Source organism: Lolium perenne, chromosome 7 (assembly GCF_019359855.2).
Source record: "Lolium perenne isolate Kyuss_39 chromosome 7, Kyuss_2.0, whole genome shotgun sequence".
Lineage (NCBI taxonomy): Eukaryota > Viridiplantae > Streptophyta > Magnoliopsida > Poales > Poaceae > Lolium > Lolium perenne.
In genome coordinates this window covers 263,996,313-264,068,401 of record NC_067250.2, presented here as the reverse complement: position 1 = coordinate 264,068,401, position 72,089 = coordinate 263,996,313, and the positions used below count along the sequence as shown (strand labels likewise).

The 72,089-nt window shown below is 41.8% G+C and overlaps 2 protein-coding genes and 1 long non-coding RNA gene across 5 annotated transcripts; 2 read left to right on the top strand and 1 right to left on the bottom strand.

Annotated features, from left to right (window-relative positions):
• Positions 1-39,426: 39,426 nt before the first annotated feature.
• On the top strand, positions 39,427-43,039 carry LOC127312944 (uncharacterized). 3 transcript variants are annotated; one of them, XR_007858707.2, is made up of 5 exons: positions 39,427-39,787; positions 40,594-40,864; positions 42,086-42,182; positions 42,282-42,386; positions 42,572-43,039. It is a non-coding gene; the product is annotated as an uncharacterized lncRNA (long non-coding RNA). The 3 variants fall into 3 exon arrangements; XR_007858706.2 differs by having other exon boundaries at positions 40,585-40,864; XR_007858705.2 differs by having other exon boundaries at positions 39,429-40,864.
• Positions 43,040-46,118: 3,079 nt separating this feature from the next.
• On the top strand, positions 46,119-48,353 carry LOC127315301 (serine carboxypeptidase-like 34). Its single transcript, XM_051345802.2, has 6 exons — positions 46,119-46,434; positions 46,604-46,711; positions 46,814-46,909; positions 46,991-47,083; positions 47,200-47,288; positions 47,393-48,353. Exons 1-6 carry the CDS (start codon positions 46,146-46,148, stop codon positions 48,209-48,211), a joined length of 1,494 nt encoding a protein of 497 aa, XP_051201762.2. The 5' UTR covers positions 46,119-46,145; the 3' UTR covers positions 48,212-48,353.
• Positions 48,354-59,831: 11,478 nt separating this feature from the next.
• On the bottom strand, positions 59,832-67,367 carry LOC127311781 (uncharacterized). Its single transcript, XM_051342238.1, has 7 exons — positions 67,319-67,367; positions 67,044-67,207; positions 66,899-66,936; positions 66,705-66,792; positions 66,384-66,617; positions 66,082-66,147; positions 59,832-60,053 (listed from the first exon to the last, which is right to left on the bottom strand). Exons 1-7 carry the CDS (start codon positions 67,365-67,367, stop codon positions 59,865-59,867), a joined length of 828 nt encoding a protein of 275 aa, XP_051198198.1. The 3' UTR covers positions 59,832-59,864.
• Positions 67,368-72,089: the final 4,722 nt, after the last annotated feature.

Here is a 72,089-nt window from a genome sequence, read left to right as displayed (position 1 = left end):
CATGCATCTTTGAAAAGTAGCAGGAGCATTACATAAACCAAAAGGCATACGCCTATAAGCATAAGTTCCATAGGGACAAGTGAAAGTTGTTTTCTCTTGATCTTTAGCTCTAACAGCAATTTGTGAAAACCCAGAATAACCATCAAGAAAGCAGAAATGAGTATTTTTGGATAACCTTTCTAACATTTGATCAATAAAAGGTAAAGGGTAATGATCTTTATTAGTGACTTTATTAACTTTTCGAAAATAATGCACATTCTATACCCTACAACTACTCTTTGAGGGATGAGCTCATCATTATCATTAGGCTCAACAGTTATTCCTCCTTTCTTAGGAACACAATGCACAGGACTAACCCATCTACTATCAGTAATAGGATATATAATACCTACTTCAAGAAGTTTTAATACCTCATTTCTTACCACATCCTTCATCTTAGGAATTAAACGACGCTGATGTTCAACAACAGGCTTTGCATCATCTTCCATATTGACGGCATGTTGGCAAATAGCGGGAGAAATCCCCTTCAAATCATCAAGAGTGTAGCCAATAGCTCCTCGGTGTTTCTTCAATATTTCCAATAACCTTTCTTCCTCAAAATCTGAAAGCTTAGAACTAATAATAACATGATATATTTTCTTATCATCCATATGAGCATACTTAAGATTATCAGGCAACGGTTTAAATCAAAAACAGGATCTTCCTTTGGTGGTGGTGTTGTACCTAGATCTTCAACCGACAAGTCATGTTTAAGAATAGGTTGACGAAGGAAAATTTCATCAAGCTCATTCCTTTCTTCCCTAAAAACTTCACTCTCACTATTCTCCAAATGTTGCTGCAAAGGATTATTAGGACCAAGAGCAATAGATGCACACTGTTCAACTCTAAAATCATCGTTAGGCAAATCAGCTTTATAAGGAGTTTTGGCAAATTTAGAGAAATTAAACTCATAAGATTCACCAGAAAATTTAGTCACAATTTTCTCTTTCTTGCAATCTATAATAGCTCCACAAGTATTTAGAAAAGGTCTACCAAAAATAATAGGACAAGACTTACTAGCCGCAGAACCAAGTACCAAAAAGTCAGCAGGATATTTAATCTTACCACATAGAACTTCCACATCTCGAACAATACCAATAGGAGAGATAGTTTCTCTATTAGCTAGCCGAATAACCACATCAATATCTTCAAGTTCACAAGAACCAATTTCATGCATGATTTCCGTGTAAAGCTCATAAGGAATGGCACTAATACTTGCACCAATGTCGCATAAACCATAATAACAATGATCACCAATTCTAACAGAGAGCATAGGAACACTGGCTTTCCTAGACTTATTAGGATGCGAAACAATATTAGAAGCATCTTCACAGAAAATGATATGACCATCTTCTACATTTTCAGTCACAAGATCTTTAACTATTGCAATAGCAGGTTCAACTTTTATTTGCTCTTCAGGTTCTATAGGTTTCTTTGCACTTTTATTAACCGCACTAGTTATAACAGAATACTCTTTCATTTTAGCAGGAAAAGGAGTTTTTTCAATATAAGCTTCAGGAAGAATATGATCAACAGTTTTAATTTCAATACATTTATCTATAGATGAATCAGTTTTATCTTTATACGGTTCATGATACTTATCAAAATTCTTCCTAGGCAATTCAAAATGAGAGGCAAAAGCTTTATAAAAATTTGCAACAACTTGAGAGTCAAGACCATAAGCAGCACTCATATTACGAAATTTATCAGTATCCATAAAAGTTTCAATGCATTCATAATCATAATTTATACCTGACTCTCTATCTTTGTCGTTCTCCCATCCTTCAGTATTCTCTTGGATCCGATCAAGAAAGTCCCTTTTAAACTCTTCTTTGTTGCGTGTAAATGATCCAGAACAAGTAGTATCCAGCAAGGTTTTATCTTGGAAAGAAAGTCTTGCATAGAAGTTATCAATAATGATATTACCAGGAAGCTCATGAATGGGGCATTTGAGCATTAAAGACTTCAATCTCCCCCATGCTTGGGTAATACTCTCTCCATCATGAGGCCATAAATTATATATGCGGTTCCGGTCTTTGTGAATTTCACTTGGAGGATAGAATTTTGAATAAAATAGAGGCACGATATCCTTCCAATCAAGAGAATCCCCATTCTTCAGCAATTTATACCAATGTGCCGCTTTACCAGACAGCGATATAGAGAATAGTTTCTTCCTAACTTCATCCATAGCAATACCTGCACACTTGAATAACCCGCATAATTCATGTAAAACAGTAAATGATCTCCAGGATGGACTGTTCCATCCCCTTCATAGCGGTTATCCACAACACGTTCAATAATTTTCATAGGTATTTTGTATGGAACCTCTTTCTCACCTGGCGCCTCATCCACTACCTTTGCAGTAGTAGTAGATTTTCCAAATAGGAATACAAGAGAAGACCTCTCCATAATGAATTATAGCAGCAGGCAAAAATAAAATCAGCACGTACAGTAAAGGTTTCCCTTACCAATTCCACTTACCAATAGCGTTTCACTCCCCGGCAACGGCGCCAGAAAATAGTCTTGATGACCCACAAGTATAGGGGGTGTATCGTAGTACTTTCGATAAATAAGAGTGTCAAACCCAACGAGGAGCAGAAGGTGTTGACAAGCAGTTTCGATGAAGGATGCACTGTAAATGCTCACAGACAAGTATTCAGGGGGTTTTGATATTGCAGATAAATAAAGTACAAGTAAATAAAATGCGAGAGTACTAGTTGCAGCGAGTGGCCCAATCCTTTTTAGCACAAAGGACAAGCCAGTTTGTTTACTTATAATGACCAAACGTTCTTGAGGACACACGGGAATTTAGTCTAGTGCTTTCGCTTCATATAGTTGATTAATCTTCATTGTTTTGATAAGTGTTGTGTGGGTGAACCTATGCTAATGCATCGCCCTTCCTAGGACTAATACATACTTGTGATTATACCCCTTGCAAGAATCCGCAAATACAAGAAAGTAATTAAGATAAATCTAACCACAACCTTAAACTCTGAGATCCTGCTATCCCTCCTGCATCAATATACCAACGGGGGTTCATGTTGCTGTCACTCCGGCAACCCCGCAATTAGCAAACGAATACAAGATGCATTCCCCTAGGCCCATAAAGGTGCAGTATCATGTAGTCGACGTTCACATGACACCACTAGAAGAATAACACCACAACTTAAATATCATAACATTGAATATTACTCAACATAGTTCACTACTAACATTTAGACTTCACCCATGTCCTCAAGAACTAAATGAACTACTCACGAGACATCATATGGAACATGATCAGAGGTGATATGATGATGAATAACAATCTGAACATAAACCTTGGTTCAATGGTTTCACTCAATAGCATCAATAACAAGGAGTAATCAATACCGGGAGATTTTCCCCTACCAAACAATCAAGATTCAACCCTAGATGTTACAGCGGTGACGAGGTGCAGCGATAGAGATGACGGTGAAGGTGGTGGAGATGATGGTGATGATGATCCCAATGAAGTCCAGCTCGATGACGGTGACGATGGCGTCGATTTCCCCCTCCGGGAGGGAATTTCCCCGGCGGATTTCAGCCTGCCGGAGAGCTCTTTTCTCTCTGGTGTTTTCCGCCCCGCAGAGGCGGCTGTGTCTCCTCGCGATTATTCCCAGCACCTTAGGTTTTCGGGGAGAAGAAGTACGCGAAGGAGAGGCGGCCGAAGGGGGCTATGGGCCCCCTCCCCATGATGCGTGTAGTTGACACGTCCGTTGGGAACCCCAAGAGGAAGGTGTGATGCGCACAGCGGCAAGTTTCCCTTAGTAAGAAACCAAGGTTTAATCGAACCAGTAGGAGTCAAGAAGCACGTTGAAGGTTGATGGTGGCGGGATGTAGTGCGGCGCAACACCAGAGATTCCGGCGCCAACGTCGAACCTGCACAACACAACCAAAGTACTTTGCCCCAACGAAACAGTGAGGTTGTCAATCTCACCGGCTTGCTGTAACAAAGGATTAGATGTATAGTGTGGATGATGATTGTTTGCAGAAACAGAGAAGGTATTGCAGAGATGGGTGTATTTCAGTATAGAGAATTGGACCGGGGTCCACAGTTCACTAGAGGTGTCTCTCCCATAAGATAAACAGCATGTTGGGTGAACAAATTACAGTTGGGCAATTGACAAATAAAGAGGGCATGACCATGCACATACATATTATGATCAGTATAGTGAGATTTAATTGGGCATTACGACAAAGTACATAGACCGCCATCCAGCATGCATCTATGCCTAAAAAGTCCACCTTCAGGTTATCATCCGAACCCCCTCCAGTATTAAGTTGCTAACAACAGACAATTGCATTAAGTATTGCGCGTAATGTAATCAGTAACTACATCCTTGAACATAGCACCAATGTTTTATCCCTAGTGGCAATAGCACATCCACAACCTTAGAACTTTCTGTCACTGTCCCAGATATCAATGGAGGCATGAACCCACTATCGAGCATAAATACTCCCTCTTGGAGTTACAAGCATCTACTTGGCCAGAGCATCTACTAGTAACGGAGAGCATGCAAGATCATAAACAACACATAGACATAACTTTGATAATCAACATAACAAGTATTCTCTATTCATCGGATCCCAACAAACGCAACATATAGAATTACAGATAGATGATCTTGATCATGTTAGGCAGCTCACAAGATCCGACAATGAAGCACAATGGGGAGAAGACAACCATCTAGCTACAGCTATGGACCCATAGTCCAGGGGTAGACTACTCACACATCACTCCGGAGGCGACCATGGCGGTGTAGAGTCCTCCGGGAGATGAATCCCCTCTCCGGCAGGGTGCCGGAGGCGATCTCTGAATCCCGAGATGGGATTGGCGGCGGCGGCGTCTCGGTAGGTTTTCCGTATCGTGGCTCTCGACCGGGGGTTTCGCGACGGAGGCTTTAAGTAGGCGGAAGGGCAAGTCAGGAGGCGGCACGAGGGGCCCACACCATAGGGCCGCGCGGCCAAGGGGGGGGGCCGCGCCGCCCTAGGGTTTGGCCACCTCGTGGCCCCACTTCGTCTCCTCTTCGGTCTTCTGGAAGCTTCGTGGCAAAATAGGACCCTGGGCGTTGATTTCGTCCAATTCCGAGAATATTTCGTTACTAGGATTTCTGAAACCAAAAACAGCAGAAAACGACAATCGGCACTTCGGCATCTTGTTAATAGGTTAGTTCCAGAAAATGCACGAATATGACATAAAGTGTGCATAAAACATGTAGATAACATCAATAATGTGGCATGGAACATAAGAAATTATCGATACGTCGGAGACGTATCAGCATCCCCAAGCTTAGTTCTGCTCGTCCCGAGCAGGTAAAACGATAACACAGATAATTTCTGGAGTGACATGCCATCATAACCTTGATCATACTATTTGTAAAGCATATGTAGTGAATGCAGCGATCAAAACAATGTATATGACATGAGTAAACAAGTGAATCATATAGCAAAGACTTTTCATGAATAGCACTTCAAGACAAGCATCAATAAGTCTTGCATAAGAGTTAACTCATAAAGCAATAATTCAAAGTAAAGACATTGAAGCAACACAAAGGAAGATTAAGTTTCAGCGGTTGCTTTCAACTTATAACATGTATATCTCATGGATATTGTCAACATAGAGTAATATAATAAGTGCAATATGCAAGTATGTAGGAATCAATGCACAGTTCACACAAGTGTTTGCTTCTTGAGGTGGAGAGAAATAGGTGAACTGACTCAACATAAAAGTAAAAGAATGGTCCTCCATAGAGGAAAAGCATCGATTGCTATATTTGTGCTAGAGCTTTGATTTTGAAAACATGAAACAATTTTGTCAACGGTAGTAATAAAGCATATGTATCATGTAAATTATATCTTACAAGTTGCAAGCCTCATGCATAGTATACTAATAGTGCCCGCACCTTGTCCTAATTAGCTTGGACTACCGGATCATCACAATGCACATGTTTTAACCAAGTGTCACAAAGGGGTACCTCTATGCCGCCTGTACAAAGGTCTAAGGAGAAAGTTCGCATTGGATTTCTCGCTATTGATTATTCTCAACTTAGACATCCATACCGGGACAACATAGACAACAGATAATGGACTCCTCTTTTATGCATAAGCATGTAACAACAATTAATAATTTTCTCATATGAGATTGAGGATATATGTCCAAAACTGAAACTTCCACCATGGATCATGGCTTTAGTTAGCGGCCCAATGTTCTTCTCTAACAATATGCATTCTTAACCATAAGGTGGTAGATCGCTCTTACTTCAGACAAGACGAACATGCATAGCAACTCATATGATATTCAACAAAGAGTAGTTGATGGCGTCCCCAGAAACATGGTTATCGCACAACAAGCAACTTAATAAGAGATAAAGTGCATAAGTACATATTCAATACCACAATAGTTTTTAAGCTATTTGTCCCATGAGCTATATATTGTAAGGCGAATGATGGAATTTTAAAGGTAGCACTCAAGCAATTTACTTTGGAATGGCGGAGAAATACCATGTAGTAGGTAGGTATGGTGGACACAAATGGCATAGTGGTTGGCTCAAGTATTTTGGATGCATGAGAAGTATTCCCTCTCGATACAAGGTTTAGGCTAGCAAGGTTTATTTGAAACAAACACAAGGATGAACCGGTGCAGCAAAACTCACATAAAAGACATATTGTAAACATTATAAGACTCTACACCGTCTTCCTTGTTGTTCAAACTCAATACTAGAAATTATCTAGACCTTAGAGAGACCAAATATGCAAACCAAATTTTAGCATGCTCTATGTTTTTTCTTCATTAATGGGTGCAAAGCATATGATGCAAGAGCTTAAACATGAGCACAACAATTGCCAAGTATCACATTACCCAAGACATTTATAGCAATTACTACATGTATCATTTTCCAATTCCAACCATATAACAATTTAACGAAGAAGAAACTTCGCCATGAATACTATGAGTAGAAACTAAGGACATACTTGTCCATATGCTACAGCGGAGCGTGTCTCTCTCCCATAAAGTGAATGCTAGGATCCATTTTATTCAAACAAATAAAAAAAAAACAAAAACAAACCGACGCTCCAAGCAAAGCACATAAGATGTGATGGAATAAAAATATAGTTTCAGGGGAGGAACCTGATAATGTTGTCGATGAAGAAGGGGATGCCTTGGGCATCCCCAAGCTTAGACGCTTGAGTCTTCTTGATATATGCAGGGGTGAACCACCGGGGCATCCCCAAGCTTAGAGCTTTCACTCTCCTTTATCATGTTGCATCATACTCCTCTCTTGATCCTTGAAAACTTCCTCCACACCAAACTCGAAACAACTCATTAGAGGGTTAGTGCACTATAAAAATTAACATGTTCAGAGGTGACATAATTATTCTTAACACTTCTGGACATTGCATAAAGCTACTGGACATTAGTGGATCAAAGAAATTCATCCAACATAGCAAAAGAGGCAATGCGAAATAAAAGGCAGAATCTGTCAAAACAGAACAGTTCGTATTGAGGAATTTTAAAATGGCACCAGACTTGCTCAAATGAAAATGCCCAAATTGAATGAAAGTTGCGTACATATCTGAGGATCACTCACGTAAATTGGCATATTTTTCTGAGCTACCTACAGAGAATTTAGCCCAGATTCGTGACAGCAAAGAAATCTGAAACTGCGCAGTAATCCAAATCTAGTATGAACTTTTCTATCAACGACTTTACTTGGCACAACAAAACACTAAACTAAGATAAGGAGAGGTTGCTACAGTAGTAAACAACTTCCAAGACACAAAATAAAAACAAAGTACTGTAGGTAAAAACATGGGTTGTCTCCCATAAGCGCTTTTCTTTAATGCCTTTCAGCTAGGCGCAGAAAGTGTGTATCAAGTATTATCAAGAGACGAAGTGTCAACATCATAATTTGTTCTAATAATAGAATCAAAAGGTAACTTCATTCTCTTTCTAGGGAAGTGTTCCATACCTTTCTTGAGAGGAAATTGATATTTTATATTACCTTCCTTCATATCAATAGTAGCACCAACAGTTCGAAGAAAAGGTCTTCCCAATATGATGGGACAAGATGCATTGCATTCAATATCCAAGACAACAAAATCAACGGGGACAAGGTTATTGTTAATGGTAATGCGAACATTATCAACTTTCCCCAAAGGTTTCTTTGTAGAATGATCAGCAAGATTAACATCCAAATAACAATTTTTCAGCGGTGGCAAGTCAAGCATATTATAAATTTTCTTAGGCATAACGGAAATACTTGCACCAAGATCACATAAAGCATTACAATCAAAATCTTTAACCTTCATCTTAATGATGGGCTCCCAACCATCCTCTAGCTTTCTAGGAATAGAGGCTTCGCGCTCTAGTTTCTCTTCTCTAGCTTTTATGAGAGCATTTGTAATATGTTGCGTGAAAGCCAAATTTATAGCACTAGCATTAGGACTTTTAGCAAGTTTTTGCAAGAACTTTATAACTTCAGAGATGTGGCAATCATCAAAATTCAAACCATTATAATCTAAAGCAATGGGATCATCATCCCCAATGTTGGAAAAAATTTCAGCAGTTTTATCACAGGTAGTTTCAGCAGTTTTAGCAATTTCAGGCAGTTTCTCGCGCTTTGCATTAGAAGTGGAAACATTGCTAACACCAATTCTTTTATTAGTATTAGTAGGAGGTGCAGCAACATGTGTAGCATTAGCATTACTAGTGGTGGTAATAGTCCAAACTTTAGCTACATTCTTCTCTTTAGCTAGTTTTTCATTTTCTTCTCTATCCCACCTAGCACGCAGTTCAGCCATTAATCTTATATTCTCATTAATTCTAACTTGGATGGCATTTGCTGTAGTAACAATTTTATTATGATGTTTCTCATTAGGCATAACTTTCGATTTCAAAAGATCAACATCAGCAGCAAGACTATCGACTTTAGAAGCAAGTATATCAATTTTCTCAAGCTTTTCTTCAACAGATTTGTTAAAAGCAGTTTGTGTACTAATAAATTCTTTAAGCATGGCTTCAAGTCCAGGGGGTGAATTCCTATTATTGTTGTAAGAATTCCCATAAGAATTAGCATAACTGTTACCATTATTATAAGGATATGGCCTATAGTTATTACTAGAATTGTTCCGATAAGCATTGTTGTTGAAATTATTATTTCTAATGAAGTTTACATCAACATGTTCTTCATGAGCAACCAATGAAGCTAACGGAACATTATTAGGATCAATATTAGTCCTACCATTCACAAGCATAGACATAATAGCATCAATCTTATCACTCAAGGAAGGGGTTTCTTCGACAGAATTTACCTTCTTACCTTGTGGAGCTCTTTCCGTGTGCCATTCAGAGTAATTGATCATCATATTATCAAGAAGCTTTGTTGCTTCACCAAGAGTGATGGACATAAAGGTACCTCCAGCAGCTGAATCCAATAAATTCCGTGAAGAAAAATTTAGTCCTGCATAGAAGGTTTGGATGATCATCCAAGTAGTCAGTCCATGGGTTGGGCAATTTTTAACCAAAGATTTCATTCTTTCCCAAGCTTGAGCAACATGTTCAGTATCTAATTGTTTAAAATTCATTATGCTACTCCTCAAAGATATAATTTTAGCAGGGGGATAATATCTACCAATAAAAGCATCCTTGCATTTAGTCCATGAATCAATACTATTCTTAGGCAGAGATAGCAACCAATCTTTAGCTCTTCCTCTTAATGAGAAAGGGAACAATTTTAATTTTATAATGTCACCATCTACATCTTTATATTTTTGCATTTCACACAATTCAACAAAATTATTAAGATGGGCAGCAGCATCATCAGAACTAACACCAGAAAATTGCTCTCTCATAACAAGATTAAGTAAAGCAGGTTTAATTTCAAAGAATTCTGCTGTAGTAGCAGGTGGAGCAATAGGTGTGCATAGGAAATCATTATTATTTGTGGTTGTGAAGTCACACAACTTAGTATTTTTAGGAGTATTCATTTTAGCAACAGTAAATAAAGCAAACTAGATAAAGTAAGTGCAAGTAACTAATTTTTTTGTGTTTTTGATATAGCAAACAAGATAGCAAATAAAGTAAAACTAGCAACTAATTTTTTTGTATTTTGATTTAGTGCAGCAAACAAAGTAGTAAATAAAATTAAGCAAGACAAAAACAAAGTAAAGAGATTGGGAAGTGGAGACTCCCCTTGCAGCGTGTCTTGATCTCCCCGGCAACGGCGCCAGAAATTTGCTTGATGCGTGTAGTTGACACGTCCGTTGGGAACCCCAAGAGGAAGGTGTGATGCGCACAGCGGCAAGTTTCCCTCAGTAAGAAACCAAGGTTTAATCGAACCAGTAGGAGTCAAGAAGCACGTTGAAGGTTGATGGCGGCGGGATGTAGTGCAGCGCAACACCAGAGATTCCGGCGCCAACGTGGAACCTGCACAACACAACCAAAGTACTTTGCCCCAACGAAACAGTGAGGTTGTCAATCTCACCGGCTTGCTGTAACAAAGGATTAGATGTATAGTGTGGATGATGATTGTTTGCAGAAAACAGTAGAACAGTATTGCAGTAGATTGTATTTCAGTATAGAGAATTGGACCGGGGTCCACAGTTCACTAGAGGTGTCTCTCCCATAAGATAAACAGCATGTTGGGTGAACAAATTACAGTTGGGCAATTGACAAATAAAGAGGGCATGACCATGCACATACATATTATGATGAGTATAGTGAGATTTAATTGGGCATTACGACAAAGTACATAGACCGCCATCCAGCATGCATCTATGCCTAAAAAGTCCACCTTCAGGTTATCATCCGAACCCCCTCCAGTATTAAGTTGCTAACAACAGACTATTGCATTAAGTATTGCGCGTAATGTAATCAGTAACTACATCCTTGAACATAGCACCAATGTTTTACCCTAGTGGCAACAGCACATCCACAACCTTAGAACTTTCTGTCACTGTCCCAGATATCAATGGAGGCATGAACCCACTATCGAGCATAAATACTCCCTCTTGGAGTTACAAGCATCTACTTGGCCAGAGCATCTACTAGTAACGGAGAGCATGCAAGATCATAAACAACACATAGACATAACTTTGATAATCAACATAACAAGTATTCTCTATTCATCGGATCCCAACAAACGCAACATATATAATTACAGATAGATGATCTTGATCATGTTAGGCAGCTCACAAGATCCGACAATGAAGCACAATGGGGAGAAGACAACCATCTAGCTACAGGTATGGACCCATAGTCCAGGGGTAGACTACTCACACGTCACTCCGGAGGCGACCATGGCGGTGTAGAGTCCTCCGGGAGATGAATCCCCTCTCCGGCAGGGTGCCGGAGGCGATCTCCTGAATCCCCCGAGATGGGATTGGCGGCGGCGGCATCTCAGTAAGGTTTTCCGTATCGTGGCTCTCGGTACTGGGGGTTTCGCGACGGAGGCTTTAAGTAGGCGGAAGGGCAAGTCAGGAGGCGGCACGAGGGGCCCACACCATAGGGCCGCGCGGCCAAGGGGGGGGGCCGCGCCGCCCTAGGGTTTGGCCACCTCGTGGCCCCACTTCGTCTCCTCTTCGGTCTTCTGGAAGCTTCGTGGCAAAATAGGACCCTGGGCGTTGATTTCGTCCAATTCCGAGAATATTTCGTTACTAGGATTTCTGAAACCAAAAACAGCAGAACAAAGAATCGGCACTTCGGCATCTTGTTAATAGGTTAGTTCCAGAAAATGCACGAATATGACATAAAGTGTGCATAAAACATGTAGATAACATCAATAATGTGGCATGGAACATAAGAAATTATCGATACGTCAGAGACGTATCACCCCACAAGGCGGCGTGGCCAGTGCAGGGCCCGCGCTGGCCTATGGGGGGGCCCATGGCGGCCCTCCTCGGCTCCTCCTTTTGGCTGGCTCATTCTTCTGGAAAAATAAGATCTTTGGTGTAATTTCCGTCAATTGTTGATCTCCAGAAATATTGCATTCTGACGGTGCTTTTTCCAGCAGAATCCTGACTCCGGTGAATGATTCTCCAATAATCATGAAACATGCAAAATAGGTGAAATAACATAAGGATCATCTCTAAATATGAAATATATCAATGAATAACAGTAAATTATGATATAAAATAGTGATGCAAAATGGACGTATCAGGCACCGCCGTGGAGTTTCCTCAGCCTCCACTCTCAGATCAGGTTCTTCAGGTGAAACCTTTGACCTGAATGGGTCGGGCGACAAGCGTCATTTCATGTCGCTTACCTCCTTCAGGCATCTCTAGAAGACCTCAATCTCTTCTGCTAATCTTGGTGGATTGGACACACACAACATTGCGGTTGACTAGTGTCCAACTGGTGATGCTGGCGTTCCCTGTGGCGTCTTGCGTGGCACCGGTGGCGTTGTGGTTTTTTCATGACAAGACCTTGTTAGTTAGCTTGCGACGTGTCCGTGTTTCTTCACATTGGTCTTCCCTTGGTTTGGAGACGGAGCTGCTTCGTTTTTCTAGTTCCTCATTTAAGCAACGTACGATGACCTGTAAGGGGCAGTGCGATGGTGAAGTTTTTCTTCACGTGGTTCTTGCCCATCTCCTCTTTGGACCTTGTCATCAGAGTCGGAGCTGCCTGTCACTCCACAAAGAGTCACTTGTTTGGCATAGGCCAACTTGATCTTCATGGTGCCGCCGCGGTGGTGTGTCTGCAGCTTCTGTGGGTAGCCAGGCTGGTTGTGTATGCTCTTGCAATGGTCGTATACATCGATGGTTGGCGGGGATGTTTGTACCAGTTTTTTGCCGGTTTTCAACTATCCATCTATTTTTCTTCTCAATTAATGAAAATGGAAAATATTTTGTCTCATTTCAAGAAAAAAATCCATGGTTAAAAATTTGTTATGAAACCAAGAATCCTTGGTGCTAGACATTACATGTAATTTTTTTAACAAAAGGAGGCGCCTAATTCATTTATCTTATAGGAAAGTTACATCATTGATTACATATTCCCGAGAATCGAAAAATAGGAGTGTAGAAACTATTGATAGGAATTATTCATTTTTTCGGATAAAGGAAATGTATTAATATCGTGAAGATACCAAATACACCTAGCCTCTATAACAATGCAATACCCTAGTGCTAATAGGGATGCACACAACCAAAAAAAGAAAGAAGAAATACAAAAAAGGAAAAATTCCGCTACAGTGAATATATTTTTTATAGCAGTGGACCAAGCACCACCAAGACAACACCAGAAATCCATCTTTTTCAAAAGTGAACCTCCAAGAAGGGAATAGTTCAAAAGCGCCATCATCGCCCTAACCATCGATCATGGGTTTTCATGCAGGAAGAAGTCCGTACTCACAAAACAATGCCTTCAACAAGGCAATTTCCAGACACAACTAATTAAGGCCTTGTTGTTTCACCCTGCAAATTTAGACTCTGAATTTCTCCTGTGATATCGCCCCCACTTGCCAATGCTCCTGCTCATTTAAACAAATGAAGGCACGCGTGCACAAGGTTTGTCTTATCGCCTTATGAGCACATCTATAAGCTTCTTTGTTTAGTTCCCTTCGATATGATTAACTTCCTGGGAGAAAGACTGACCTATATCCTTGAAGTGTGCTACTTGTGGGTTTGTGGGTTTTAGTTGTGGGTTTGAATGGATACCGAGGCTTCGCATTGTTGTTTCTTAACTGACAATGTAGTCCAATTCCGGTTGGCATCTGAACCTTTGATCCTGATACTTTGCTAGATTTTGAGGGTGCATCAGAGGATATCTTGGAGCTTAGAATCTATAGTTCAGGATATGTTGAATCTTCTTAGTCCTGCAAATCACATTTCCTTGTACCCTATGATAAGGGGGATCCCATCCGATCCTCCTACGATGTTGCCCGACCTTTCACAGCGAGAACCCGGGTAGATAGATACATCCAATTACGCGCGGAACACAACCTGAATTAGGGGATAAATCCAGCAAGTAACGTGATAGAGATCACCACGCCTCAAGATCAAAGCACTACAATCCTTGATGAACAAAAGAACCTCCGCAACAACTATAGTGGATAAACGACGGCGTCATCCCCGGAGGGATGCTTCACCAAGCACACACGCGATAGCGTCTAATCTTAACTCAAACTGGCTCTTACCCTAATCCTAGCCGCACCCACCCTTATATGAGGGGGTGGCAGGCCAGCCCCTAGTGGTCCTCTCTACCTTGGTTTGGACAGGCCCAAACCAAATTGACTCAATTCAATAAAAACCCTAATTGGCCCACATATGACCATAGACATAAAATACGATAAATAAGATAAATAGCTAGGTGGAGTCCTGAAATTGGGCTTCACCTTGGCCTTCATGCCCGTATCATCCTCCCCCCTTTAAGAAGCATTGTCCCCAATGCCTGAGGGTCTTCTGGAAAAGGTGACGTGATATGCACATCACACATCCGTGCCGTCTTTAAGTCTTGCCTTCCTTCCACACCACATCCTCCCTCGCGGCTTGCTTGACTTGATACATCATTTGGTGCCTCCTTTCTTCTCCAGATGAACTTGGACTACGGTGCCAAAACCTTCTTCTTCTGAGGTCTTGATGGAACCCTGTGTTGCTGAATATGACCTTTCTTTGTGCAACCCTGAAAACGAGTAATACCCGGGCCACAAAGCTGTCGAACACGACCATCATTGCCTCTATGCATCCGCAGTGTCGCGGAAAACTGGACTGCAGTACTCCTAGCACGGTAGTGCCCTTGCCCCTGTCTCCACTGACGCGCTCGCCTCCCACTCCTCCCACGCGCATCTGCGCCATATGCACTGAAACACTATCAGCACACACATCATCAGTCTGTATACTGGCATCAACACAAACTGGAACTGTAGCACATGCTGCAACATCATCATCAACAATAAGATTAGCTTCATCCGGCTTGTCACCAACAAGAACTGGCTTGTCATCTACATGCATGGTTGAAACATCACCAACATCAATGCTTGGAATATCATGCACCCCATGCTGCACTTTAGGCTTGCGCAACTTCTCCTTACGCACCACTAACTCCACATCGGACTTGATATGATCATCACCCATCGGCTTCAAAGTCCGATGTTTGCCACCATGCATAAAAGAATATGTATTTGCTCTCCCAGCATGTGTCACATTACGATCATACTACCAAGGATGCCCAAGTAGCAATCCACACACCTCCAATGGCAATACATTGCACTCTATCTCATCAACATAATCATCAACTGTAAATGGCACACACACCTTATGAGTAATCTTCAGCATACCATAACTATTCAACCACTCAAGACGTTTAGGTTCAGGAAGACGCCATGTAGACAACCCCAATGCTGCCACCATCGCTTTGCTTATGCCATTAGTACAGCTACCACCATCAATCATCAACTTGTAAGTCTTGCCCTTTATAGTGCACCGAGTCTGAAACAAACTCCACCACTGACCCTTGTCAACTGTCTTGCAAGCATCATCGTGTACCTTCTTGAGTTGCATATTCAGCCCACTCAATGGTACATCCTCCTCCATAGTCACATTAGTGCCCATGGTATCAGAGCCAGGTTCCTTCTCCCCTGAATATATCACCTCGCCCTCAGTGACTATCAGTATTGGACCAACCTCGTTGTAACACCCCAAATTTCAATGAAAAGAAAGTTAGAGAATTCAGAAAGCAAAATTTCAAACCAACAAAAACTTTTCTTTTGCATATAGTACCATGCATAGGACTTGTGCATTTGAGTGATATGCCATGATGATTGTTGTTACTTGTATCTTGATGTGCTCTAAAACCCTAGAGTGATCATATGAAGATCACCAACCAAATAAATCAAAGTGGAAGAAAATTCCAATAAATACAAAACCCTAAAAACCCTCACTTGTGCTCTATGGCATTTTTATAAATTTTGACCCTAGACCTATTTGGTCTTCACCATTAGTTGAATAATGTTATTAAACACTTATTACAACTTTTGGAACCAAGGTTTCACTTTTCAAATAAATTTCAAACACAATTTCCACTCACATGAGATATTGGCCAAATCTGCCAATTTTAGTCTGATCACCACTTTGAGCCCCTGCAATTCAATTTTCTCAAACCAATTCTTGCTAACTCCTTGCACCATTTCAAAGTCAACATCAAGGTGAACAACTTTGATGAAGACCACCCTGCCAAATTCATCTTTGATCACTAGCTATGCTCATCCAAAGTTGCAACTTTATATTAAGATCAACAATCTCCACTTAGCCATTTTGGCCAAAATTTGAAATCTAATTTTTCCACCACCACCTCCATTCATCTCTGGTCAATTACAACTTATCTCAACACTCACTTTTCAAAAAGGTTCACCATTTGAATTATTTCCATTTTGGATATTTTTGTATTTTCCAAAATTGAACACTATTCCTACACTATAGCAAATAGTGATCTACTCAAACTAACCTACTCTAACCAACCCCAAATGGTCCCCTGGTCCCCTCTCTCACTAACCTCAACATAGAAACCCTAGGGAGGGAGAGAGAACAAGCATGGCATGGCCATGCCGGCCACATGCCGGCCATGCCGCACCACCTCCTCTCTCCTTCATCGCCGACCCTGGCCACCATGTCCCTGCACTCCACCTCACTCTCTTTGGATCGCCTAGCATCGGCCGTTGTCGAGGAGGAACACGGCACAGCCGGGACAAGCACGCGTCCATGGCGCCCTGAACGCCGCTCGCGTCGCGCGTGGGCACGCCGCGGGCATACACCGGACACGCGCCGCGCCACGACCTCGAGCACGCCTGGCCCCGCTTGCAACACGTTGAGCATCACCGTGACACCGCAACGCTCCCAGGACACGCCCTCGACCACGACCCGCCACCGCCGTCGCCGGAGAAGAGAACCCTGGTCCGCCGCGGACGCGACGGACACGGAAGCAATGCGACCAATTTAGCCACCGCCCGACCCCGCTGTCGCCGCCTATAGCATCGCCAGGAGCCGTAGAACACTGCCACCACCTCGCCTAGCTCGATCGCTTGCCGGAGAAGCCGCGCCATGGTCGACTTCTTCACGGCCAAGCCGCACCCTTGGCCATCTATAAATACCGCGTTCCCTGGACGAAGTTGAGCACACCATCTCGTTCACCACCCTCCACTGCTTCTCCTCCACCAAACCACTCGCTCGATTGTCGCCGGAGCTGCTTCAATTTGAAGATCGGAGCCCGCCAGTACCGCACCTCGCCGCCGTCGATTGGAGCCGATCCAGAGACGCCGCCGGTGCCGGGAGCTTCGCCGTCGTCCACATCGACATCACGCACACTGCCAGCCACCGCGGGAGCCCTGGTTAGCTCTCCCACCCCTACCCGAGCCGCCGGCGAACCTCTCTCTCGCCGGCGAGACGATGCACCTCAGCCGTTAGATCCCTCTCTAATCCTACGCTCCACGTCGCCCGCACCGCTTCGGCGTTTAAACGCCGCTGACATGCGGGACCCCCTGTCGAGCAGCCCACGCGGGCACAGACGCGTGGTGGGCTGGCCTTGGGCCTGTTTAAACCATTTCAGCCCGTTAGCTTTTCCCGCCGGCCTGTTTAATTCAAATTCGTTTTAAACATTTTCCAAACATTTTCAATACTGCCCAAACTTTGAAATTAAATAGTTTCCATTTGGCTAAACCAAATTTAGTGAATTTGATATTGTTGGAAAGCCACTGAAATTCTCTATCCAATGCCACTGGCCTCAGGGTCAAATTCTTTGTAGAATTAATGTGACAAAAATAACAAGCCAGGGACTTTTCCCTATTCAAATAATTCTTAAAAATCAACCAAAATAGATATTAAGTTAATTCCAACTCTAATAGCTCACTTTTGACTTACACTAATTGTTTATGCAATAAAATGGTGTGGTCACTTTGCATGATCATGCCATGGTTTAATGAATGGATATGTTGACTAGTTTAACTAGTTGATATTATCCAAAACTATTAGATTTAAATTGTGTGAAGTCTTACACTTCATTTAAACTTGTCTCACATGAATTCATGGGATGTTTGGACCCCTGGTTCCAAACTCTCTTATATGAATTACTTGAGTTTTAAATCAAAGGTAGAGTTATTTAAATGGTATGAGGTGATTCCACCTCATTTAAATCATTCTCCCAAATGATGATGATGATGAACATTTGATCTAGGTCAAGATGAGTTCATCCATGATTGTTGGAGAAATTAAATCTTAAGAAGATTTCAATGAGAGGAAATTATTTCTCAAGAACCCTATGGAAACTATCATTTACATATAGAATACAAATCCTATTTAAATCCCACAACCCATGCACCCTAGTTTATTTATGTGTGTGCATAGAGTAGTTTGTGTGTTTATTTGTGATGTGTGGAATAGCCATGGAATTAGTGAGTAATTATACTCGTATTCAAATTTAGACGGTAGCACCGGAGAGTACGCCGAAGAAGAAGGTTGCTACCGGGAGGAGGAAGAGGAACAGTTTGAGAACTACCAAGGCAAGCTAAATTACTATGCAAGCTTTTATTCTTGCCAAGTGCAAAGCCCCTTGGGGCATGGCACCATGTTTCTTATCTTTTCTTATGTGAACCCATCCCAAGTTTTTACTTGTTTTCTAAACGATTTACTTTTATAGTTAACTTTGGTCGAAGTACAAGTTGGGTACTAGAGTAGTGAGTTAGTCTCTTCCAAGCAAGGCAGGATAGCACCCCTCATGAATTAGAGCTAGTGCTAATAAACTAAATTTGACTACTCTAGATGGGAACAACAGGTTTTTGAAAGGATTTTGAAACCTTGGAATGAAGATGCATTCCATTGAAGGATTTTTGAAGGTGAATATGACCAAGAGAAGATGGTGATTTTTGATAAAACTTGATGTTGGTTTGAATGCGATACCTTTCCAATTCTCAAGTACCCCCACAATACCTGATTATGGGTAGGGCTTAACTGGAAGTTTATGCGTCTTAGTATGGGTTCCCTCTAAACAAGCGTCATCGGGGTTATGCCGAAAGCTGCCTCTACCACAAAAGAAACGATACGATATGATGCGAAATGAGGTGAATGTCCGGCCCAAGCCCTGTGCAGTTCCCAGGTTGACAGTTGGTCTTCACTGGGAGGCCAAGCTCATGGGGAGAGGTGCTCATACTAGGGTTCGTAAGTGAAAGGTTATGGTTGATGATCCGCGTACTGTGTTACGATTATTCGGGGAAATCCCGACGGATGAAATCAAATGTTGTGGCACAAGTGTGCAACCTCTGCAGAGTGTAAACCTATTCGAATAGCCGCGTCCACGGTTACGGACGGTTGGAAAGGCCATACAGTTTCCGATGTCATATCTTTGAAAATGATGTTGAAAGGTGATGGTGAATTGACTTGTGGTGAATTGAATTGAAATCACCACTTGAATGGTGGGAATGACACTAATGTTTCCCCCTTGGGTTAGTTAGCACTTGAATAAGTTTTTCTCAAAACTTTGTGAACCAAAACTAGCTTTATGCAAATAAACTAGAGCTTAGCAAACCCTACTAGAATGTCTAGCACTTTTTCTTGAATTAGTTTGCGAGTACTCAACGTACTCACGGCGTTGTCCCTGGCTATTCAAATGGCCAGAGTATGAAGATGAACAAGGAGATGACCAGCAGGACGCCTACGACAACTAAGCGCCTTCCGACGTCAAGCGTTGGCCTGTGGACTAGAGAGTCCTTGTATCTTACGCTTCCGCTATGTTGAACTATGAACTTGTGTTTGTTCGTTGATCAATAGATCAACTATTCGTGTAATATGGATCATGTGATTCCAATTTGTAAGACTTATGGGTTGTAATGAATGATGACTGTGATACTTAACTATTATGCCTCGCAACAACAATATTCCTGGGATTGCGATGTATGACATAATAGGCATTCGGACTTAAAAATCCGGGTGTTGACAAGTTGGTATCAGAGCCATTGTTTGACCTTAGAAGACCTTAGTTAGAATGGGCGTTCTGAAAAATTTAACTTTGAAATCAAATGAAAGAACTTATTTGTGAAAACTTACTACACTCTCGTCTTGAGACTTTGCCAAAATTTGAGGAATCAGGTTCTATCTTATTTGAATCAACTTAAAAATTTGCCACACTTTGCACTCTCTAACTTACTCATCCAATTCTCTTTCAGATGGAGCCGAATGAACCCCTCAACACCAAGTTCTATCAGCTTGGAAACGGAGGAAGCTTGTGAAGGAGATATGCCCTAGAGGCAATAATAAAGTGGTTATTATTTATATCTTTATGTTTATGATAAATGTTTATATATCATGCTAGAATTGTATTAACCGAAACATTAGTACATGTGTGATATGTAGACAAACAAGAAGTCCCTAGTATGCCTCTTAAACTAGCTTGTTGATTAATGGATGATTAGTTTCATAATCATGAACATTGGATGTTATTAATAACAAGGTTATGTCATTGTGTGAATGATGTAATGGACACACCCAATTAAGCGTAGCATAAGATCTCGTCATTAAGTTATTTGCTATAAGCTTTCGATACATAGTTACCTAGTCCTTATGACCATGAGATCATGTAAATCACTTATACCGGAAAGGTACTTTGATTACACCAAACACCACTGCGTAAATGGGTGGCTATAAAGGTGGGATTAAGTATCCGGAAAGTATGAGTTGAGGCATATGGATCAACAGTGGGATTTGTCCATCCCGATGACGGATAGATATACTCTGGGCCCTCTCGGTGGAATGTCGTCTAATGTCTTGCAAGCATATGAATGAGTTCATAAGAGACCACATACCACGGTACGAGTAAAGAGTACTTGTCAGAAGACGAGGTTGAACAAGGTATAGAGTGATACCGAAGATCAAACCTCGGACAAGTAAAATATCGCGAGACAAAGGGAATTGGTAATATATGTGTATGGTTCATTCGATCACTAAAGTCATCGTTGAATATGTGGGAGCCATTATGGATCTCCAGATCCCGCTATTGGTTATTGGTCGGAGTGAGTACTCAACCATGTCCGCATAGTTCTCGAACCGTAGGGTGACACACTTAAAGTTGGATGTTGAAATGGTAGTTCTTGAATTATGGAATGAAGTTCGAATATTTGTTCGGAGTCCCGGATGAGATCCCGGACATCACGAGGAGTTCCGGAATGGTCCGGAGAATAAGATTCATATATAGGATGTCATTTTATGTGAAATAAAATGTCGCGGAAGGTTCTATGGAAGGTTCTAGAAGGTTCTAGAAAAGTCCGGAAGAAACCACCAAGGAAGGTGGAGTCCACAAGGGACTCCACCTCCATGGCCGGCCAGCCCTAGTGGGGGTGGAGTCCCAAGTGGACTCCACCATAGGGGGCCGGCCACCCCCACATGGGAGGTGGGAATCCCACCTTTGGGTGGGAGTCCTAGTTGGGCTAGGTTTGCCCCCTCCTATGGAAGGTTTTGGTTTCGGGTCTTATTCGAAGACTTGGACACCAACACTTGGGATCCACCTATATAATGAGGGGCCAAGGGAGGGGGCCGGCCACCCCAAGACCATAGCTTGGCCGCCCCCCCTTGAGTGGCCGGCCACCCCCTCCCAAAACCCTAGCTTTGCTCCTCCACTTCATATTGTCCGGTTTGCTTAGCGAAGCTCCGCCGGACTTCTACACCGCCACCGACACCACGCCGTCGTGCTGTCAGATTCAAGAGGAGCTACTACTTCCGCTGCCCGCTGGAACGGGGAGGTGGACGTCGTCTTCATCAACAACCGAACGTGTGACCGAGTACGGAGGTGCTGCCCGTTCGTGGCGCCGGAACCGATCGTGATCAAGATCTTCTACGCGCTTTTGCAAGCGGCAAGTGATCGTCTACCGCAGCAACAAGAGCCTCATCTTGTAGGCTTTGGAATCTCTTCAAGGGTGAGACTCGATACCCCCTCGTTGCTACCGTCTTCTAGATTGCATCTTGGCTTGGATTGCGTGTTCGCGGTAGGAAAATTTTTGTTTTCTATGCAACGTTATCCTACAGTGGTATCAGAGCCGTGTCTATGCATAGATGGTTGCACGAGTAGAACACAATGGTTTGTGGGCGTTGATGCTCTTGTTATCTTTAGTTTGAGTACTTTGCATCTTTATGGCATAGTGGGATGAAGCGGCTCGGACTAACTTTACATGACCGCGTTCATGAGACTTGTTCCTCGTTCGACATGCAACTTGTATTGCATAAGAGGCTTTGCGGGTGTCTGTCTCTCCTACTATAGTGAAGATTCAATTTACTCTTCTATTGACAACATTAGTATCACCGTTGTGGTTCATGTTCGTAGGTAGATTAGATCTCTCTCGAAAACCCTAAACCACGTAAAATATGCAAACCAAATTAGAGACGTCTAACTTGTTTTTGCAGGGTTTGGTGATGTGATATGGCCATAATGTGATGATGAATATGTATGAGATGATCATTATTGTATTGTGGCAACCGGCAGGAGCCTTATGGTTGTCTTTAATTTTCATGTTGAGTAGTATTTCAAAGTAGTTGTAATAGTTGCTACATGAGGTGAACAACCATGAAGACGGCGTCATGAACCTTGACGCTACGCCGACGATGATGGAGATCATGCCGTTGATGATGGAGATCATGTCCGTGCTTTGATGATGAAGATCGAAGGCGCAAAGACTAAAGGGCCATATCATATCACATATGAATTGCATGTGATGTTAATCCTTTATGCATCTTATTTTGCTTAGATCGCGACGGTAGCATTATAAGATGATCCCTCACATTAATATCAAGATAATAAAGTGTTCTTCCCTCGTATGCACCGTTGCATTGTTCGACGTTTTGAAGCATCTCGTGATGATCGGGTGTGATAAACTCGACATACAACGGGTGTAAGCCATGTTGCACACGCGGAATACTTGGTTTTGCTTGACGAGCCTAGCATGTACAGACATGGCCTCGGGACAACGGAAACCGAAAGGTTGAACACGAGTCATATGGATGATATGATCAACATGTTGATGTTCACCATTGAAGCTACATCATCTCTCGTGATGATCGGTTTTGGTGTAGTGGATGTGGATCGTGTACCACTTAACAACTATGAGGGATGTTGTATTAAGTGGGAGTTCATTAGTAATTAGATTAAAACATGAACTAATTATCATAAACATAGTCTGAGTAGTATTTTGAATTAATTTTGTAGTATTGGCATCCGTTTTCTACTATGCGCTAGTCTTGTTATTGAGATAGAAATACTGTTAAAATCTGATAAGAAACTTTACGGATTGGTACCGTATTGTTAATGAATCAAGAAATGATTAAGTCCTATTGCAAACTTTTAGTAAACCTCACATTGTTGATTCAAATAGCTATGGTTCCAATTAGTACCTAAAGTTATCTTGTCTCCGTGAAACTTGAAGTTCAAATCTGTTTGAAAAGTAAGGAGCTGAAAATTTAGTTTTCAGAAATAATCAAGGTACGAGATATATGTGATATCTAAGACCTTATTGCAAGATGATAGAATATAAAATTGGTGAGACTACATAAACTCATAAGTTTTATGGGAATGTACGAAGGTTGAAGACGCAAGGCGTCCCAATCCTCCAACTATTGGGGCACTAACGATATTCGCATATCCATGAAGTGATTGTCCTTAGTATGCACCGTTGCTAAGACTCGTCGTTTCGAAGCATCACGTGATGATCGGGTGTTATAGATTCTACGTGTGCTTCCAACGGGTGCAAACCAGATTTGCATATACGAATACTAAGGTTTAAACTTTATGAGCCTAGCATGTACAGACATGGTCTCAGAAAGTTATCATGAATTGATGGATAAAATTATGAGTGAAATTGTTCATCGTATTACAAAGTTACTAATAGTGAAATCTGAAACACTTGTCATATGATGATCAACTTCAAAGTAAGAACCTCAAGGTTATTGGTATTTGACCAACAAACCTAGAAGTTATTGATGTTGAAATGTTTTTCTGAATAATGAGGAAAGCTAAAAGAGAAACTGCAAAAGATATTTTGGCAAAAGAAAAGAAAAAAAAAGGACTAGAAAGTCTAGCTCAGGTGTATATAAATGATATACATGTTATGGTTGTATTCCTAGTTAAGTCACACAATGAATTTCTTGGGTATTAGTACCATATTGGTTGGTATGAAGTGTCATACAAAACAACGCAATACAAGAATACAATGGCCTAAGTGACTGACAAGGAATATGATAGGAATGCACGTCTGGAACAAAAAAAAAAAATAAAGTGTTATTGTGTTCATCGTTGGCATTCTATCTAGCCCTTAGAATTTATGATAAAGAACTTAATAATTGTTATTTTGCTCTGGTCAAATGAAAACAATGAGTTGTTTAAATTATGACATTACTCCATGTACGATGGATAAGTTATTATAAATCTTAATGGTGAAACACACATACATAACACTGACGCTAAAATGCCATAAGGCAAATGATTTGAATTCCACTTATTTGTGGAACCGCAATTTAGGTCATGTTAGAAAGGATCGCATGAAGGAACTCCATGCAAATGGATTTTTGGAGTCATTCGATTTGTTGAATCGTTTGGCACTTGCAAAATCTTTTCTAAAAAGTAATGACTGAAATACCGTTCATAGGCCGAAGAGTTGAACGGGCAACTAACTTAGTGAAAACATACATAATGATATATGTGGTTCACTGGGCATAGTTGTGTGCGGAAGATTCTTCTACTTCATGAAAACTTTCAAACAATGAATTGAGTATATATCTGGATATATTCAATAAGGAAAAGTTTGAAATATTTGAATAGGATTCAAATAAATTTCAGCATGAAGTGGAAATCATCGTAATAGAAATCAAATATCTATGATTGGATCATGGTGGAAATATTTGAATTACGAGTTTTAGCGAACATCTAAGAGAGTTATGAAATTGTTCTACAACTTACGTTTCTTGGAGTATCATAGTGATGATGAAGTATCCAAGAGATATATCCAAACTTTGTTGGATCAATGATGAGATAAAATATTGATGCCATTATATTTTTGTGGATTATGCTTTAGTGACTACCGCTTTTACACTGAATAGAGCATCATCATGATCCGTTGAAATGACACCATACAAGTTATGGCATGGGTATAAACCCTAATAGTCAACCAAAATCGGATGAATGTCTTTGTTGGTTATCCCAGAGATTTAATTGGGAATTCTTCCCACGAGACAAAGATAAAAGTGTTTGTCAATGTTTCTTATTTCCGAGAAATTGTTTCGAGTGAAGTATTTGAGTGGGAGGACAATATAATTTGATAAGGTTTATGAACCTGAGCATAATGATCAGAGTAGCACAAAGCATCGGAATTGGTTTCTAAGCGGCCACGACGATCATGGATCTCATGACTACAAAGTGTTTTAGCCATGGAGATCGAAGTACATATTGAACCTTGTAGGTATGGTTTACTTTGCGATCAAATAAATGATTTGTGGACAAAGGATTGATTTTGAACAATGATAAACCAACTACAAAACAAAGAAGTTATGATGGGCCCTGACTCCATTAAAATGGCCATGCGCCATGAAATCCAAGATAGATGAATACTTTATGAAAGTAAATGGATCTATGAAATTGATAGACTTGGATGAAATATCCTTGAAGAAAGCTTGACTTGTCGAAAAATTGTTTACAACAAAGTTCAAAGAGTTGAATACGATAAGATTAGATCTTCCGTAGCAATGCTTATAGTCTATGTGGATTATTCTAGTAATCACTACATATTTCTTTTATGAGATATGCTAGTAGGATGGCAAAATACACTACTTAATGTAAGTATGTATACAAGATACAACCAAGAGTTCTGCTGGTCCGTGGAATACTAGATAGGTATACAAGCTTCAATTGGATGAAGTAAGTATCACGGAGTTGGAATCTTCACCAGATGAAATAGTCAAAGAGTTTTTTATTTCATCAGAGACAATGAAGAGGCTTGCATTTGCAAAAAATTAAGTGGGAGCGCTAAGACACATTTATAATACTTTATGTAGGTGACATATAGTTGGTTATAAATGATGTAATTATATACTTGATTAAAAGGTTTCATTGAGAATTAACTTCAATGAAAGGATATGGACTGAAACAAATTTAGTGTCAAGATCTATGAAGATAGATTGAAACACATAAATAAGTTTAAGTCAAAGTACATATGATGGATATTGAAGTAGTTCAATATAGAAATATTAAGAAAATGTTCTTGTCATGTGAAGGTTTAACAAGACTTGAGTGTATCTGACACTCAATGAGTAAAAACACATGAGTGATTATAGATCACGAATAATATGTACACAATCAGACATCATGTGCTATAAAGTGTTATGAGCATATACCAGAATGATTCATATGATGATCATTGGACGACAGTAAGAATATCCTTGAGTACTTTAGAAGAACTAAGGATATATATATTTTTGTATGAAGAAATGACAAACAAATCGCTGTAAGGTGTTACACCGATATTGGTTTTGTCACATATAAAATATAATTTCAATCTCAAATTAGACGAAGTGTTGTTTAAAAGGTAGCACAATGAGCTGGAAGTTGTCTATGCTAGATTTAGAAGAGTTCTAAATATTGTGACGGATTCTACAAAAGAAGGCAGAGTATGTCATTGTTTTGACAATGACAAAGGATGTTAAGTCAAGAGGTTCTTTGAGAACTTGGTGTAGTTTCGACAGAGTCAGAACTTTGAAGCTATATTGTGTGTGACAATATAAGTGACATATTTCAGACAGCGGAATTAAGGTTCCACCAGAAGATCAAACATATATAATGCCAACTCATTTGGAAATGAGTGATGCGTTGAGACGCAAATGAATTACAAAATACATACGTTTCTGAGCGTGTCAGATCCGTTGACTAAAGCTCTCCCTAGGGCAAAGCATGACCAACACCAGAATGCCATGGGTGTTAGGTATATTACAATGTAATCTAGATTATTGACTCTAGTGCAAGTGGGAGACTGAAGGAGATATGCCCTAGAGGCAATAATAAAGTGGTTATTATTTATATCTTTATGTTTATGATAAATGTTTATATATCATGCTAGAATTGTATTAACCGAAACATTAGTACATGTGTGATATGTAGACAAACAAGAAGTCCCTAGTATGCCTCTTAAACTAGCTTGTTGATTAATGGATGATTAGTTTCATAATCATGAACATTGGATGTTATTAATAACAAGGTTATGTCATTGTGTGAATGATGTAATGGACACACCCAATTAAGCGTAGCATAAGATCTCGTCATTAAGTTATTTGCTATAAGCTTTCGATACATAGTTACCTAGTCCTTATGACCATGAGATCATGTAAATCACTTATACCGGAAAGGTACTTTGATTACACCAAACACCACTGCGTAAATGGGTGGCTATAAAGGTGGGATTAAGTATCCAGAAAGTATGAGTTGAGGCATATGGATCAACAGTGGGATTTGTCCATCCCGATGACGGATAGATATACTCACGGGCCCTCTCGGTGGAATGTCGTCTAATGTCTTGCAAGCATATGAATGAGTTCATAAGAGACCACATACCACGGTACGAGTAAAGAGTACTTGTCAGAAGACGAGGTTGAACAAGGTATAGAGTGATACCGAAGATCAAACCTCGGACAAGTAAAATATCGCGAGACAAAGGGAATTGGTAATATATGTGTATGGTTCATTCGATCACTAAAGTCATCGTTGAATATGTGGGAGCCATTATGGATCTCAGATCCCGCTATTGGTTATTGGTCGGAGTGAGTACTCAACCATGTCCGCATAGTTCTCGAACCGTAGGGTGACACACTTAAAGTTGGATGTTGAAATGGTAGTTCTTGAATTATGGAATGAAGTTCGAATATTTGTTCGGAGTCCCGGATGAGATCCCGGACATCACGAGGAGTTCCGAATGGTCGGAGAATAAGATTCATATATAGGATGTCATTTTATGTGAAATAAAATGTCGCGGAAGGTTCTATGGAAGGTTCTAGAAGGTTCTAGAAAAGTCCGGAAGAAACCACCAAGGAAGGTGGAGTCCACAAGGGACTCCACCTCCATGGCCGGCCAGCCCTAGTGGGGGTGGAGTCCCAAGTGGACTCCACCATAGGGGGCCGGCCACCCCCCCACATGGGAGGTGGGAATCCCACCTTTGGGTGGGAGTCCTAGTTGGGCTAGGTTTGCCCCCTCCTATGGAAGGTTTTGGTTTCGGGTCTTATTCGAAGACTTGGACACCAACACTTGGGATCCACCTATATAATGAGGGGCCAAGGGAGGGGGCCGGCCACCCCAAGACCATAGCTTGGCCGCCCCCCCTTGAGTGGCCGGCCACCCCCTCCCAAAACCCTAGCTTTGCTCCTCCACTTCATATTGTCCGGTTTGCTTAGCGAAGCTCCGCCGGACTTCTACACCGCCACCGACACCACGCCGTCGTGCTGTCAGATTCAAGAGGAGCTACTACTTCCGCTGCCCGCTGGAACGGGGAGGTGGACGTCGTCTTCATCAACAACCGAACGTGTGACCGAGTACGGAGGTGCTGCCCGTTCGTGGCGCCGGAACCGATCGTGATCAAGATCTTCTACGCGCTTTTGCAAGCGGCAAGTGATCGTCTACCGCAGCAACAAGAGCCTCATCTTGTAGGCTTTGGAATCTCTTCAAGGGTGAGACTCGATACCCCCTCGTTGCTACCGTCTTCTAGATTGCATCTTGGCTTGGATTGCGTGTTCGCGGTAGGAAAATTTTTGTTTTCTATGCAACGTTATCCTACAGCTTGATCTTCGAGCATGACCTCGACTCCCTGTCGGATCACCTTGGCCGCCCACACCCCGAGTTTCACGGGATTCAGGTGGACGACCAGCCGGGAGGGGAACTGCAGTGGATTATCACTGCCGACTTGAGGGGCAAGCTGGAGCCTCCCACCTCGGAGAGGATCCTTTTCTCTTTCAGGGAAAGCAACTGGCTCGACGGGCTTGCACGTGCTCTTCAGAAGCACTTGCTCGTACGTGCGGACAGAATACCGAAGCCCTTCGTGAGGAACGCTTTGCGCATCTCGCACGGCGTAACTCTGACGGAAGACCCATGGATGTGCCACTCCACCCCCAGTTGAGGCACCATGTGGATCACTTGGACTTCATGCTCTACCAGACTCAGAGGGACCTCGACGCCTCTCGCGCTTACGCGAACCAGACCCATGCTCACATCATCGAGCAGGGTGAGGCGATCAAGCTATTCAACAACGACCGCAGGAACCTTCGCCAGCAGCGTGCCAAGAAGGACGCTACGATTCGCCGCCTTCGCGACCGGATCGCGTCACTTGAGGCCACTGTCACGGCCCAGGAGGATCAGATTCGTCACATGGAGGAGGACGATGAAGGCATCGATATTCAGGGAGGAGACGCCTTTCTGAGCGATGACGATGACTTTGAGGAGGACGAGAACACCGAGGAGGAGGACTACGAGTTCCTGGAGGCCGGACAGGATGACTACGTCCCGATTGATATCGACGATGAGGAGTAGTTGCACTAGTTTCACTTATAGTAGGTGTGAGTTGTATCCCGTCCTTTGTATCGTAGCATGAGAATGGTTCTTAAAACCATTGGAGTATGTGTGTAGTTTGTACTATGTGTTGCATGAATGAATGAATGTTATGTTGGTCATGAAAAGATTACAAGTTTTCAAATGTTTTTCAAACTTAAATGAACCATAGAATATTCCCTCTTATCTCATGATCTTCTATACCTTCAGATGGCCCCTCCGAATCGCACCAACGACGCGATGATGCAGCTTCGCAAACCTCGCTGCGCACCGGGAAACCGAGAGAGCCGAGCGCCAAGCCAACATCATCGCCTTGCAGAACATCGCCCAAGGCCATGGAAATCATGACCACCCCGGATCCAAGCTCAAGAACTTCGAACACCAACCCTCCGGTGTTTAGCAAGACCGAGGAGCCCCTCGACGCCGACGATTGGCTCCAGGACTATGGAGAACAATCTGGAAGTAGCCGGAGTGGAAGCCAACGAGAAGGTGTTGTTCGCCACTCACTACCTCGCTGGACCAGCTCGCGCTTGGTGGACAAGTACCCGTGCCATGAACGGAGGTCAATTCATGACTTGGGAGGATTTCAAACTCAAGTTCAGCAAGTACCATGTACCCCCGGGTCTTATCAAGAAGATGAGGGATGAGTTCCGTGAAGCTGAAACAAGGTCGCATGACGGTGGTTGAGTACCGCGACAAGTTTCTCACCTTGTCAAGGTATGCCCACGATGAGACGGACACCGTTGAAAAGAGGAAGGAGAGATTCCTGAACGGGCTGCATGATGAGATGCAGACTGTCCTCGTCAACATCCCCTTCGCCGACCTCGAAGCCCTTGTTGACTCCGCCATCCAGATGGAGGGCAAGTTGAACCAAGCCAATGAGAACCGCAAGCGCCGCATGGCAAATCGAGTGGATCAAGCCACCCCCAAAAGTTTCGCCCTAGCTCAAGCGGAGGTTTCAATCCGAGACATAACAAACCCCCGTCTGAGAACTCTCGCCCGGTTATCGAACCGAAGTGGAGGAAACTCCAAGCCAGGAGGCTACAACCCCAACTACAACAACAACAACTACCACCGCGCTCCACCTCGAGCCCCGAACACCAACAACACCAACACCAACACCAACCCCAGAACCGGGAGCAATGCCATTCCCGTTGCGAACAAGCAGGACAAGAGCACTATCACTTGTTATGAGTGTGGTGTAGTGGGGCACTACTCCAACGAGTGTCCCAAGCGTCTTGCCAAGCTCGCCGGCAACACCGCTGCTCTGCTCAGCAGCAACGCCGTGTCTCCACCGGCAAGAAGTTCGCCCCCAACAACCCCAACAACCGCAACGGCCGCCTCTACCACATGAACGCCGAAGAAGCCCGGAAGCCCCAGATGTGGTACTGGGTATGTTTTCTGTCAACCACACCCCTGCTAGAGTGTTGTTTGATTCCGAGCATCGCATTCCTTTGTCACCGAAGATTTTGCATCAACAAGTAAAATTCAACCCCTCAGTTTGAAGCATGTTATGATAGTTCAAATCCCGGATCAACCACCAAAGCCAGAAAATTTTGTAAAAATGTGCCAATCAAAATCCATGATGTTGATTTCTTTGCAAATCTCATCATACTTGGAACCAAAGGTTTGGAAGTTGTCCTAGGAATGGACTGGATGTCCAAACACAATGGATTGATAGACTGCGCCAAGAAAGCCATAACCATGACTAGCAGCACCGGAATCGTAGTTGAGCACGTCTCTGAAAAACTACCCAGAAAATTTACCTGCAACCAAAGTGTATCCAAGCCTACTCACGGATCAAATCAGGGTCGTTTGTCGCTACCTGATGTGTTTCCGGATGATCTACCCGGTATGCCCCGGACCGGGATATCGAGTTTATCATCGAGTTAATCCCCGGAACTGGACCCATCGCCCGAGAGCCTACGGCATGAACGCAGCCGAGCTTGTGGAGCTGAAGAAGCAAATAGATGACATGTTAGCCAAAGGTTTGATCAGACCAAGTGCATCCCCCTGGAGATCCCCCGTCTTGTTTGTCGACAAGAAGGATGGTGCAAATCGTTTATGCACCGACTATCGTAAGCTTAACGATGTCACCATCAAAAACAAATACCCCTTACCCAAGATCGAAGACTTGTTCGACCAACTCACCGGATCCCGAGTTTTCTCGAAAATTGATCTTAGAACTGGATACCACCAACTGAAAATCCGAGCCACCGATATTCCAAAACTGCCTTTACCACCGGATATGGGTTGTATGAGTACAACGTCATGTCATTTGGACTGACCAATGCTCCCGCTTATTTCATGAATCTCATGAATAAGATCTTCATGAACTTCTTGGACAAATTTGTCGTGGTTTTCATCGACGACATTTTGGTCTACTCCAAGTCCGAAGAAGAACATGAACAGCATCTGGAGATTGTTCTAGAAACCCTGAGACAGCACCAGTTGTACGCCAAGTTTAGCAAGTGTGAGTTTTGGCTGGAAGAAGTTGGATTCCTCGGACACATCTTGTCTGCAGGAGGAATTGCCGTAGATCCTGCCAAGATCAAAACGGTTATGGAATGGAAAGCTCCGACCACACAAACTGAGGTCCGTGCTTTTCTTGGATTAGCCGGATATTACCGCAGATTTGTAGAAGGTTTTTCGAGCATCGCTCGACCAATGACCCAACTGCTGAAAAAGGACAGAAAGTTTGAGTGGACCGACAAGTGTGAAGAGAGCTTTCAACAGCTCAAGAGTAGGCGACAACAGCCCCAATCCTGATCATGCCAGATATCGCAAAGCCCTTTGACGTATATTGCGACGCCTCCAAGACTGGACTTGGATGCGTGCTTATGCAAGAAGGAAAGGTTGTATCCTACCTTTCTAGGCAACTCAAGCAACATGAGCAGAACTACCCAACCCACGACCTCGAGCTTGCAGCCGTGGTCTTAGCCTTGAAAGTTTGGCGTCATTACCTCATGGGTAATCGATGCGAGATTTACTCCGACCACAAAAGCCTCAAATACATTTTCACCCAGAAGGAGTTAAACATGAGACAACGCCGATGGATCGAATTGATCAAGGATTACGACATGGAGATTCACTACCACCCCGGCAAGGCCAATGTGGTAGCGGATGCTTTGAGTCGATCGCCGTGCCGCTTGAACTCCATGCTCGCAACCGAACAGCCTAGTTGCACCAAGAGTTTGAACAGTTCAGACTTGAACTTGTAAGTGAAGGATTCCTAGCCAGCATCGAATCGCAACCCACCTTGATTGGTCAGATCAAGGAAGCCCGAGAAGGACAACGCTAGCATTGATGGAATCAAGAAACAGATAGCCGCAGGAAAAGCCCCGGATTCACCATTGACGAAGCCGGAGTGCTTTGGTACAAAGAACGCCTCTGCGTACCATCGGACTACGACCTGAAACAAGTCATCCTGCAAGAAGCCCATGACACCCTTTACTCAATCCACCCCGGAGGTACCAAGATGTACCAGGACTGAAAGAACAATTTTGGTGGCACGGAATGAAGAGAGAGATCGGTAGCTATATCGCTAAGTGTGACATCTGCCCGGCGAGTTAAGGCAGAACACCGAGAGACCCGCCGGATCTGTTGCAACCCCTTCGCATTCCGAGAATGGAAATGGGACTCCGTAGGAATGGACTTTATCACCGGACTGCCAAAATCCAGCAAAGGCAATGATTCCATATGGGTAGTGGTCGATAGATTGACCAAAGTCGCCCATTTCATCGCCGTCAAAACCACCTATCAAGGCCCCAAGTTAGCTGAACTCTACATCTCCAGAATAGTCGCTTTGCATGGAACCCCCAAATCGATAGTGTCAGATAGTGTATCACGGTTCACCTCAAGGTTACGCAGAAAGTGCATGAAGGACTAGGCACTCGCCTAAATTTCAGCACCGCCTATCACCCTCGACCGACGGACAGACTGAGAGAGTAAACCAGAATCTTGGAAGACATGCTTAGAGCATGCGTCTCGGAATACGGATCCAAGTGGGAAGACTGCCTACCTTACGCAGAATTCTCATACAACAATAGTTATCAAGCCAGCCTACGAGATGGCCCCCTTTGAAGCCTTGTACGGAAGGAAGTGCCGTACCCCCGAACTGGTCAGAAGTCGGAGAGAGTCAAGTTTTCGGCCCAGACGTTCTTCGTGAAGCCGAAGAGAAGGTTCACAAGATCCGTGAGTACCTCAAGACTGCGCAATCCAGACAGAAGAGCTACGCCGACAAGAGACGTCGGGAGATGACCTTTGAGATCGGAGATTTTGTCTATCTCAAAGTATCCCCCTTGAAAGGGATGCAAAGGTTTCAGCTGAAAGGAAAGCTTGCACCTCGCTACGTGGGACCTTTCCAAGTCCTCAGCCGCCGAGGTGAAGTATCTTATCAACTCGGAGTTGCTGAAGAAATGTCGGCTGTGCACGACGTTTTTCACATCTCACTTCTCCGGAAATGTCTTGAAGTCCCTGAGAAGACCGAAGTGTTCAAGAACATCGATCACCGATCGGTGGATATCAACAAGGATCTGACTTACCGCGAAGTGCCGATTCGCATCCTCGAAGAAGCATACCGAACCACCCGCACCCGAAGCATCAAGTTTCTGAAGATCCAATGGAGTAATCATACCAAGGATGAAGCCACCTGGGAACGCGAAGACTTCATGAAGAAGGAGTACCCAGATCTCTTTAGTACCTAACTTTCTTTTCGATCTCGGGACGAGATCTTTTGTAAGGGGGAAGGGTTTGTAACACCCCAAATTTCAATGAAAAGAAAGTTAGAGAATTCAGAAAGCAAAATTTCAAACCAACAAAAACTTTTCTTTTGCATATAGTACCATGCATAGGACTTGTGCATTTGAGTGATATGCCATGATGATTGTTGTTACTTGTATCTTGATGTGCTCTAAAACCCTAGAGTGATCATATGAAGATCACCAACCAAATAAATCAAAGTGGAAGAAAATTCCAATAAATACAAAACCCTAAAAACCCTCACTTGTGCTCTATGGCATTTTTATAAATTTTGACCCTAGACCTATTTGGTCTTCACCATTAGTTGAATAATGTTATTAAACACTTATTACAACTTTTGGAACCAAGGTTTCACTTTTCAAATAAATTTCAAACACAATTTCCACTCACATGAGATATTGGCCAAATCTGCCAATTTTAGTCTGATCACCACTTTGAGCCCCTGCAATTCAATTTTCTCAAACCAATTCTTGCTAACTCCTTGCACCATTTCAAAGTCAACATCAAGGTGAACAACTTTGATGAAGACCACCCTGCCAAATTCATCTTTGATCACTAGCTATGCTCATCCAAAGTTGCAACTTTATATTAAGATCAACAATCTCCACTTAGCCATTTTGGCCAAAATTTGAAATCTAATTTTTCCACCACCACCTCCATTCATCTCTGGTCAATTACAACTTATCTCAACACTCACTTTTCAAAAAGGTTCACCATTTGAATTATTTCCATTTTGGATATTTTTGTATTTTCCAAAATTGAACACTATTCCTACACTATAGCAAATAGTGATCTACTCAAACTAACCTACTCTAACCAACCCCAAATGGTCCCCTGGTCCCCTCTCTCACTAACCTCAACATAGAAACCCTAGGGAGGGAGAGAGAACAAGCATGGCATGGCCATGCCGGCCACATGCCGGCCATGCCGCACCACCTCCTCTCTCCTTCATCGCCGACCCCCGGCCACCATGTCCCCGCACTCCACCTCACTCTACCGGATCGCCTAGCATCGGCCGTTGTCGAGGAGGAACACAGACAAAGCCGGACAAGCACGCGTCCATGGCGCCTCGAACGCCGCTCGCGTCGCGCGTGGGCACGCCGCGGGCATACATCGGACACGCGCCGCGCCACGACCTCGAGCACGCCACGGCCCCGCTTGCAACACGTTGAGCATCACCGTGACACCGCAACGCTCCTGCACACGCCCTCGACCACGACTCCGCCACCGCCGTCGCCGGAGAAGAGAACCCTGGTCCGCCGCGGACGCGACGGACACGGAAGCAATGCGACCAATTTAGCCACCGCCCGACCCCGCCGTCGCCGCCTATAGCATCGCCGTGAGCCGTAGAACACGCCACCACCTCGCCTAGCTCGATCGCTTGCCGGAGAAGCCGCGCCATGGTCGACTTCTTCACGGCCAAGCCGCACCCTTGGCCATCTATAAATACCGCGTTCCTCGGACGAAGTTGAGCACACCATCTCGTTCACCACCCTCCACCGCTTCTCCTCCACCAAACCACTCGCTCGATTGTCGCCGGAGCTGCTTCAATTTGAAGATCGGAGCCCGCCAGCACCGCACCTCGCCGCCGTCGATTGGAGCCGATCCAGAGACGCCGCCGGTGCCAGGGAGCTTCGCCGTCGTCCACATCGACATCACGCACACTGCCAGCCACCGCGGGAGCCCTGGTTAGCTCTCCCACCCCCTACCCGAGCCGCCGGCGAACCTCTCTCTCGCCGGCGAGACGATGCACCTCGGCCCGTTAGATCCCTCTCTAATCCTACGCTCCACGTCGCCCCGTACCGCTTCGGCGTTTAAACGCCGCCGACATGCGGGACCCCCTGTCAGGCAGCCCACGCGGGCACGTACGCGTGGTGGGCTGGCCTTGGGCCTGTTTAAACCATTTCAGCCCGTTAGCTTTTCCCGCCGGCCTCGTTTAATTCAAATTCGTTTTAAACATTTTCCAAACATTTTCAATACTGCCCAAACTTTGAAATTAAATAGTTTCCATTTGGCTAAACCAAATTTAGTGAATTTGATATTGTTGGAAAGCCACTGAAATTCTCTATCCAATGCCACTGGCCTCAGGGTCAAATTCTTTGTAGAATTAATGTGACAAAAATAACAAGCCAGGGACTTTTCCCTATTCAAATAATTCTTAAAAATCAACCAAAATAGATATTAAGTTAATTCCAACTCTAATAGCTCACTTTTGACTTACACTAATTGTTTATGCAATAAAATGGTGTGGTCACTTTGCATGATCATGCCATGGTTTAATGAATGGATATGTTGACTAGTTTAACTAGTTGATATTATCCAAAACTATTAGATTTAAATTGTGTGAAGTCTTACACTTCATTTAAACTTGTCTCACATGAATTCATGGGATGTTTGGACCCCTGGTTCCAAACTCTCTTATATGAATTACTTGAGTTTTAAATCAAAGGTAGAGTTATTTAAATGGTATGAGGTGATTCCACCTCATTTAAATCATTCTCCCAAATGATGATGATGATGAACATTTGATCTAGGTCAAGATGAGTTCATCCATGATTGTTGGAGAAATTAAATCTTAAGAAGATTTCAATGAGAGGAAATTATTTCTCAAGAACCCTATGGAAACTATCATTTACATATAGAATACAAATCCTATTTAAATCCCACAACCCATGCACCCTAGTTTATTTATGTGTGTGCATAGAGTAGTTTGTGTGTTTATTTGTGATGTGTGGAATAGCCATGGAATTAGTGAGTAATTATACTCGTATTCAAATTTAGACGGTAGCACCGGAGAGTACGCCGAAGAAGAAGGTTGCTACCAGGAGGAGGAAGAGGAACAGTTTGAGAACTACCAAGGCAAGCTAAATTACTATGCAAGCTTTTATTCTTGCCAAGTGCAAAGCCCCTTGGGGCATGGCACCATGTTTCTTATCTTTTCTTATGTGAACCCATCCCAAGTTTTTACTTGTTTTCTAAACGATTTACTTTTATAGTTAACTTTGGTCGAAGTACAAGTTGGGTACTAGAGTAGTGAGTTAGTCTCTTCCAAGCAAGGCAGGATAGCACCCCTCATGAATTAGAGCTAGTGCTAATAAACTAAATTTGACTACTCTAGATGGGAACAACAGGTTTTTGAAAGGATTTTGAAACCTTGGAATGAAGATGCATTCCATTGAAGGATTTTTGAAGGTGAATATGACCAAGAGAAGATGGTGATTTTTGATAAAACTTGATGTTGGTTTGAATGCGATACCTTTCCAATTCTCAAGTACCCCCACAATACCCGCTTTTGGGTATGGCATAACAGGAATTTTATTCGTCTTAGTATGGGTTCCCTCTAAACAAGCGTCATCGGGGTTATGCCGAAAGCTGCCTCTACCACAAAAGAAACGATACGATATGATGCGAAATGAGGTGAATGTCCGGCCCAAGCCCTGTGCAGTTCCCAGGTTGACAGTTGGTCTTCACTGGGAGGCCAAGCTCATGGGGAGAGGTGCTCATACTAGGGTTCGTAAGTGAAAGGTTATGGTTGATGATCCGCGTACTGTGTTACGATTATTCGGGGAAATCCCGACGGATGAAATCAAATGTTGTGGCACAAGTGTGCAACCTCTGCAGAGTGTAAACCTATTCGAATAGCCGCGTCCACGGTTACGGACGGTTGGAAAGGCCATACAGTTTCCGATGTCATATCTTTGAAAATGATGTTGAAAGGTGATGGTGAATTGACTTGTGGTGAATTGAATTGAAATCACCACTTGAATGGTGGGAATGACACTAATGTTTCCCCCTTGGGTTAGTTAGCACTTGAATAAGTTTTTCTCAAAACTTTGTGAACCAAAACTAGCTTTATGCAAATAAACTAGAGCTTAGCAAACCCTACTAGAATGTCTAGCACTTTTTCTTGAATTAGTTTGCGAGTACTCAACGTACTCACGGCGTTGTCCCTGGCTATTCAAATGGCCAGAGTATGAAGATGAACAAGGAGATGACCAGCAGGACGCCTACGACAACTAAGCGCCTTCCGACGTCAAGCGTTGGCCTGTGGACTAGAGAGTCCTTGTATCTTACGCTTCCGCTATGTTGAACTATGAACTTGTGTTTGTTCGTTGATCAATAGATCAACTATTCGTGTAATATGGATCATGTGATTCCAATTTGTAAGACTTATGGGTTGTAATGAATGATGACTGTGATACTTAACTATTATGCCTCGCAACAACAATATTCCTGGGATTGCGATGTATGACATAATAGGCATTCGGACTTAAAAATCCGGGTGTTGACACTCGTCACTACAAGAGATCTAATATACTGTGACGAAAACCCTCATGACGGTGGTACGTAACGTCATGGAATATCCTAATGTGTGACGTTTTGCCTATAGCGTCATGCATTTCCAAAGATCTATGACGGTCACATAATCACCGTCACACATTAGCATATTCTGTGACGGCTCGATAACTTTTGTGACAATGGTATTGCGTCATATAATAGCTTGGGCGAGGGAGACGTTGAGGTGAGACCCTATATTTATTGACCAGCTAAAGAAGGAACTGAAATTATTTGACTAATTAACAATGCGTGAGTGAGATGAGGAAGGGGAGCTAGCAACTAAAAGCAACTGTCAAAAGGAACGGCAGGCAAACCATGACCATAAATGTTTTCGCGCATACCATCACTAATAGGTCATCGACAGTGTTCTGGTTTTTTATTTTATAAGTTCTCATATGTTTATATCTGTCATATCTTCAGAAAGTAAAAATCTAAGGCCTATCTTTTTTTTTTTTTTTTTGAGGCTAGCGCGTAGGTCTCATAGCTAAATCTAAGGCCTATCTGTTTCATCTGGATCGCAATAGTACATACGGGCCGTATCAGGGGCTGGAGCAGCTGCCGGTCTGGCTACGTCCAGTCGCATGGTAGTTTAATTCTAGGGCATTTACTGTTCACTTCCTCCATTTTTTCCAATAATATAAAAAATATACTTTCCCTCCACCTAAAATATAGCTTTCCCTCCACTTATCATTTTTTTCGCCGGTTATTTCTTATGTGCCCACTTCCCCTATTTCTCTGCTCCTCTCCCCCATTTTCTCCGCGCACGGGATCGACCGGAGGCGACCTCCGTCCTCCGATCAATCCGCCTCAGCGAGGTCAAACGGCGCAGCCCTCCTCGTCTGTGGGATCGAGTGCCGGCCTCCTCGCACGATCTTCTCCCTCGCGCCCCTGCTCGCTCGAAAGCCGCCGCCCTCCTCACCGGCTGGATCAAGCGTCGGCCTCGCCCGCGGCCATCTCCGTCCACACCCACATGAACGCCTCAGGCTGCACCCGCGAGAATGCCACCACCTGCAAACGCGTGAATGCCTCCACCTACTCCTGCAAGAACGTCGCCGCCTGTACCCACGCGAACGCCTCCTACTCCTCAAGGTAACAAGACTAACAACCCCTTCTACAAATTTTCGTAGTAGTGGGCACTGCAGGAGTGCAGGTACTTCGTGTATTTGTTGCTATGTGTCACCATCTTTTTTGCAGACTGTGCTGCGTGATGCTTTTCTTCTACCCTTTGTAGTAGCTTGCTGTTGATATTTGAGATCGATCCAAATATTAACCTGTGTGTCTGACGGATAATGAATTTCATGCTCTTATGAAGTAATTAACGGATTATTTATCACAAGCCAAATAACATATGTGATTTTTCTTATTGATGTATTCATTCATCGGTCAAGAAGTAGAGATGTACTCCAGTCTGTATTTGTCATATCTCTGAATGCGTAACTAAGTTTCTAAGCAATTTTTTCTGTATTTTTCATATCTCTGAATGTGCAATCAAGTTTCCTGTAAATAAAAGGATCGTTTCTAAGATTGTTCTTTTTGTATTTGTCATATGTCTGAACCTATACATATAAATTACTAAGAAGTTCATTTTGTAAACTTAATGAAAGGATGAAATAAGTTCTTGGCTGTCATTTTTCTTGGTCTATGTGCTGAAACTACTACAATATGTCCTGAAACTGAACTCTTTTGAGGTGATGCCCTATTTACATGTTTTTCCTTATTAAAGAGATAAAGTGAGTCGTGATATTGCTAGGATGGTCAGGTAGACATGACATGAGGCCTTTGTCAAATAACTGACTGTATGGTTTTGGTCATTGCTTTTCTAACTCTTAGCATGATATGTTAACATATTATGATACTAATATTTCATGATACCCTTCTTGGCCAAGGGAGTACAGTCATGCCCGCAACTCTGGAGTATGAGAGAAACAGGTTGGCAAGGATTAAGAGGCGCATGGCTGATGAGGCAGGTCCTCCTGCAGACATATGAAACATAGCTACTGAACTGTTATACAGTCAGAATGCAAATCAAAACAGGGGTGCAAAGGTGTGGATGGTGGCAGTGGCTCCAAATTTGAGCCAAATGATGAGGAGGGGGCTGATGATGCCGATGAGTTTTCTGGAGAAGAAGAGGAGCAGGGGCCAACTCTACATGTGTCAAAGAAAAAGGTACTATATTTCAGTGTCATACATAGTAGATAATGTCTTCTTTTCTAACCTGTTCATGTACATGTGTATATCAGCATTTCGACTCTACTTACTCAGATCTATGTTAAAAAGAGTGCAAAAGTAACTTTAATTTATCTCTGCATCAAATTTCCCAGCCGTTGTGCACAAAATGCAAGCAACATTCTGTGTTGATTGATGTAGGTTCTATTTGCATCACTCTTGTAACATGCTTGATTAATACACAATAAAATTAGCATGCACATCATGTTTGTACGTGTATTTTCTTAAGCAATAATTTCCTGTAATAGAATCATAATGGAAAGAAAGGCATCAGCCTTGTAGTTCAAAAATAAAATCCAGATAAATGTATCTTTTCATTACTAGAGTGACACCAACATTAATAGTTTGTGTTGGATCATATCAGTTGACTGTATGACTTTTATGTGCAAACTACTTCCATTTAGATACCCAATAGGCCAAGCCAAGCGGCACATCATCACCATCAATCCATAAATAGTTGATAATTGTATGTGCTGATGCATATGCAAATCGTCCTACATATATGCAAATGTAGCACTATCTAGAGCATGGAAAAGGATGGCTCATGGCTGGATGGACATCTTGGTAGCTTACTGAAACAGAGACGTTGTAGCATCTTGGTAGCTTACTGAAACAGAGACGTTGTAGCACTATCTATTTTTGTCTTATTATTTAATGCAGATTTCAACTTATTAAGACCATGTATAAGTCAATGTTGATTCACCGCCTTGTTTTTTTCTAATTTGTTTGAATCAAGTAAAGCAAGCTTCTACAAATCCACGGAAGAAAGTGTGCCCGAACCAAAACCACAGTACCTACTACCACAAGAACAATAAGAGAATCGGCATCTAGACTTAACTAGACTGATCAGACCCCACACAGTTAGCACTCAGCATAAGGCCTGGGAAACTAGCTGTACCATGTACAATCTTCTGATCATGCTTGTAGGTGTTAGGATTTTCTCACAACTCCCTAACTGAGTATAATAGGTTGATTGATATTCATGTTTTGGCCAGACCTAACTAGCAGCTGTTGAGCATATTTGAAGCAATATATCTCTTTATTGTACTTGCAATCCAGAATTGATATCTATGTTCTTCATCCTTGTAGTGATAACATATTCACTGTTTTAACATATATTTGTTGCTACTTATAATACTAATGTTCATTTTCTTCATATAGAAAATTTGGGCCAAGAACAAGCAGAACCGAGAAGCTGTCAAGCATCACCAATCTACGGGCTCTAGATCTTATACTTCTCATTTCCACCATCTTTTAGGTATCCTGCCCATTTTCTTCACTATATTTTCTACCACATTTTTTCTACTTTCATATTTAGAGTACTAATTATATGAATTCATACGTCTTGTAAAAATAGACAAGTACAACAATGAGGACCCTAGTCCCATTGAGTTTTTTTGAAGAGACCCACACCACCAGAAAGACGGGATGCATGATGAGCACAGCTTCCCTTGAAGCTTATGTGAGATTTCTCCTCTATTTTTGGTTACTTGAATAGCTATTGTTGCTGCTGTAATTATCGTTGGTTGATATGCTTCCGGCTGCTTGCTATGCTATTGGATGTTTGTTGTGCCGCTGGTTGTTTCTGTGTTGCTTGCTATTGAACCACTTTTATCTAACTTGAGCAATGATGCTTTTCTTCTACAGACTGCTATGGGAAAAAAAAGAAGTGATGCACTAAAGGAGCACAACACCTCGAGCACCTTCCTTTCTACCATGGGTAACAATCAAGATATGGGAGGTCTAAGGACATCAGCTTCCGCAGAACGCGTTCAAGAGTTAGATGGAAAATCTGAACAACAAAATAGAGAGGGAACAGAGGCAAATGTGATGTAGGTAAAACACAAGAGGCTGCACTTATAAAGAGATGAAAAGGAAGCAGCACGAACTATTGGAGGCCATGAAGAAGAGCACGGAAGAAAAGAATAAATCATATAAAAAGAAGCAAGAAGAACATGATGGCCTTATTAGATTCCTCTTACGGAAACATGCAACTTAGACTAGGCACCATACTTGATGGTGCATGAAGGCTACGCTTATATGGTGTGCTATCCTAGTATGATCTTATTCTGTTATGTACAACGATTTTGTTTTGAGTTAGATGCCAATTGAGTATATCTTGTCATACGTATATTAAATTTAGTGCAAAAAATGAAAAAAGATATGTACACAAAATGGGAAAAACATGGTAAAATAATTTTAAAATTATACAGGAAATAACTATTTAATTCAGGAAAACAAAAAACTAACGAATACGAAATAAAAAAATTAAATTACAAATTAAAAAATATCCTAAATTAATTAAGACATCACATATGATGTCATTCACATCCATGACGCTAATCCGTGACGTTTCTTAGCGTGAGATGGTCTCTCAAGGTGCTGACATCACACATGACATCATCCGTATTTGGTGACGTTTTTTCACGCGCCGCGTCACTAGAAGTAATCTGTGACGGGGATTCCGTGACGATGCTCGTGACGCTCTAACTACGTCACAAAGGGGTCTTCCGTGACGTTTATTGCTATTGCATGACGTCTTGAGCCCGTCACAGTATGTCAGATCTCTTATAGTGCATAAATAGGAACTATTCACTTGCCAACTTCCTCTATTGCATGCACAACTCCGGACGGCTGCTCACTTGCCTCCATATATCGTAACACGAAACCATCACGAATAAAAGTTTTGAAGTCCTCCCAAGTACAAGAAAAGTCTCCTCTTTCAACCGCATCACACCACCAATGGTCTAACTCCTCGTCCACACGCCGGTGAGCAAGAACAAGTGCATCATATCCACTGAACTTCCCATTGTATATGTGACATCGATTGAAACCCAGTTCCATGTGCTTTTCCTAATCTTCATACTCCTCAACTGTCGCCAAATGGTGTAATACCAACCAAGCTTGGATGCATGACGTTGTATCCCCAGCCTACTGTCAAGATAATCATTGAAAACAACACTTGACTTCTTACCACGCGAACACGGTAGGCCAAAAACATCACCTGGAAACGAATTCGTCGCAGAAGACTGCTGAGCTGCCGATCAGGGAGCTGGTTGCGCCAGCATGGGAACCGGATGGTCCGGCCAGAGAGCCGGTTGGACCGGCCTGGGGTCCGGCTGATCCGATCTGTCATCCGGTCTGGCCGGCCTGGGCGCCGGCTGGTCCGGCCCAGGGGCCGGTCTGACCGGACTGTGCACCGGGCTGCCATGTGGAACTCCCAGTAGAGCCCCTGGAACTGACCCGGATGGCACCGGCTAGAGGTCCGGTTTTGGCCGGCTTGGCCGGCCTGGGGCCCGGTCTGGGCGCCGGATCTGGTCGTGAATTGCCTTCTTCTTCCCGATTCCAAACACCAAATTTCGCGATTTTGACACCTGGAACATCCATGGATGATAGGCAACTGCACCACAACAACACCAATCTTCCTCCAACCAACCTCCTTCAACCTAGAGCCAATCTCCTCTTATGGAAACCGATCCGATGAGATCGATCAACACAATCTCGCCGTGAGCAACCCAGAAATCTGATACCACATGATAAGGGGTATCCCAGCTGATCCTCCTACGGTGTTGCCCGACCTTTCACAGCGAGAAACCGTGTAGATAGATACATCCAATTACGCACGGAACGCAACCTGAAGTAGGCGATAAATCCAGCAAGCAACATGATGGAGATCACCACGCCCCAAGACCAAAACACGATAATCCTTGATGAACACAAGAACCTCCGCATAAACTATAATGGATAAACGGCGACGCCGTCCCCGGAGGGATGCTTCACCAAGCACACACGCGATAGCGTCTAATCTTAACTCAAACTGGTTCTTACCCTAATCCTAGCCACACCCGCCCTTATATGAGGGGGTGGCCGGCCTGCCCCTAGTGGGCCTCTCTACCTTAGTTTGGACATGCCCAAACCAAACTGACTCAATTCAATAAAAACCCTAATTTTTGGCAGCTCATATTCGTATATATATCAATAATTCACAGGTGCATTAGCCATGGTCGCCTCTCGTATTTTATCTCGATGGAGAGAAGGGGAAAGTAGGATTTGGGGATAGGGTTAGGAAACTTAGGATAGGATAGGGATCGGTTTTCGTGACCAATTTTTTTATGCCGGCTGAGCGGGAAGTTAGTGGCTATAAGTCTAAACTGGGGCTAAATTGGCATACCGGGCTTTCTGCGGCTATTTCCAGTTTAGCCTCTAAAGGCCTTAGCTGTATCTCGATAGGTCTCGAAAGGCTATAGCCAGCATTTAAAACTTTGCATAAAAGTTACTCCCTCTAGGTCTAAGTACTTGTCGCAAGTTCAATGAATCTAGACAAATTTTAGCCTATATTTTTTTTCTAAACCTGCGATAAATATTTAAGGCTGGATGAAGTAATATATTTGGTAGAGAGGCATGGGGATGATTCATATTCAAGATATTCAAAATAATTTGCCGTTTAGAGAATTGCAGTTAGCCAGCACATATATATTCTGAACGAATATACCATGGAGCAATAAACCAAGCAGCTTTAGAGAAGGGTCAAGTGCAAAATAAATGAATGTCGTCCTCCTCTAAACAACATCATGTACTGAGCTTGCTAATACGAATGGAGAACTTACCCATTCGAGCATCTGTTGGTATTGCTTTCCTAAGAAACCTCTAACCCAATGTTTGAACTCTAAGGGTGATTTGCATGTTCTTCTGTTTTAGAAGGTGAATAGTATTCAGTTGCACGTGTCTAGGTCTTGGTTCACCTTGTTCCTGCAATTTCTGCATGGTATGCAGATTTTGTACAGTATACGTTTACCTGACGGTGTTAATTTCCAGCAGAAAATATCTTGTTCCTGCGACTGACAGTACATACATGGAATCGCGTGAAATTAGCAGCTGGATTCTCCAAACAACCTGGCGCTGTAATCCGTTCAGATACGTCGTCTTGATCTCTTCGTATGTGGCACTAATACAGATCAAATTAACCACTAGACAGACAAATCAATCTCCTCGAGCACAGCCGCCAGCCACGCAACAGAGATCCTTTTCTATCTCTTTCCCGCAAAAGTTTTAATCTCTATCCAAACGGAGCGCGCTTCCTACCTCAGCACGTACGAAATCCGATCTGGAGCAGTTAAAAGCGCTCCTCAACCTGCATCCATATATATACACGCGTCTACAGGCACCAAGAGGATCCAACACGTACGATCACGGCTTTGGTCGATCTACACCTGGAGTAGCAATGTCGTCGACGGCGGCGATAGTCGTCCTCCTGCTCGCCGTCGCCTTCGTCTCGGCGACGACGGTGGCGGAGGCGAGGCACCACCACCGCGACGGGTACGCGAGGGTGTTCGACCGGCAGCAGGCCGACCTGGTGGATGCGCTGCCAGGGCAGCCGGCGGAGGTCGGGTTCCGGCACTTCTCCGGCTACGTGACGGTGAACGAGACGCACGGCCGCGCCCACTTCTACTGGTTCTTCGAGGCCACCCACGACGTCAGCAAGAAGCCCCTCGTCCTCTGGCTCAACGGAGGTACGTCGGATATTTTCCTTACCATATAGTAGCTAGGAATCTACTCGGTTGATCTGACATCTGAGTCGTAATGTTGGTCGTTTTAGAGTCAAATTTTACCTGTGGTGAGCTACCTAATCATCTAGTATTTGGAAATTTTCATGGCTCGCGTATGTAACTTCAATTGCAGGACCTGGATGCTCGTCGCTTGGATACGGAGCACTGGAGGAGCTGGGACCCTTGCTGATCCAGAAGGGAATCCCTGAGCTCAGGCTCAACCCTAACGCATGGAACAAAGGTTTACCCTGACAAACGATTTTTCACCGCAATGCCTTCAAATAATTTTGCCGAGTCTAGTAGATTCAACTGAACCTTTAATTACTTTGGTGTGCAACTTCAGATGCCAATCTACTCTTCTTGGAGCAACCTGCCGGCGTTGGCTTCTCCTACACCAACACGACGGCCGATCTCGAGAGATTCGGCGACGACATCGCAGGTACGTGTCCACGTTCCTAACCCAGACGTCCTCCCTATTTTTTTCGAAACTAACTTACTCCACATCGATTCGTTCGTGCAGCTCATGACGCGTACACGTTCCTCGTCAACTGGTTTGAGAGGTTCCCGCAGTTCAAGGGCCACGATTTCTACATCGCCGGAGAGAGCTACGCCGGTGATTGCTCCTGCTAGCTCTCCATTAATCCTATCAACTAATCTCGCGATTTCGTCTTGTTACTTAAATATAATCAATTTTGTTAATTTTTTTGCCTGGGTATCCTTAATTTGCAGGGCATTATGTCCCCAATCTCGCCGCGAAGATCGTGGAACAGAACAAGAAGGTGCACAAGAGCAGGCACATCAATTTCAAGGGATTCATGGTACGTAATCAATCGGCATAACAACATACTTAAAAATAACACATCGATTGATGTTTGTCTTGCAACGATGCTAATTCGTTCGTGTACGTTTTTTCTAATCAAAGATCGGGAACGCGGCGATCGACGAGGCGTCGGACGACCGCGGCATGGTGGACTACGCGTGGGACCATGCCGTGATCTCGGACGAGCTCTACGCCAACATCACCGACAACTGCCGCTTCGACGCGGGTCAGAGCAGCGACTTCTCCTCGTCGAACCCGAACCCCGCCACCGCCGCCTGCGACAGCGCCATGAACAGCTTCTACGAGGCCTTCAACGACATTGACATCTACAGCCTCTACACGCCCTCCTGCACCGCCACCACCAGCTCCATGGCCAGGCAGGCGCGTCCACTCCACCGCCGGTCACCTAACAGCGACAACGGCAAGCCCCTGCGGCCGCGGTACAACGCCTACGACCCGTGCCTGGACAACTACGTCTCGGACTACCTGAACCGCCGCGACGTGCAGGACGCGCTGCACGCCAACACCACGGGCAGCATCCCCTACGGCTGGTCCGCGTGCAGCGACCCGCTTTTCCAGCACTGGCAGGACTCTGCGGCGTCGACGCTGCCGGTGATCAAGAAGATGGTCGACGCTGGCCTGCGCGTCTGGGTGTACAGCGGTGACACCGACGCCCGCGTGCCCGTCACGTCCACCCGCCACGCCCTGCGCAAGCTCGGGCTCGCCACCAAGAAGCAGTGGAGGGAGTGGTTCACCAGCGACCAGGTCGGCGGCTACACGGTGGACTACGAGGGGCTAACCTTCGTCACCATCCGTGGCGCCGGACACATGGTGCCCACTGTCACGCCTGTGCAGGCTAGCCAACTGTTCGCACACTTCCTCGCCGGCGAGGAGATGCCGCAGAAACCCATTGTGGCGTAAGCTATATATGCTACTAGAACTAGTGCTCTTGGATTAGGCCGGGGGCCATATATATAGAGGTTGATTTGCAGTCGGGTCTATCTATCAGTTCGGAGTCTCATATGTAAATTAGAAATTTCGTTAGTAGTAAATAAATATAAATGGAAGCTTTATTACCTGTCGGTGTTTTTTTGCTTCTTGTATGTTGCTCAGATCGAAATGATCCTATGCCGGGTCAAGTAACAATCAACAAAGATATACAAACATAAAATCTAGGTCTGCCCGTGTGTGGTTCGTCTGCGTTTCTCCGTTGAGTTCCAGTTGCCGGCGTCTAACACAATCCCCATCGCTGGCGTACGTCACCTTCTCTGCCCTCCACCCCTTTTGTGTGCTGGACGTGTCCTCTCCATCCTGATTACATCCATAAAAAGACATAAGACAGTTTAATCCTGGTCTCCAGCAAAGTCTGTAGCAGTCAAAGGAGAGCTGTTGTTCCGACGGGAATCATGATCGTAGCAAGTTGGAATGACCGGGGGCTTGGAAGCAAACTACGGGCGATTCGTGGTCTTTTGAATTTCAAGAGGACCGTGGTGGCGTGGATCCGGACCTACTCTTTCTCGCTGAAACAAAACTGCATGAGAGGGAGATGGAGAAGTTCAGGTGGTTACTCACATGTGTGTGAAGAATCCTGAAGGGGGAAGCAGGGATATCAGAGTGCGGATTTCCCTAATGCACGAATCTCCAACAAATATATTTGCTTCCAATTGATGCACAACTTCCATATATGTTCATGCCTTTTCCTTGGGATCCGGTCGGTTCCTTCTCAATCCCATATTTTTATTTTGGATACTTCATCCCAGATCTGGCCGTGGAGGGCTAAATCCGAATACTCCGTGTATTTTTATTTTAGATATTTTTTGTTTTGGATTCGAATGCTGTTGAATCTTCATGTTTCTGTGAAGTTTCATTTTTTTATTGAAATAGGTATGAATTTTCTCTGGATCTAGATAGGAACTTCTGTACATCTTCCAGATTTTATATGAAAATTGTTTGAATATGTGTTGGTTTTGTAAAAACTATATGGTACATTATCTTGTCCATTTTTTTACATATTTATTTTATGAATCTTTGAGAAAACAGTGGAAAAAATGGATCTCAAATTAACCATGGATAATTTCCCCAAACTTTGATATAATTTTTTATTATCTGTATGAAACTTCTGCGAAATTCTGAATGTTTCTCTTAAAAACCCGTATGAATATTGTTCATTATATGAAGATTTCCTCAAATGGACAATGAATAAATTCTGTGAAGAAAATGAGAAGGGACAAAAATAAATTGTTATGTTAATGTTGTGTGAACTGTTGATGATATTTCAGAAACAAAAATTAACTTTGTTAGAAAATATTTCATTTCGGTTGATAAAAGAATTTAACTTTCATTGCAGTGAGTTAAAATGAAACAACATGTGTGGATATTGTTGAATTTTTGGATGTTTGAATTGGGAACTAGTAAAAAATGCAGCTACCTAAATGAATTAGCAACGGGGTAACATAGAAAAACTGGAAATTGTAGGGGGGCGTTAAGGAAAAATGGAATGGACTTAAGTTTGAGGTGGGAGGTTGTTTCTGTATATGTTTTTGCACGAATCTCCAACAAAGCAATGACAAAAATAGTGCCGGGGGCACTTCCTACATCAGGAGATGCATTTCTCGGGATGTCACGTTGTTTTGGAAGAGGAGTGTTCACTGTTCATTTATGTTTGAGATCCGTTGGCAGGAAACACATTGACATTGACATCACAAGGGAGGATGGCACATGTGGAGAATGACCGGTTTGCATGGTGAGTTAAAAGGTGATAGAAAATCGGAGACATGGCGAATGATACGAACTCTGAAGCAACAAACCCTCATAAATGTAGAGCATGGCAGTGTCTTGGAGATATAATGAAACTAGATGATACCCCATGCGTTGTAGCGGAGTATTAGAGGCGAAGTGCACACAAATTGGAGAAAGGAAAGCATGCCAACTTAAAAATAAGGCATTTCAGTTTTTCTTTTAACTCTCTCATTGTTGAACATAAATATAAAGTGCAACGAAAGTGGCATAACTCTCTCATGTTTGAACACAATATAAATGGCAACAAAAGTGGCATAAGTAACTCAGAGATAAGCGGTCTAGGGACTGTAAAATATAACTCTTTCCAGTAGGCTATAGCCTAATAACAAAAGTTTACTAATAAAATTATATTACTCATGTGGGATGGAGAAAGAAGAAAACAATATATATGTGACTACATTTGAGCAAGCTGATGGTGGAACCGTGGAAGCCATAAGCATGCAATGTCTATATCAGCAACTGAATAACATGATGTGATCATATTTTCTTGCTATAATAATATATGACATATTCTATAATTTTGCTAAATTGCTTTTCATACATCAGACTAAACAATTTCATATGAAATGAATAGAATAGATGATGCTAAATGCAGATATAATGTTGGTGTTTTTATAATAACTTATATTCACCAATATGAGCTTTTGAAGCCCCTATTATGTACTCTCATCTCTATTTTGACATACAAATAACATGCATCGCACATATAAATTCAAGCATAAATAAATGACAGGGGGTGTTGCTGGTGAATTCAAAGACCGGTCAGCCAAACTAGGCAGCCAATGAAAAGTATGATCAAGGGCGAAAGTCGCCGAGATTGTATTATCGATAAATAGGGTTACACGGGTGTTGTGAGTTCTAGAATATATCCCCCTCGGTGGCTCCTCCTACCCCTTATATGGTGGGTTAGGTCTCAGAGTCCACCTCGAGGTCTATTACATTATGTATGTCGGTTTACCTGATATGGGCCTAACTTTCCTATTTACATAATAACTGGGCTTCGGGTTCGTGTAGCTTTCTTCATGTTCCTTCGCCTATTCCGTCCTAGACTTCGCACCAGGGATGGAAATGATGAGTACCCGATATAACATACCCATGTAAAACATCACCCGCAAAAATAAAAATGACACGAAACATCGAAGTGGAGGAATCTTAAGAACAAATTTCTTGCTGGGTCGAAAATTTTTCTTGGTTTACTCTAGGTGCTGCTAGCACGACGAATCAGATGCAAATCTATAAGAACAAACATGTAAACAGAATTAATTCACACATGTGACATGAACTATAAATCGAGATAGATTTTACATGAGCAGGGGTGTAGCGCGCCTGTTTGTACCCTATTAGAATCTTGCAAAAAGCCTCGGAATGAATAAAAACTGGAGGAGAAATATCATACATTTCTTGGGGATAGAAAGTGTAGGATCACAACCGCTGAGCCTACGCATCAGCAGCAGCACATCCGCCATATTTAGATGTAGTGATCGTGGTAGAGTGATCCAAACTGCAGTGAAAGGGGAAAATTAATTGGAGATATCAGTTGAAAAATTGAGGAGCAACATTAAGTTTAATTTTGATCTCTAGCTCGAAGTAAAAAAGGCAAAATAAAAGTTGAGAGGCCGTAAATATTGAGAAGCAACATTAAGTTTAATTGTACACGTGGACAAACCATAGAAAAAAACGTAGACTTACATTTGTGAGAGATTGGACAGAGCTAGAGCCTACAGTAAGTGGCGCATTATGTTTCAAAATTTCCAAGTGGTGCATGGCAAGCCATACCATCTGATCATCAGCCAACGATTGTGCACTTAGAAGAAGGTCTGTTAAGGTTTGAGGCCCCACGGTTACATGAAGAAGGGTGTGACGCAAAGGAAGGCTTGGATAAAGGTGCTTTTCATTTTTTAGGCGCTGATGGCACCAATCTACTTGAATACCTGCTGGGACACAAGCACAAACTGATGTAGTGAGTATGTTTTCCCCAAAGGTGATTGAAATGTTTTATCTCGAACTTCTGGGAAAACAGTAAATTAAATTACACTCTATTTTCTCTTCAAACAACATACAAAAAAAGTAGGACGCGATTTTGTATAAGGCGCTTTATGTATAGGAAAACATCTAAGGCAACCTCCTCACAGGAATGCATATAGAAAAAGATAAAACTGTCGATGTCATCCGCATTTAATGTAAAATTAGAAAATTCAAAAAGTTTTGTAGCTCAATTTTTTTAATTTGACATTCGTTGTTACCGTTGAATTAGTTGCGACGAGATCTTTGAAACTAGATCCATGTTCATATATTTCAATGACTTTTTGATCCAAAAGTTACCCACCTTCAACACAAAAATTACCTATCCTGTAATACATAAGTTAACCAGACGGTAACACATAAGTTACCCACCATATAAAAGGTTGGAGAGACGTTTTTACATACATTAACAGAAAGAAAGAAAACTAATGATCTTCACATTAAATGCAAAATCCAAAAGTTTAAAATGTTTAATAGGTTAAAACTTTTATCGCATTTAGGATCCATTTTCACTGTCGTACAAGTCTCGACAAGACATTTAAAAATAGATCCTATGATATGTTTCGATGAATTTTTTTGACCTAAAAGTTAGCCATCTCTAACACATAAGTTATCCACCATGTAACACATAATGTATCTACCATATAAAAGAGATGGATGGAGAATTTTTGCATACATGAAGAAAAAAAAAAACTTCTCCATCCACATTAAATGCGAAATCTTAAATTCAATTTTTTTGTAGCTCAATCATCTATCCAATTTAAGATCCATTTTGACCGTTGGACTAGTCACGACGAGATCTTCGGAACTACATCTCATGTTGATATGTTCAATCTGTTTTTTCGAACACTAAAGTTATCCATCTATAACATATAAGTTACCCACCATGTAACACATAAATTACCCAACATATGAAAGGGTTGTGTAGAGATGTTTTTACATACATGAAGAAAAATATAAAAACCGTTGACGTCATCAACATTAATTAAATGCAAAATCTGAAAATTTAAAATGTTTTATTGGTCAAAGTGTTTATCCCATTTAGTATTCGTTTTCACCGTTCGACTAGTCGTGAAGAGATCTTTGAAAATATATCTCATGTTGATATGTTTCGATAGCTTATTTTTGGACCTATAATTACCGACCTCTAACACATAAGTTACCCACCCTGTAGCAAATAGGTTACCCACCATATAAAGTGTTGGTGTGGAGACATTTTTACATACATGAGGAAAATATGAAAGTTGATGATGTCATCCGCATTAAATGCGAAATCTGAAGGTTTGGTAAAATTTGTTTGACTAGTCGCACCGTGATCTTCGAAACAATATCCCATGTTGATAAGTTTCGATGATTATTTTGGATACAAAAGTTATCTACGTATAACATGTGAATTAGCCACCCGTAACATATAACTTACTGCCATAATACATAAGTTACCAACCTCATAATACTGTTAAAGTTAATCATTTTTGAATGTACTAGTTACCCACTAGTTAACATTGTAGTTACCCACTAGTTAGCACTGAAATTACCCAAGCATGTTCAGTTAATTTACCCACTAGTTAGAAAAGAAGTTATCTTATTAATTCCTATCTTATTGAAGTTACCATCAAATAAGTACAATGACTGATGTTTAACTCTTTTGCATGTGATGTGTCTAACGAAGTGTCAACTAGGAGTGCAAGCTTTGATGATTTACAAGAAAATGATGAACATTCGACAGATACATGTGCAAGAGTTCAAGAGCCATCGCTAAACATGGTTGGTTTGGATGAGTACAGTTTGAATTATGCTATAGATATTGCAATATCCAACCGCAACACGTAGTTGATCAACAACAAACTTTTGAAATCGTAAGTTGTGCATATTGGCAATGGTGGCCTATAAAAATTAATAAATGAACACAAAACGTAGCAAAAACACCATAATTACCTCTAACAAGTATCACATGAGTTTCCCATTAATACAAAAAATTACCCACGTGAAAGCATATAAGTTACCCACACAATTAGCCTCTAAGACATATCCACCTTTATTTCTCTGTACTGTATAATCCGGTGCAAGTGTAGTGCTAATAGAAACAGATTGATGCATCTCACCAATGTCTATTTCTCGTTCTTTTCATGCATATGGGTTTCTAACTTCTGATATAATGCCACAAGTAAATCGAAACAATGGAGAACAACATACGTTCAGGTAGAGTAAATTTAATTCGGCGACATTCAGGTGACTACATTTTTTTCATCCAATATATTAGGTGCCAAAACTATACCTCTGTATTTCAGTTGTTAAGTGTGGTAAGATTGATCAAGAACTATTACAATATAAGTACATGGTTTTGTTTCACGTGTATACACAATCCAACTAAATTGAAAAAAAATAGATGATGGATCCATAAGCTATAGTGCACGGCGAGTTCCAACGGTGTTTCGATGCATAAGGAAGAAATTATTTTGACTCAAAAGGAGATGACAAGGCGGGACATAAACATCCAAAGATCTGATTAGTTATTGTATGTACTGTATGTATCACGTGTTTTCTCTGAATTCTGAACGAAAAGTTGTAGTAGAAATTGCGAGAAGAGCATCCATTCATATAGAAATCGAATCAGACCTTTTGATGTTGTTTCATCTTGTTGCATCACCACTTTTTGGAGGCCTCTTTTCCCATCCTAGTGGAGCGGCTGATGGAATAGCTGATCTACTACAAGAGTTCCATGAGAGTTCAATGAAATCACGACATGAAAATTTCCATCCAGTTGCAAGTCACGGTACTAGAGCCGTCTGCCACCAACTACTTTGAATGACCACTCATGTTAAAAATAGATGCATTTGTTGTCAGAGTTGAAGCTCCCAAATTTTCAGAACTGAAGATCCCATATTATCAGAATTTCGAACGCACCAGATTTAAGAAGTTCGTTCATAGAAAATTAGAACAATACACAAAAAATCCAGTCCTAATAATCTAGCAGATGTAAACCTATCTGGTCCATCAGTCAACGTTGTAGCAAGTCACTCGAAAATGTCGCATGGCTGCCTCATGATGCCATGTAGTTATGTATTAACACTAACGTTGAATTTTTTGCATCGCCTCAAGAACACCTCAACAGAGCTCTCTGAGATCCCACCCTGCCGCAACACCACGACATTGTTCGGCCGAACCCTTGCCCTATCCCGGTTGCAACAAACTCCGCCTCCTAGAATTTCACCTCGGGGCATCTTTTCACGGGCTAACCTGATTGCTGCGATGGCAGATCATCTTTTCTCGGCATCGGTGTTGGAGTCGTCTCGGCGGCGGCAGCGCTGGAGATCCAACTGCAGCAGAGTCGGCCAATGGAAAGAGCATCTAGCACCTACTTGGTGTATTAGTAGCGTGGGGTGGTGACTCGACGAACAGTAGCGATGAGGAGTACAACGCAAAGTAGGGGGCAAGAGGATAATATATGGATGACGCATGTTCGATCGAATGGCACAAAACCGCCTGCCGTGTTTCGAGAAACATAAGGCGCCTTACAATTAGGTTTTCCAAAAAAATATTTCTTCCTTGTCTCCAACTTTGTTAGAAAGTATTTGGCAAGCACAAGGTTTCATATTAAAATTGAAAAAAAAATATATAATGTATAGAAAATAAATATTCATCAATTAAAGTAGACTAAATGCAATATGCAAAAGTATAATTGTATAGTGATAGTAGTGAGCGTAAACTTTAGGAAAGAACTAAGTACAAGTATGATAATTGTATTTGTATTTTTAGATTAATTAAATGATTAAAATATAAAGGTGCGTGAATAAAAGTAAAGGGTGTTTCTTATGATTTAAAATGGATCATGTTCATGTGTTTCTTGTCTACTCTTTTCTAAACAAGATGGGATTAAAATAGTTTCAAAGGGGACATAATATTGATGAAACTAAATTATGTGTTTGATAAATATTTATATGGATATCACGTCCTATGGTTGATATGATGCAACCCATCTAAATAATAATCCTCCAGTAAAAGAAAACTCCACAAACCAGATTTAAGATAAATAAAGTATTACCTTTGCTTTTATAACATAATATTGAATTTCAAATATGCTACCTCAAAACATATGGGATCACCATTGTTGTTCATTTGGTCAAAGTAACACATGCATTCATTTAATACTAGTGTGGTAATAACGGAAAGGAAAAAACCATAATAGGATCCAAACTTTCTGGTCGCTGTCCAATTCCATACATACTACCGTGTTACTTCAACTAATGCACACATTCCCTTCTAATGCCATATTATACTTGTTGGATCAAAGCTTGTAATCAAGAGCGGATTACATTATATATATCTACTCATACATCAAACACAAATCGAAAATTTCAATCTCAAATACCAATCTCATAAAAACCAAAGATCAACAAACCATAACACGGTTACATATAGATGGCCACAATCATGAGGGCAGCTTATGCGGATCTAGAACATTGATAGCATGAGAGAGAGAGATCAAGATACTTCCACAAACCCATAGTTCAGGGGTTTAATCCTTCCTCTGCATCATCGAGGTGAATGAGATGTTGTTGAAGAGGTAGGAGATGCGAGCCGGCGCTCTTCGGCATCACCCCCTCTAATCTTTGCAGGTAGAGCCTTTGTTTCATGTTTTTCCGTGGTTCATCGTGCTTTGAGATTGCACTTGTCTATGGCACAAACATTGACGGTATCGGCACCATGAGGGGAAATGGGCCCCCACCAGGGTATTAGGATGCATGGTGGGTCCCATATTGGCCCTACCTCCACTACAAGTGAGGTCCAAGTGTCCTAGGTCTTGATTTTCCATCAAAACATCCACAGAAAAAAATCTCGGTACTTTTGAGTTAGCGAAGGTTCCTGAAAGTCAAAAAAATGCAAAAGGGGATTTTTGTGCCTACAGGGTTATAATGTAAAATAGAATCTTTAAGAAAAATCCCCAAAAGCATTTTAAATCATGATTATAGCTACTTATTTGAATCAATTATGATTAAATATGGCATAATAAACTATAAAGAACGTTGGTGCATTTTAATGCATCAATCATGGATAATAATGTACACATAATTGTCATGTCTTTAATGGTAATCTATATATATAGGCAACATGTACTAAAACATGAGGTTGAGAAAGGAAATAACCAAAGGGTTTTTGTCATGCATGCTAGTGTTGTCACTTGGCCCCAAGTAGATGTTCTCATTTATCCCTAGATGCACATATAACAAAAGATGCATGTGTCGCTTTTGTTGTTCATAAGCTATATCGTTACTACCACCCGGTTAACTCCTCAAATACACCACCCATCTATATATATCACACTTCTTTATATAAAATACACGTTTAAAGATCGTGCAAAGGTGTGCAAAGGTTTATTTACCGTGGGCACCCCGCACCCCACTCATCTACCTACACTTGGTGCGGTCAAAGACTTTGTGACATGGGCAAACAAGACATTACCCTTACAATGATCTTAACAAATTGAATAAACAATCATATTGTGCTTCCAAATTATGGAAATCAAAGAGTTCCAACACAATGGAAAATGCATAACATTCATTATTCACAGCACAATAACCACCATCAAGGTATACATATATGACCACAATCATGTAGGTAGCTCTTGTGACTCTAATTGGTGAAGTACATATAAAGATTGGATCAAAATAATAACACAAACCCCGAACCCATGGTGGTGTACTACTCCCTCTCATGGTCGAGAGCAATGTGGAGTCATTAGAGAAGTAGAAAGACGCCACCAAAGCGATTCCGGCAGCAGTTCCCCTTCCAATCTTCAACCAGCGGTCGATTGGGCGTGTCTATGTTTTTATATTTTTGGTACCCACCTCCATATGTCGCGGGGAAAAAATACCAGGGATATACATAGATGTTGTTGGTTCAAAACACGCAGCCACAAAATATTGAGGAGAAGTCCAGAAGGCCAAAAGAGGCCTGGTGGCGCGGCCTGGGTTAGGGGCGCTCCATGAGCCACCATTTGCACCATGTTGGTATGTCAAGGCTCTACTTTGGCTTGATGGATCTGTCTTAAAAATTCTGAAGTATGCTTACCCTTTTGCGAGTCACATAATTTCTAAAAAGTCAAAAACAATGAAAGGTGGTTTTTCTACCTCCCAAAATTAAATGCCAAATAAATGAGAACTTTATGGAAAATCCCCGAAATCAATGATAAAAATGTTGGCAACGCGGTCATATATCATGTAAATACCATATCAATATCACCAAAGTTTATGGATAATTTTTTAATCTATCAGCTGTAAACAAGAATACGCTCTAATTGACAATGATGGTCAATGTGGGTTCATTTTTCCAAAATGTTATTTATTTGACACACGTGTATACTTTGATCAAAACTTTGAAAGTGACAAGCAACTCTGAAAAACAAGTAGATGGATAGAGAATAGGGTTGCACAAACAGGTCATGCATAACCCCCTAAATCATGGTAATTAGCACAAATTGCACTACATGAAATCAAGGTTACCTATGTTATCGGCTAGGTTCATGCATATACGTTCTCTTCGCATGAGGAATCAGAACATAATTTACATCATTATATACATAGGAGAACTTCATTATTTAAGCATGTTGTATCAATCGATTGCTGTAGATTAGGACCCAGTCAAGTCTGGATTAACGTGCACTAGATTATGGAGTCCATGCCGTCCCATTGGGCGGGGCAAAGGGGTGCTCGCCTTGAGACTCTAGGAGGTAGGGGCCCAGAGACAAGATTTATTTGTGTTTTTATATTAGTCATAATAATTTTAGAAAATATGGATGGATCAAGCTGCAAGCCTATCATTCCTCTAATTCAGCTCCTCTTACCCTAAAAAAGTACTCCAATATTTATAAATATTTGTTTAGATGCCACGATTTTTCTCTAGCCTTCTTAATTAGTGGAGAATAACCAAATGTGGAGAATGAAACTGTGCTTTTCTTAAGTTGTAAGTATTCATTAGTGGAAAATAACAGCGCAGCCACATAAATATGCCATCCGCAAGCAGCACTCATTCGATTTCCAACGGTTCTAGTTGGTCCCATCATACGTGTTTGACAGAGATAGTATAGTACAACCTCTTATTAATTGAATTACAAATATGTCTACTCTTCTACATATTTGTTTTTCATATGAATCACCTATTCCCATAATTTTGTTTTGCTAGAAATAAATATCATAGTATATAATTCGCCCGATCAATATAAATAAGTACTTTTATCAGTACTCCAAAAACTATGAATCTATTTGTACAGATTATTTACTTTGCTATTAAATGACAGTAATATTTCTCTTATGAAATACTAATATTCTTCTAAGTCTTTTGTAGTGGCGGATCTTGACACACATTGTTGACGAACCAAGAACAATACTAATGCTTAAACTTTGATTAGTCTTTAAAATTTTAGCATAAATATTAGTAATATCGTTAATAAATTTTCTTGAGGGGGAGGGGGCATTGGCCCTCTTGACCGTAGGGAAGATGAGTCATCATGAACAAGGGTCCCTTGGTGTTGTGCTGCTCTAGGGCCCACACACGACTGCAGTTAACTTATTGCTTTGCTTAATTTACAATGCAGTGCTGATCAGGACCGTACAGGTTACCTGTGTCATCAGCTAGGTTTATGCATATAATTATCTTCGCACGAGGAATCAGAACATAATTTACATCATTAGATACATAGGAGAACTTTATTATATAGGCATGTTGTATCAATCGATGGCCGGAGATTAGGACACAGTCAAGCCTGGATTGACGTGTGCAGGGTGATGGAGTCTAGGTCGTCCCTCGTGCTTATGTTCTTCTCGATGTTGTGGCCGGTCTGCAGCTCATCGACAACGGCGCCCCAGATCTCCGGGATGGCTTGCCGGAGGTTGCCAATGCTTCCCAGGGCATAGTCCGCCTCCTTGCTCCTTGCACTCTTGCCCACCTGCTTGACCAAATGCATTTGTAAAACATATTTTTTTATGATAACTTAAACCTCTTTATTCATTGCTAATGACAGTTACATCGCTCAACATAAGAGGAATAACTAAGCTGAATGGATCCTCAATCCATGCACACTGAGGCGATACGCTATCTAGCCTTGTAAGTTCATGAGCTACCGTATGTGTTTGTAAAACATATTAAGTTACTACGCAAACAATGTTAACTTCAACTTCTAATTTGAGGTGTTTAAATTAGATAACCCTTTGATTCTGGTGGTTTGTATAAATAAAATTCGATTGTACACCTTATCTAGCGAACATGGACACACACAAAGAAAACACTACTGCTACCTCCGTTCTAAAATTTAAACCATATCAAAAATATAATCCATGATAATTAAATGATATTAATTTAATTCTCTAGATGCTAATATTTTATTTTACAAACTTGGTCAATGCTCACCTGGTTTGACTCCCAAGAAATCTTATATGCACTATATTTAGATTAGATGGAATATGTTTTAGAAATTCATTTCAAAAGGGCGATAATATTACTTGTTGTTTTTGTGTACTCTCCCATTTAACAATATGTGATGATATCATCTCTAGCCTATACCTTAAAATCAGTAATAGGAGTCAAAAAATCGTTATAAGTTGGTAAATCAGACCTAGCCGATCTCTTAAACAGGTGAGCGGAGGATTTTTTTCTCCTCACATCGGCCAACTCTCAATATACTTGGCATCAGCCTCTCTAGTCTCTAGAGAAAAAAAACTCAGCCACCCAACCTCGTCGCCGACACTCTCCCCTGCCCACACCGCATCATCACCAACATCTCCTTAGATGACCACCGTTAGCCTCCACCAAAAACCATGCATCATCCGTAACCCACCTACCCACTGCGACTCACTAGTCGGTTGCCACCGTCACTGGAATCGATGGAACTGAGCCATTGTGGCGATTGCATAGCAGAAAACTCCTACCGGTGGCCTCCTCTCAACGCCTCTGTCGACTTCCCACCGTCTCACAACCCCACTACCACGGTTTGATCAGTCATAGATGTCGCGCGACATAGGGTTGCATCGCCCCAACCACTGCCGTTCATCTATCGTTGCCGTGTATGTCGCGCCCATTGATATGGAGGAAGCCGATCCGGTCTCCGCACAAGCTCTTGCCATCGTAGAAGCGCCAGAACTGGCCACATCGACGTCCTCCCCTTGTCATCCCCAAGGCGCATCCATGGCATTCAACACAATGCCAAAAAGGTATTTGTTTCCCCTTTTTTTGGAAATAAGGTAGGAGATATATGGCGGTACATTTACCTAATTTCATGTGTCATTAATTTCGTAAAGAAATGCAGAGAGAGATAGAGAGAGAGAGATCAAATGGACATACAATGCGGATAATGTATTGTGTTCACATAATGATTATGTTTTTCTTCAGGTGGCATTGTACTCTTGGAGTGGAAGAAACCGTTCGATTTTTTTGGCAACTAATTCATGAGCCTTTTGACATGTCCAACATAAGTGGATAAACTAGATCACTAGCATCACTTTTACATAGGTGGCATATTCTTATTATGTGTTACAATAGCGGCTAAGTTTGATCAAGTGGATAAGCTAGAGCACTATGATCTATGCTAGCAATTTGTTTTAATTATGATCTAGGCTACCGACTTGTATGCACTATGAGATTATTATATTGATTTGTATAACTATTATATGGATTGTGTCCTTTGAATGTTGAAAAGAAATATACAAATGTATTCTAGAGACACGGCGTTAGTCGATGTTATCTAAATTATTGTGACAGTTAGACCAAAAATTTACGTTTAGTACGTATTTATTAAAATTTTATAAGTCACGTAACATATTTAACATGCCAAATTAGTTGTAACCTAAGATTTTTAGCAGCCAATGCTGAGAAGCTAACATGTCAGACATGGCCTCCCATAATTTGATAAACAGTTAGTTTTGCATGTATGTATCCCTGATAAGTACAAATAGGTGATGTGTATATATGCTTGAAAAATATTGATGAATATATTTCATGTTCACCGTTCCAAGCATATTAGGACATGTAAAATGCAGAGTGTCTATTGGGGTGCTTATAAAAAATAAGCTAAACTTTGTGTTAAGCAGTAGTGCTAATTTGTTAGGAGAGGTATCTATTAGGCATCTGCCTAGTATGAAGCATCAATGCTTAATTACCTCTCTAAGCATGTAGCATTGTACATACCCTTACTGTATCAAGATGTAGCTACATACGGCTTACACAGCAGGGAGACTAGAACAACATGCTGGTAGCATGTGATGTGATTAATCATTTTGTTACCGCACATGAGACTAATAAATTCATCGATTTAAAAGGTAATTTCACGTATGATTTTTCAAGTCTTAATTAAAAAAGATTGTATTCCACTTTTTACTCCTAGTTATGCATTTGTGATATATATTACCCCATTTAGTAGAACATTTAGCAAATTATAGCATTTAGGAGACCTTGAACACAGTTTAACCTCAGTTTCACGTTTTGTTTGTTATTGTTAGATGGGACATGCATGATACGTCGATGTGACGGCACAAAATATGTAAATATCGGAGGGCGTCATCGAGGATTATGTCTAGATTTATTTTATACATATGTTCCATTCCTCGTCACTGTTTTGATATTTTTAGATCCCGACCATCACCTGACACCTTACCCAATGAATATGCATAAAAAATTCAGGGACCAAAACTTATAAAAAGGGTAATCTAGGCGATTTTTCATTAGACGGGGTAATTAGTGTCACAAATGCCAAAATAGAGGGTAAAAACTGGAATTGACTCATTAAAAATGAACAAGAAATTTATAGTAAGATTTTGAGCTTTCTTTTACGAACAATTTAAATATTATATCTTTTATGGAAGGTGCACAACAACATATTTTTAATTGTTTACAATTACATTATTACTCATTTAACTCTGTAATGTGATGTTTAAGTATAGTTTACATCCAAAGTGGTGTACTGGAAGAACAGATGTGATTACAAATTCAGAGAGCAAAAGAAGGTACTAATATTGATTGGGTGGTCTTGGGTGCACATAACATCCAGTGGTATTATCCACAAATGCATGTATTTTAGTTGTATCAATTCATAAGAGCACACTTTTGCGTGGTGGCATAAAAACTCAAGTAGTTAAATTTGGTAATGTTTATTAGGTGGTTTGTTTGAGCTTTTGGAACTTTAGATTGATAGAGAGAGAACATTTGTTGATTGGTATATTTGTCAATATAGTCTAATTTTTTTCTCATCTATTCTCCTTGCTTGATAGAAAATTTATCTCTTATGATCGGTGGAAGGCTCAGAAAATCTACATCCAACTATATTTTTCCAATTACATCTAGCTCTCCTATTTTTCATTAGAAAAGTTTATACCATTGACTATATGCTATAGAAGATAGGCTTTATAATTTTCCATTTATAGATTTCTTTAGTTTGGTAGAACATCACAATGTTTTGTATACAATTGGTACTCTCGACAATGTATAATTTTTTTGAAGGATGGTAAACTACAAAATAGATGAAGTTATTAGTCTTATGCGCGGTGCACATTACATGAGAAGGAATTAACCATATCGCATACTACCAGCAACAAGAAAAAGAACCAAGCACGCTTGAACTTGGTGGTAGCAAGGTAAAGAGCTGATAGGTTATGAACAATATTGTGCATTGTATGCATGATGGAGTATAGAAAATAAAGCTTTATTTAGCTACCATAAGAACCACACTTAAAAAATCCTATAAAAGTTTGGAATACCTGAACCTCAGTCATCACAATAGTTGCAGTATCGACTAGAACATCCCTCGCACTAAAAAAATACTTAATGATAGATGGGGGTTCAAGTTACCACATATTCCCAAGAATGATGAGTATATTCTGGCTAAATGAAACACGCGATGTTAAAGCTAGGTTTTGATCACCGGTGAACTATGGGTACAACCAACCTACTAACCATCATATCAGATGTTGGTTCTCAAGATAACTACATTATTAATTTTAGTATAAACTATAAAAGAAGGTAAAAATGTTCCAAAACTCCATTTTTTGAACTTTTTTTCATGGATGCACAATCCAATAGTCATGATAGTAAAACCTTGAAACATGGTACAATTTATATATATATGCATGCAAAAATTTACATGCCCATATTTTAAGAGGATAGGACGAGGCACGATTGTCCTCGACATCTTTACAAGTTTTTTTGTTGTCTAGTGAACTCATTGATATTTTTCATCATTATATCCACACATCAAGCCAATTACGTTGTTAGTCCGAAGACTTGAAAGGTGTACAATCTTAATTCTTAGGAATTCTTTCAGCGAATATTGTTTTGTCTGTATGATAGACATTTTTATAACATTTATATGTAATATGTGATGTAATAAATCAACACAGGAGCACATGTCATTATAGTCACACATTAAAGTTCATGACTCATTAAGAGTCTTGATATATGTTGCCGAAAGCCGGATATGCATGTTGCATGGCACAAAAGTACACGTGCCCGAGTAAGTATAACCAGTGGATTTAAAATATGTATTACATCGAGATATTTAAACAAAAAATGAGATCGTAATAGAAGGGTTTCTAGAACATTTATAATAATTTTAGCAAGTACACGAAAATAATTTAATTTTGGTTACATATTAATATACCAAATAATCATCAAGGTATAGTGCACACAATGGTCATGTTTCTAGAATGTAGGGAATGTTTAAATGAAGTAATTAGACGAGAGGAATAAATACAAGAACACGTTAATTCACAATGTTTAATGTGGCCATAATTTTAAGGAGGATAAACTCTTTTTTAGTCCATCATTCTTATATCTAATTAAGTTAACTTAGATTGTATATGATCTAAAATAATGTAAAAAAGCTATAGCTTAACGATTTAATATAACTGACGAACAACACATATGGGTGCTTAGACATATGACATAATGATCACTCTCCTATAAATATAAGATGGTTAAAGATATTCCTCGCATATGTAATATTTTGTTTAGGAAAAAATTGCTATTGTTGAAGAGCATTTTTTCCTATCACTTAAGGGGTAAATAATGTGTTACCGATCCATGAATTGCCTTTTTATTTATAGAAAATTTCCGACCCGAAAAAATGATGCCCTCATATTTGCGAGAGCTACCATGGCAGTCTATGTATATTTGCAACAAAGCCACATGGAAAGATCTTATAAAAAATAAGAACTTAATGTAGAAAATGCTATATAACGGGCTAAACTATAAAGGATCAACTAGAGATGGCCTAAGGAACGCTTTCTAAAGCAAGCTCGTCAATATAATGGTTCTCTAATAATCAGCATACACCGACCATTTGACAGATTGATCTACCCACACGTCCAACAAACATCGACAAAAAGCCTTTTTATTTTTTTCATTCAATGTGATATATTACTAGAAATTAAAAATATCACGTAACAAAATATTTAGGTGCGCAAACATAATTGATCAAGGGGAAATAAAAGGGGGAAATTGGAAAGTTGGAAAATAGCTATGCCAACGTCATTGCCATCGCCATAGTTGCAGGAGCTATGTCGACGGCCTAGCCATCGGCACAACTCACGCCCCGTCAGTTTATGCGTCTCCAGTGCCACATGTCCAAGGTATGTGCCGACGGCCAGTGGAGCCGACAGCCGCCGTCGGCATAGCTATCACGGTGCTGACAGTTTGCTTGCCGACAGTGGCCGTCGGCATAGCTCTAGCTACGCCAACGACTGTTTACAAGCCTTAGGCTTGCACGCTATGTGCTAATGGCCCCGATAAACGGCGCCTGCGCGTTTTCCACTAACATGGATGTCATTGTAACTGACTTGGCGCCACGAGACTTTATTTGCCGTTTAGCTGTTTTGTCGCGCATGATGAGCCACTACGTTTTCTCTATGTTGCGATTTCTGAATTTCAAGCACGGTAGTTTCAACGGAAGTTCAATTATAGAGATCAATTGAGATCGGTTGGATAATTACCAGCGCTGTGCACAGGCCGAGAGCCTTCCCTGCGGCGATGTTCCTCTCGTTGTCGTCAAGGAAGAGCTGATAGAGCAGAACGAGATGAGTGTGCAGATTTATGACCGAGCAAGAGCGCAAACTAAAATTCCCTAATTTTTATCGCTGTTTTAGGTTAAATTTGAACTAAAATCACTGTAAGAATTATGAAACTAAGGGAGTAATATATATGCAAATAACTGAGCAGATACTTTGCACCAGCACACTGACAGATTTCAGAACAATCACAAACGGCAGGTCATGGTGAATAATCAGGTAGTTACCGTTCGATGTGGGTCTGTGCCGGCGACACGCAGGGCCGCGACGATGGCATCGACGGACGGTTTCAGGACCACAACCGCGCGGTCGGCGTTGGCACCATCATCGTCTTCGTTAGCCTCAACGAAGAGGTGCGGGTTCATGGTCTCGAAGCACACGACGGCATCGAAGCAGGCCTCCCCGACGCCCAGCCTCTCCAGCGCCTTCTTCGTGTGCGCGCGATCCGAGTTCGTAAACAGCTGCGTGTGTCCAATTAATAATCAATCAGCAGCGGCTCGTCCACTGGTTCTTACGATCGGTCATGATTTAGTGTTTGGTGTCCTTACGATCTTGCGCTGCGGGATGCTCTCCAGCAGCGCCGCGAGGCGCGGGTCCGCGACGATCATGTCGTAGGGGAGCATCCCGTGCACGTAGCTGCAGGCAGAATGGAAACAGAAAATAAGCCCGGTGAACTGCTAGAGGCCAGATCGATCGCCGACAACAGGAATCATGGTGGGCGTGTTTCGTCTTTCGTGCTGACCTGTGGTACTCGTCCGGGTGCACGTCGTGGCCGAGCGCCTGCAGGAGTTCATGGCGCAAAAATCCAAATATCAGAAACGGATCGAGAAAGGCGAAGCGAAGGGGGAAAGTAATAGAGAGATTGGCGGCGTGTGGGTGGAGCGTACGATGAGGCCGGCGAGGGTGCTGCCGTGGGTGCGGAAGAGCTCCACGCGGAGGGAGGCCGCCCTCTCCGGCGCGAGGCCGAACCTGGCGATGAGGAACTCGTCGATGTTGCGCTTCAGCGCCGGCCCAATGCCGGTGCCGCCCGGGTACAGGGTGTCGTCCAGATCTTCAGTGTTCACCGAGCAGAAGAATTCGCCAGAATTAATAGATGGTTTGATCATGAGCGGAAACTGGTTAAGCTATGAGGAAGAAGAGCCGTGTGCCTTAATTAGTTTACCTAGGAGGACGCAGTCGAAAGGGGAGTTCACAGGGGACTGGAAAGCCATGGCTGGTAAGCTGCTGAGAAACAGAAGAGGATCGACGATATGGAGCAGGAGCAGAGTCTCTTCCAAGCCGGGGCGTTTAAATAGAGCCCGAGGTGCGAGAGGAGGACGAAGAATCTTTTGTTCATACACAATGTGGGTGAGGTGGCATACCTAGTATCAACTTTAATATTCGGGAATATTGTAAGTTAAGCGACTCCTGTTCCTCATGGCCGCACGGTGGCAAGTAGGTGGACCCGACGTGGAGATTCCATGTGTGGCGCGGCGCATGGTCCTTCAATTTAGGGATGCATGAAAATAAAGCGAATTTTAAGAGTTTTTCTTGGAAAAGATAAACGGAATAAAAATATGAAAACAAAAATAAAATTTTAAAATGGAAACAAGACAAGAAATATTTTGGCAGAAACATAAATAAAAACACAACATCATTTTCCAGCTAACATAATTTTTTATTTAAAGTTGATGTGAATGGCCCAGATCAATTACATGAGTTTGTTAATCCAACTTTCAAAGCGGCTCATCCTAAAACTGCCAAACATTCCTTCAAGGACTCGCCGAGCCTTCCATGGCTCGACCTTCCCCTATTGGTTGAATGATTTTATTCGCTTCAATGCTTGAGATATTTCTGCACGATTCAAGGGTTCTCTTAATTCCGGTAAACGTCTACATCCTGTCCGCATTGTATTCGGTCTGTATCTATTTTTGATAATATCCGTTTCCGGATTTCTGTATTTGTTTTTCTTCTCGCAAAACAACATGACAAAAAACATGGCACAACTCAGTTTCGTTCATTCCCGCGCTCTTTTCATCCCTGCTTCCATTTAGGGCATCTGGAAAGGCTTGAGGCTCTTTCAATTATCCATTTTATACTTAAAGTATTTAAATTGTATACAAATGTATTCTCTAACAATCAATATTATCCATATTTATCCTCATTATCTCATTCTACCCTAGATTTTTTTGGAGCAATGGGGATCACACATTTATTCAGTCTCAATACCACCTCAACATTTTTGTCAACTAGGTTCACGTGCTATTGACCTAGCTCGCCTACCCAGCAGGATGACGTCTTTCCTCTCCCCTTCCTCTTATCTCTCTTCCACGACACAGTGAAACCTCGTCCATTGTCACTGCCGATTCGCCAAGTTCATCTCGCTATTTGCGACACCACCCAGCTCTGCGTCCTTGATACGTCCCAAACGTATCTATAATTTCTTATGTTCCATCCTACTTTTATGATGATACTCACATGTTTTATACACATTATATATCAGTATTATGCATTTTCCGGCACTAACCTATTGACGAGATGCCGAAGAGCCAGTTGCTGTTTTCTGCTATTTTTGGTTTCAGAAATCCTAGTAAGGAAATATTCTCGGAATTGGACGAAATCAACGCCCAGGGTCCTATTTTTTCACGAAGCTTCCAGAAGTCCGAAGAGGAAACGAAGTGGGGCCACGAGGCGGCGACACACTAGGGCGGCGCGGCCCAGGTCCTGGCCGCGCGGCCCTGTTGTGTGGGTCCCTCGTGACGCCCCCTGACCTGCCCTTCCGCCTACTTAAAGCCTTTGTCGCGAAACCCTCTGTACCGAGAGCCACGATACGGAAAACCTTCCAGAGACGCCGCCGCCGCCAATCCCATCTCGGGGGATTCAGGAGATCGCCTTCGGCACCCTGCCGGAGAGGGGAATCATCTCCCGGAGGTCTCTTCATCGCCATGATCGCCTCCGGATCGATGTGTGAGTAGTTCACCCCTGGACTATGGGTCCATAGTAGTAGCTAGATGGTTGTGTTCTCCTCATTGTGCTATCATGTTAGATCTTGTGAGCTGCCTATCATGATCAAGATCATCTATTTGTAATGCTACATGTTGTGTTTGTTGGGATCCGATGAATATTGAATACAATGTCAAGTTGATTATCAATCTATCATATATGTTATTTATGTTCTTGCATGCTCTCCGTTGCTAGTAGAGGCTCTGGCCAAGTTGATACTTGTGACTCGAAGAGGGAGTATTTATGCTCGATAGTGGGTTCATGCCTCCATTAAATCTGGGACAGTGACAGAAAGTTCTAAGGTTGTGGATGTGCTGTTGCTACTAGGGATAAAACAATGATGCTTTGTCTAAGGATATTTGTGTTGATTACATTACGCACCATACTTAATGCAATTGTCTATTGCTTGCAACTTAATACCGGAAGGGGTTCGGATGATAACCTGAAAGTGGACTTTTTAGGCATAGATGCATGCTGGATAGCGGTCTATGTACTTTGTCGTAATGCTCTGATTAAATCTCATAGTACTCATCATGATATATGTATGTGCATTGTTATGCCTTCTTTATTTGTCAATTGCCCAACTGTAATTTGTTCACCCAACATCTGTTTATCTTATGGGAGAGACACCACTAGTGAACTATGGACCCCGGTCCTATTCTTTACATCTGAAATACAATCTACTGCAATTGTTCTTTACTGTTCTTCGCAAACAATCATCTTCCACATAATACGTTTAATCCATTGTTTACAGCAAGCCGGTGAGATTGACAACCTCACTGTTACGTTGGGGCAAAGTACTTTGATTGTGTTGTGCAGGTTCCACGTTGGCGCCGGAATCCCTGGTGTTGCGCCGCACTATATTTCGCCGCCATCAACCTTCAACGTGCTTCTTGGCTCCTACTGGTTCGATAAACCTTGGTTTCTTTCTGAGGGAAAACTTGCTACTGTACGCATCACACCTTCCTCTTGGGGTTCCCAATGGACGTGTGTTAACTGCACGCATCAAGCATATTTTCTGGCGCCGTTGTCGGGGAGATCAAGACACGCTGCAAGGGAAGTCTCCCACATCCAATCTCTTTAGTTTGTTTTTGTCTTGCTTTATTTTATTTACTACTTTGTTTGCTGCACTAAAACAAAACACACAAAAAATTAGTTGCTAGTTTTACTTTATTTACTGTCTTGTTCTCCATATCAAAAACACAAAAAAAAATAGTTACTTGCATTTAGTTTATTTTGTTATCATGTCTAGCTCCGAACCTGTTACTTCTTCACCTCATGAATTAATCTTTACTTTTAAACAAGGGGATGAGGAGAGTTTTAAAGATGCTTGGTCTAGAATTTTTTATTCTTATCGTAAAGCTGAACCTCAAATGACTCTAAGTTTGCTCCTTAGTAATTTTTATTTTGGGCTTATGATTCGCTATAGATATGCCTTAGATGCTGTAGTGGGAGGAGATTTCCATCATTGCAACGGGGATCAAGCTTTTAATGCCATAAAAAAATTGGTTGCATCACATAGTTCAGCTAATAACTTTGATTCAGCTCTTATTAGCATTTATAATAGATTAAACACTCTTGAGACAAGTGCATCTTGCTTGAAAGAAAATTATAGTTATGTTCGTAACCGTCTTGATCAAGTTTTAGTGAACTCTGAACCTTCAATATGGGACCCTACTATTAAAGTTGTTATTGGTGGTGAAACTTTTCATGCCCATTGTGATATTATGTCTAAATTTTGCCTGATGCCTAAGAGTATTTATGAATCTTTGACACTTTGGGGACTCGTTGAAGGGGGAGAAGGAATAACTCTTATTGATAACTCTGTTATAATTCCTAAGGGAATAGCCGAGGGTGTGCATACAACCATTCTTGGAAGAACAGTATCCACTGATTATCTTGTTATTGAATGTGTAGGAACAGGACAAATCACACTTGGAAGATCCCTACTGAAACTATTGGGAGCAGTCATAGATGTGGGAGAAGGCACCCTAAAATTCACCTCTACACCGGGAGGTAGACATGTATTTCCTAAACCAAAGAGTAAGAAAAAGAATAAGAAGGGTAGGCGTAAAGCCCGAGGTAATGTTGATGCTTCATCTCTTGATAATACTTGATTCACACTTTCTGCGCCTAGCTGAAAGGCGTTAAAGAAAAGCGCTTATGGGAGACAACCCATTATTTTACTTCTGCACTTTGTTTTATATTTGAGTCTTGGAAGTTGTTATTACTGTAGAAACCTCTCCTTATCTTCATTTTATTGCATTGTTGTGCCAAGTAAAGTCTTTGATAGTAAAGTCAATACTAGATTTAGATTACTGCGCAGAAATAGATTTCTTGCTGTCACAAATTTGGGTATGGTTCTCTGTAGGTAACTCATAAAAATCTGCCAATTTACGTGCATGATCCTCAGATATGTACGCAACTTTCATTCAATTTGGGCATTTTCATCTGAGCAAGTTAAGTGCCTCTAAAAAATTCGTCTTTACGGACTGTTCTGTTTTGACAGATTCTGCCTTTTATTTCGCATTGCCTGTTTTGCTATGTTTGATGGATTTCTTTGTTCCATTAACTTTCAGTAGCTTTGTGCAATGTCTAGAAGTGTTAAGAATGATTATATCACCTCTGAATATATGAATTATGCACTGACCCTCTAATGAGTTTGTTTTGAGTTTGGTGTGGAGAAAGTTTTCAAGGGTCAAGAGAGGAGGATGATACAATATGATTAAGAAGAGTGAAAAGTCAAAGCTTGGGGATGCCCCCGTGGTTCATCCCTGCATATTTTAAGAAGACTCAAGCGTCTAAGCTTGGGGATGCCCAAGGCATCCCTTCTTCATCGACAACTTATCAGGTCACCTCTAGTGAAACTATATTTTTATTCAGTCACATCTTATGTGCTTTACTTGGAGCGTCTGTTTGTTTTTGTTTTTGTTTTTGTTTGAATAAAATCG

Bases quoted from the DNA above. Each gene is read 5' to 3' on its own strand.
- LOC127311781 (XM_051342238.1), bottom strand. From the start codon at position 67,367: ATGGCTTTCCAGTCCCCTGTGAACTCCCCTTTCGACTGCGTCCTCCTA. The intron at 66,937-67,043 runs GTACGCTCCACC...GAACTCCTGCAG, and splicing joins GCACCCTCGCCGGCCTCATC to GCGCTCGGCCACGACGTGCA. The intron at 66,148-66,383 runs GTAACTACCTGA...CTGCTCTATCAG, and splicing joins GCACAGACCCACATCGAACG to CTCTTCCTTGACGACAACGA.
- LOC127315301 (XM_051345802.2), top strand. From the start codon at position 46,146: ATGTCGTCGACGGCGGCGATAGTCGTCCTCCTGCTCGCCGTCGCCTTC. The intron at 46,910-46,990 runs GTACGTGTCCAC...TCGTTCGTGCAG, and splicing joins ATTCGGCGACGACATCGCAG to CTCATGACGCGTACACGTTC. The intron at 47,289-47,392 runs GTACGTAATCAA...TTCTAATCAAAG, and splicing joins TCAATTTCAAGGGATTCATG to ATCGGGAACGCGGCGATCGA.